We start from the raw sequence: 72089 nt of genomic DNA, 5'->3' as shown, positions 1-72089 counted from the left end.
GTACCGTGTCCTACTTAATTACATGGCCTACTATTCTGCTTAAATCGGAAAAAAATAGAAGGCCAGTTAAAGAAAAGCGTATTTTGTTGGATGGACAACCTTTCTCAAAATACTTTAATTATTGCGCTATAAGTTTTAAGTAAGTAAATCTGACACTTGATAAAATTTTTGAGTTGGCTTAATCGAAATATCTACTAAATTTCATTAGGCTTTGTATACTTATTAGGAGCTTCTTTTTAGTAATAAAAATAGTAATGCTGTGTTTATAGAAAACAACACGACATTTTTAACCTTCATAGTTATATATTACGAAAATAATTTTAGAAAGACGTGGGTTAGTTTGTCAGTAGAAATTCTCAAAAGTATAAAAAAAAAATTATACACAAACTGATTTTAAATGTAAAACAAAATAATTTTATTTTTTTCTCTGTCTTTTTATAAAGACAACAATGTTATCTGCAACAATGGAACCACTGACTCTCTTTCTGATTTTATTAAAATAAATATTTCAAATAACAGTGTGTTTCCCCAATTTTGGCGATTTAAATATAAAAATGATTGGTAAACTTCTCTACTAGCATGAACTAACTTTGCTGATTTATGGTGTTGTATGTGAGACTGATAAAAACATCAAATACATGATCTACCATATCAAAACTGTCGCAGACATATTCTAAAAGCGGTAATGAGGGAGATGTTAACCCACCTCTGGACAATTAGATAGTTATAACCATTCGTCTCCTACTGAAAATATTGAGTACAAAGCAATTTGCAGCATACTTTAGATATCTTAATCAGTTTTTGGCAATAAAACCAGCAATATAACAGGCAATTTCACGAAAATTATCTCATTAAATCACACAATCTAAATCTTTCGTTGATCTGATCCATCAAGGATCTAGCATTTTGTGTACCTTCAACATTATTAGTATCATTTTCAAAAATTTGAATTCCTCTCTTTATTAAACTTTTTATTTAGATTATCTTCTTACTATAAATAACGTCTTTCAAACTGACATAGAACCTGCCACCACTATTGGGCGGTATTGTCCTAATCTTCTTTGTAACTGATCACTTTAAAAAGTCAATATAAATTTATAATTACCTTCCAACAGATCTTCTATTAATGAAGCTTGACATAATAAAGTTCTTTGTAGTACTGATGATGTTTGAGGAGATAATGTAGATTTCTCAAAATTTGGAATTTTTGTGTTTTTCTATTTATTTGTTCAGTCAGTAAAAGCTCAAAAGAATTTTTTATCATTAATAATAGCAGCATTTCCAAGACGCTTATTAGAAAACTGATTTTTTAAATTTGTAAATGTCCACCATTTTAGATTGTCCACCATTTATTGAAAAGTATCTTTATCTATTATAAGTAATAATATCAAAACGATCAGATAATAATTTTCTTGTTGCTGCTGTAGTTTCATGGAAGATACCTAAATCAACAGTGCTATTTTTCTTGTAGTTTCCAGGATGGACAACTTTGTTATTTATTTTCGGTGCTTTTTTATAAAAAAAGTTTGAAATGAAGACTTTTGTCAATACGTTCAGCAACTTCAGGTATGTGTAGTTTATTTTGAATAATTTCATGGAACATTACACAATCATCAAATTTGGAAAATGAGTATCCTGTTGGTGAATCAGCAACTGTTACAGAATTAAGATTTTTAATAACATCAATTGATAAAAACATCTGAAATTAATCTTTTCGAAAAAAAATTTTAGTTGGTAATTTCTTTGGTATAGACATAACAGAAAGTGAAGTTGTTGCTATGCTAGCAGGGTATATTGTAGAAACAGGCTTCAAATTATACAATAAACGAAATCTTTTTGCCGATACTCCTATGTGTATTAAAATTTCATCAAAATGTTTTAAACAGATCACTAAATGATAAGTTAAGGAATTTCTGTTTACAAATCTAACCCATAACTTTTTAAAATCATCCACTTTTGGAAAACCAAAAACTGTGACTACTTCACCGCCATAATAATTAGAATTAAAACCAACAACACAGTATTTATTAACCATTATCATACTTATTTAAAAGTTTTAGCGCAATAATCAATATACTTTGAGAAAGTTTGCCCATTTTATGGAATATACGTTTTTAACTGGCCTTCTATTTTTTTCGATTTAAGCAGAATAGAAGGCCGTCTATTTAAGTAGGTCATGAGCTTACTCTATTGGTAGTTGGAACCTTACTCTATTTTTGCCATTTGAAAATTTTCAATATACACGATTACGCACAATTAAATACCTCAAGATCTAAAGGAGCAATTACAATGAAATTTTCAGGATATATTTACTATATTTATACGCAGAAGCTGTACTAGAATTAAAATCTAATGTAAAATAGTTTATGAAATAATGCCTAATATGTCCCCCACCTGACACCCGCAGCTGGTTCAATATGGTTAAACTGCCTTTACACCTAAACTATATGCATACAGTAGATGATTCTAGCACAACTCTTACATCAAAATAAGACCTATATTATTGTAAAATTTTGGAACAAATAAATGACCCTATCTTGAGATATTGCATTCTGCGTATTTATCTTTTAATGTTTTTAGATTTGGGTAAGCAAGACAAAAATAAAATTTTTGTTACAAATTATTTCAAAATTTGTATATTTTAGTTTTTTATATATAAAACTTCTAATTTGCAACTTTTTAATACATTAATTAACACTTTAATAATAGCTTTAGTACCACCAAAGTTTTTACTTGATCATTTTATGGATAAATTTATCAAGCAATCTTATACAAACTCTTCAAATCTTTTACGCTTAAGTTAATTAATCATCCCATCAAGCAATCTCATATCTTTTACTTTAGGTTAATAAACTATCATTTTCAATTTGTTCAAATAAAATTGATTCCTTTAAATGACTCCTGTATTATATTTCACTGTAATGGCTACTATGCTCACAATTCAACTGAAAAATTAATGACATCTTGCTAACTGACACTGCCTCAAAGTGCCATTTAATTTTTATTATGTGCTTGCAACACCTATATTAGCAAAATATAATAATTTAAATGTAAAAAGAAACAAATTTGGTTGTTTAATGAGTTAAATTTTTTTATCTTTAGAAATCATAATAAGCTTTAAAATGAAAAATTATGCATCAATATATTAAGCTAATATTAAGTAGATTTAGACTTTAACTGCCATTAAGTTGTTGCAAATGTAATTTTTGTTGTAACTGTTATTACTATTATTGTTTCAAATTTCTAAATGATTGGTTTTAAAAAAACACAAGATAAGTGTTTTTAACAAATGGAAAAATCTTCGACAAATTGCAACTAATTCAAGTAATTTCTAATAATTTTTATTTTTAAAAATAGTTTTATGAAAAAAAAGTTTCACTAAAATAATAAGAACAAGGTCTTTTGTGTACAACTAACCTTATAAAACTTTAATTCAAAAATAATGTATATACATGATCTTATTAAAATTAATGATCATGATATACATAATGTCTTATTATCAAATTAAATAAAAGTTAGCATAAAATAATTCATAAAAAATATACCTTACAACTAAACATATATATATATAATTTATATATATATATATATATATATATATATATATATATATATATATATATATATATATATATATATATATATATATAAATTATATATATATATATATATATATACATATATATATATATATACATATATATATATATATATATATATATATATATATATATATATATATATATATATATATATATATATATATATATATATATATATATATAAATTAAATCTAAACTTTCTTTATGATTCTACAATTAAAAAAACACAAAAAATCTTAGCATAAAATAAATGTATTTGAATATATAACAATTTCAGTAAAAAAATAAATTTTTCATAAAAAGTAATATAATTGTATTTCATGTGAAGTAATATAATTGATAAACTGCATTTATTATTTGTATTTTGTTAAAATTTTTGTTTACAACACATTACAAACAATTAATCGATTAAGAAAATTTTTTTTTACTTACCTGCAAATATAAAATAAGGGCAATTACATAATGGGATGTTATTTATTAATAAATACTTATTGGTTATAAAATAAACGTTATTTTAGTTGTGACGGTATAAATTAAGTATGGTGTTGTATGAAAAGTTCACAGCTTTTTGCTGCTCATTGTAACGTTGTTGAGCAAGTGCTTTGAGTCGCTCATATTTTTTGCTTCTAAACAAAAAATACAAAAAAAGTATTTATTATTTAAGTATTTATTCAATTAGTATTAATTAAATAATTTAACAAATTTATACTTTTTAAAATAAATACCCAATATCCTGAATAGTTTAGTATTGAGGTACACACATGTACAGTCAATTATTCAAATATTAAAGAAATAGTCAGCATACTTACTTAACAATACAAGTAAGAAGTATATAAATTATTCCCAAGAAGATCACCATAATTGAGGACACAAGAGTCTTTATACCAAAGCAAAGAACTATTACTGGGATTGTTAATCTAAAAGTAAATTTTTGGAAAATGTATAAAAATTTTAATAATGTGAAATGTTATTAAATGTAATTGCAATACCATAGACAAACTAAGCATGAAAAAAAATTAACTCAAAGTATATATCGTTGTATGGATATGCAATAAAATGAAATGATAATAAAAATAGTTTAAATTATGCAAACAAATGTGGTAAATACATATTTATAACATCAGTTTTTTTTTTGTTAAAAAAAATCCTTTAAACTTAAGGCAACTTTTTAACTTACAAAATGTATATGAGACCTTTTATCCAGAAAGGGAAGTTGCTATCAAACTTGTTGCAACATTTTCTTTTTGCAGCAAACATGCAACAAACGCATTCCATGAAAATAATAAATATTCCAAACACACTAAAACAAAATATTTTTGCTACAAAAAACTAAATTAAAAAAAATTTATGATTTTTCTTTGAAAATAAAAAAAATATATATATAAAAACAAAATACATCATTAATGCACCAGCAATAAGACATTTTTTTGAATCTCTGCTCGATTCCGTCAAAAGGTACCAACCATTGCTGACAAAAGCTATATCAAAATATTAGAAGCACTGAGCATCAAAATTTTAATTTTTTTCTTAAAATTATATACCTAATATTACTAAATTTTATTTTTATTTTCGAGCTGTGAAGTTTATTATCAATTACTGTTAAAATGGTAAACTTCATTTAGCAATCATTTCAGTTTTCTAACTTACATATTCCAGATATTAAACCCCAGATTCTTGCAACTGTCCTGGGAAAATCAACATCCTTTTGATTATCAACTTCTTTTTGGTTATCACCCAAACGCTTGTAATCAGTACGTTTTCCGTTGGCCCTTTTCGGGACTGGTTTATTCGTCATTTAATTTATTGCCTATTTACTTTTCTATTTAACTCAACATTAGCACGACATATTACAAGACCGGACTTGGTCGGAAAGTATTATGTGGGTAACTCTATCCCCTCAAATCGTGAGTTGTTTCGGCAACTTCTTTTTTTTAATTCCTACTAACCTTGTACTTTAGGGCTTCGTTATCTTCCTATAAAGATTTTCAATTTGATTAAACTGTTGTGTTTTCATTTATTTTTCAATAAACCTTTTACGTGACTCACAGAAATTTGTTTGTCATTTTTAATTTGAAGTTTTGTAATTTTTATTTTTTTTAGTAAAGTTAAAGCGCGTCTGTTCGTGCATCGCTGAAAATTATGAAATAAAATAAAAAAAGTTTGCGTTTTTTTTTTTTTTTTGTACTGCTGAGTCTTTTTTTTTATATCACGAAATAACATTTTCTTATAGAATATTTTGTCACCTCAACCTTAAGATTGAAAAGAAACAACTTGCTCACCAACCACGATTAGTTTTTTCTTTCAGCGCAGTTTTGAACTAGTTGTGCTTTTAGTTGTTTAGTGTGTACACGCGGCCGAAGACAGTGCTTTGAATGCTCGGACGCTCCGTAAGATTCCAGCTTAAACAGCAGACAAGGGTGTGAACTTTCTCGAATGCTTTAGCAAAGCATGTGAATATGATATCGGTTGGGTAACCTTTACGGGCAGCTTCAGCTAGGATGTCGCAAGTTTTGAGTAGGTTTGTGACGCAACCTTTTTCCTTTCGGAACCCGTGTTGAGCAGAGCTGATGAGTTAACTTTAGTTCAATTGGTCAGTAATGTGTCTGTGTACAAGGCTTTCCGTTACCTTGAAAGGGACAGAAGTGCGCGAGATAAGTCGATAGTTTGAGGGGGCAGCCTTTTTTGAAGATAGGAGTTATTTCGACTTTCTTCGATTGTACTTCTGTTGCGCTAATCAAATCGTAATAAACATAAATCATTTGGATTGGCTGTTTGTATATAACAATTAATGTCCCCCTTGGGAATTTGTATAAATAGCGAGTTTATTGAAGTCTCGCTCTCTTGGAGTAACCTATCAAACAACAACGGACTCGAGCAACTCTAGCTGTGATCTACAATCTTTTTTGTGTTTATCGCATATTTGTATAATAATATTATTTAATATATTAACAAATTGAACTCGTTGTACAATACCACTCTTAAGTACTACAACATGGAGCCCACGGAGAATACGAAGAGAATATATTTAAAGTCCTGAAGTCCACGATAGAGACTAAAAAACAAAATTAAAGAAGCAATATATAAAGAAAAGTTGGGATCAATTAATCAGCTAAGTGAATTTATTATTTGTTTATGTTAATTTCTATTAAAGATATACATTAAGATTTATTTACAATTAAGTTTCAACTTTTGGATCGTTTGTCGATCGTTAACTACAAATTATTATTCCTTATTATAGTTATTTAGGTGATAATTGCATTTATTGTTGTTTTGAAATATCTATTTCATTTATGAATTAAGAAATTAATTTAAGATACTAAGGAATTTAGTTGAGAATATATTAGGAAAATTATTTAGGATATTATTAAGAAAATTATTTAGGATATTATTAAGAAAATTATTTAAGATATTATTGAGAATTGAGGTCATAAGATTCATTTATTAAGTATAATTGTACACAAAGTTATTTAAGTTAATATATAAAGTTGAAGTCAAAGGTAAATTATTATTTATTATTATATTTGCTACGAGGGTTCAATTTGACTGGACATTTTGTTGATACGAGGTTTTATTGTTTCATTCATCGAGGTCTCAATTTGAAAAGTCCATACAGTTGTAATTGAAGCCATATACCATTTATATATATAATATTGTTATTTATTTCTTTTCTTAATCTTATTATGTCTAATCTTGCTAATAAACGTAGAGGACGAACGGTGGTCGTCAATTCAGTCAGACGAGTTTTCGAGCAAGCTAACAACCTTATGGTTGGTGGTTTGCACGAGGATTGCTTGAATGAGTTGACGAGTCTGAAAAATATAGCCATCGATAAGTATTTGAAAATTACACAGTTTGATTGCGATATATCATCGTTGATTGAGGTGGATGAGGAGTTAGAACAAGAAGAAATTACGAGTACAGAGTTTACCATTTTTTATAAGCGATCTATTTTAAGTATAGAAAATTTTATTAATATAAATAATGTAGATAATATAAGTTCAAATAAGTTTATTAGCAAGACAGTCAAGCTTACCGCTCTTAAATTAGAAATCTTTGACGGTAAACAAGAAAATTGGCAAACTTTTTATGAAAATTTTGATTGCGCTATAAATAAGAATATGGAATTGTCTGATATACAAAAAATGACTTATCTTAGAAATTTAGTTAAAGGCCAGGCGTTATCTGCAATTACAGGATTAACCTTATCTAATGAAAACTATTCAGTAGCTTTGAATATATTAAAAAAATAGATTTTCCAATAAGCAATTATTAATTTCAATTCATATGAAAAAATTGTTATCACTAGAAAAAATTAAGGATGTTAAAAATATAAGCGAATAACGAAAAATGTTTGATACAATAGAAATACAAATTCGGAGTTTAGAAAATTTATCAGTAAATGAAAATATGTATGGATCAATTTTAATTCCTATCTTATTAGAAAAATTACCAAAGGAATTAAATTTAATTATAAATAGAGAATTAAACGGAAGTCAAGCTTGGAATATATTTAACGTTTTAGAAATACTAAAAAATGAAATAAGTGCCAGAGAAAATACGCGTAGTAATTATGAAAATTTTAGAAATCCCATAACTGCAAATACTTTATACGCTAACGGGACAGATAATCGGTTTAGTAACAAGTTTAACCAGAATTTGAGGCAAAATAATTTCCGTAATCAAAATTTTTCTACAAATTTAATTAGGGGAGAGTTGCCGAAATTGGAACAGCTCCTTAATTGGAACACTTAGCTTTATTAAGAAACTGGAACTTATTCTACTTTCATGAATATTTTTTCATGTAAAGAAAATAATTTTCTTTATTTTTTGAAACATCTAGTATTTAAACTTAAAAACTGCAAGTATGTGAATAAAATTACTTTTTTTTAAAGAAAAAAATTTTTGCGATCTAATTTTATCGTTGCATTTAAACGATTACAGAAGCTTAACGATATTGAGTTTGATGATAATTTTTTTAGAATTTTAAATTTTAAGGGTTTCAAGTCTATGTGATATTAAGAGCTTATATCGTAAGTTGTTACTTGTATGTAAATATTTTGCTACAACACCATGGTCCTATGTTGCCCAGAATGGAACTTCAAAAGTTGCCGTAATTGAAACGATATCATCTCATAACACGCTACTTGACGTCCGAATTATCAGAAAATTTCATTAGTCCGACTGTATAATATTTTTTAAAGCGAATTTCTTTTATAGACATAGAATTATTGTTAGACATTTGTTGCTTTTTTGGAATTGGTATTTAGTCTTGCTTTAAAGTATGAAATGATTTTTCACAAAAAATTTTTCATAGTCTAAAGTCTAGTCATAGTCTAAGGATATAAAGTTGATTGTAAACATCGTATACTTTAATTAACAAATCATTTTATCTTTTAGTAAAAAATAAAATGTAAAAGTTTTACAAAAGTTATACATTTCTATTTAACGGATAAACTTGTAAGACAACATAAAGTATATACCCAGCATAAGTTTTTTACTGTATATAGAAGTTAATATATAAAGTTGCAAACTTTATATAGTTTATATAGATTTTGATTTATATAGTTAATGATTAACTAAACAAAAATGATGAAAAATAATGATTATATAATGAGTATATAATTAACTTAATCATATATGAATAACAAATAAATATATGAAAAAATAAGCCTGTAATAAGATTATAAAACTCTCCTTATGTATCTTCATAGTAATTTGCTTTTATTTTAGATGCAAACACCACGAAAATATGGAAAATGGAAAGTAGACAACTGGAAAAAGGCTGTTGAAGCAATAAAACAAGGAGAAATCAGCTTAAATGAAGCCACTTATGAATTTTGTATTCCAAAAGCAACTTTGTCAAGGCATATAAATGAAAAAAACAAAGTTGCTGTTGCAAATGTGAAATTTCATGGTCGACTTACCACCTTACCTAATGAAATTGAAACAGAACTAGCTGATCACTGTTTATTATTAGAATCGATGTACTTTGGATTAAGGATTAATGATCTTCGTCGTCTAGCATTTGATATTGCGGAAGCTAACAACATCACACACAATTTTAACAAACAAACACGAACGGCAGGAAAAAAGTGGTATTATGCATTTATGCAAAGGCACCCACAACTGTCGCTTTGTGGGCCTGAATCAACATCAATTGCACGTGCACAAGGTTTTAATAAAGAGCGAGTGCAATCTTTCTTTAATTTACTTTCAAAGTTATACATGGAAGAAAAGTTAACTCCAGACAGACTTTATAATATGGATGAAACTAGTTTATCAACAGTACAAGATGGTCAGATAAAAATTATTAGTGCAAGGGGCAAAAAACGAGTTGGAATTATGACTAGTAGTGAATGAGGAAATTCAGTAACAGCTGTAGTTTGTGTATCTGCAGCAGGATTTTATGTTCCACCGATGTTAATATATAAACGCAAAAGAATGAAGCCAGAAATAACAAATGGTGCACCTCCAGGAACTGTATTTAGTACTCAAGAGAAAGGATGGATGTCAAATGAAGGTTTTTTAGATTGGCTCAATCATTTCATTAAAGTTGTTAAACCTTTAAAACAATCAAAAGTTTTGTTGATACTTGATGGTCATGTTACACATTCAAAAAATTTGGCAGCGATATATCTAGCACGAAATGCTGGAGTGCGTATGGTATCACTACCTCCCCATACTACACACAGACTGCAACCATTAGACGTTGCGTTCTTTGGACCACTTGGTACATACTATGATGAAGCTATGCGAAAATGGATGCGGTCACATATATCACAACCAGTAACAACTTGGCAAGTTGCAGAATTATTTGGTGACGCATATAGTCAGGCAGCATCATTGAGAATTGCTATGAAAGGATTTCAGGCTAGTGGGTTGTGGCCTTTTGACATAAATGTATTTACTGATTCTGATTTTACAGCCTCTTCATTTACTGATGTTGGTCCTTCAAACAATCTTCAGTCATCTGAAAGTATAGATGGGATGACAAAACTATCTACAGATAAATCAAGTGAAAAAAAATTAAAATGTCATGTTTCAGTTTCAACTTTGTCTCTTTTGCCAGTAGTTTCACTTGAAGTAAAAAACAAAAAAAGAAGATCACGAACAACTCAGGCGGCTGATCTTACAAGCTCCCCATATAGACGTGCTCTAGAAATTACACCAAGAAATCAAAAGCACACACTAAATCAAATAGCTTCCAAACAAATTAAAAAATCTACAAAAAAAAAGCTCACACTAAATCCAATAACTGCCAAACTATTGCAAAAACCACAGGAAAGCAAAGTAGCACTTGACTCAATCACCATGGACCAAATGAAATTGAGCACATCAAATAAAATCACCATCGTCACCACAGCACACCACATATCACCACTACCATTCCAAGTGCAGAAGCTGCAAGAAAAAAAGACTTATGAATTGCGAAAAAAAGATTAAATATTTGTTGTAATTTTTATTTGTTATTATATCTTTTAAATATCTTTTATTAAAAAGCTAATCAATTAATTTTTCCTTTGAGCCATAAGTTTTATAGCTGTAATTTATTCAAATATTAGAACTGTTCTAATTAAAGAATATGTGTGTTCAATTCAAGGAGACCAGTTGCCTTTATTGGAACAAAATGGTGCCTTGAAAAATCAAAGTTTATATCCAATAAGGGTGCGATCAATAGAGTCGAATCATTAATAAAAGCATAGTAGGGTTGTATATCTATATTATCTAATTCATAAATGTTTTCATAGTTAAGCCATCTTTGGTTAATAAATATTTTTTCCTAAAGTGTTCCAATTAAGGGAACTCTCCCCTACATGTGTTTATTGTTTAAAAAATCATAAATCTCATTATTGTAACTTAGTGACTGATGTTTTAGCTAGAAAAAATATTTTAATTGAAAAAAGATGTTGCTTTCGTTGCCTACGCGAAAGTCACTCGAGTAAAAATTGTAGATCAAATTTTCGATGTTTTAAGTGTGACAAGCCTCACCATATATCTATTTGTGATAGTTTTAAAGAGAATAATAAATTTGATAATAACTCTAAAACAGGACAGTTAACAGCTGTTGCTGATGTTTCTTCTAAAATTAATCAACGTGTTTTACTCCAGACAGTCTGGGTAAAGTCAAAAATAATAAGTCCCGACTTAATTATTGCCGTCTACTCTTTGATAACTGTTCCCAATTAAGTTACAATACGCCTTCATTATGTAAAAAATTAAATTTAAAAATAATAGATTCTAAAGAAATTAATATCAAAACTTTTGGAAATAATAATACAAATGAAATTTTAGATAGAGTTAAAGTTTATGTTCAAGGTATAATAATGGAAATAATAATACAAATGAAATTTTAGAAAGAGTTAAAGTTTATGTTCAAGGTAATGACGGAGATGATATTGAAATTATATGTTTTTTAAGTTCTGATCCAATATTGGTAAGTCGATTACTAAATTCTATTCACGTTGACAATTTAAGTTTTTGCTCTGATTCTGTAATTAAATGTTTTAGTTTTTATAAAAAATGTCGTTCCCGGCTAGGTGAAGCTGGTTTTAATTTAAGAAAATTTGAATCTAATTCGGTCGAGTCAGATACGTTAATAAATGAAACGAATTTTCAGAGTGAAAGTATTACTAAAGTGTTAGGTTTAACATGGAACAAGAAATTAGATTTATTTATTTTTTCATTTTCTGAGTTATTTAAGATTGCCGTCCCTTTTCCAACAAAAAGAGACGTGCTTAGTTTTACAGCAAGTTTTTCGATCCCATGGGACTAATAAACCCAGAAATTGTTCGTTTAAAAATTTTATTTCAACAAATTTGTATATCTAAAATAGGATGGGATTGTAAAATTAATAAAGATTTATTAAAAGTATGGCAAGATATTTATAAGGATTTAGGTTTTGTACAATCGATTTGTGTACCTAGATGTTATTTTTTTTCGAAATCGAGTGCAAGTTGCACGCGATTTGAACTTTATGGTTTTAGTGATGCTAGTTTAAAAGCCTTTGGGTGTTGTATATAATTAAGATGTATTTTTAATGAGAACGAACAGTGTTCCTCTCTTGTTACTTCAAAATCTAGAATAGCCTCGCTAAGTAAATGCACAATACCTCAATTAGAATTAAAAAGTTGCTTACTGCTTGCAACACTTATTTCAAAAGTAGTTAAGGAACTCTCAACAATTATTCTTATTTCTAAAATTAAATTATTTTCAGATTCTTATATTTGCTTACATTGGATAAAAAATTCTAATAAAATTTATAAAATATTTATTCAAAACCGTCTTGAAAAAATTAGAGATTTGACTTTTCCTTTTGGGATTTCGTCGAAACATATCGTAATCCGCAGGATTACGATATGCTATATGCATTACGCTATATGCGGATTACGATATGCACGAGGTGCTAGTATTGAAAATTTAACTAATAATCAGTTATGGTTTAATCGACCCAAATTTCTTTATACTTCAGAGATTTGGCCTTCCTTTGATCAAAATAAATTAATATACCCTCCAGAGGAAACAAAAATATTACTAATAACTAATGAATCGTACATAGACTTAAAATATATTGATATAACTAATTTTAATTCATACTCCCGTTTAATACGAGTAACTGCTTATATTCTAAAATTCGTATCTTGCTTAAAAAATACGCAAGTACGAAATAGCAATCTTTTACTTTCTCCTTTTGAATTAAGAAACGCCAAAATAATTTGGATTAAATTTATCCAACAAAATATATATAGTTTTAAGAATTATAAACAACTAAAAAATGATTTATTTTCTTTGATAGCGAAGGAATAATAAGATGTAGGGGGCGATTGGGAAATGCTCCAATTAGTTACAATATTAAATTTCCAATATTTCTTCCAAAGGAAAGTCTATTTACTGAATTAATTATTTTACATTGTCATGAAAGTGTTAGGCACAACGGCGTAAAAGAAACGCTAAACCAAATAAGATTGGAATTTTGGACACTAAAAGTTAGAAATTTAATTCAAAAATTAATTAAAAAATATTTTTTGTGTCGAAGGTACGAAGGCAAAACTTAGAGTTATCCTAATGTTCTTCCGTTACCTTTAAGTAGAGTAAACGATGATTATGTTTTTAAGTACACAGGAATTGATTACTGTGGACCATTATTTGTGAAAAATATATATTCTGAAGGAGAAATATTTAAGTGTTGGATACTTTTAGCTTCTTGTGCTAGTACACGTTTTATACATTTAGATTTAGTTCCTGATTGTTCAGCTTTGGCGTGTATTCGAGGGTTGCGAAGACTCATTAGCGAATTTGGCGCATCCTACAAAATTATTAGCGATAATGGATCGTGTTTTACAGCCGATGAAACACAACAATTTACATCCTCAAGAGGCATTTTATGGCACTTCAATGTTGCAGCCGCTCCGTGGTGGGGAGGATTCTTTGAACGTATGGTACGTTCAGTTAAGAGAGTTCTTTGAAAAATATTGAAAACTGCAAGATTGTCTTACGAAGAAGTACTCACAATTCTTGCAGAAATCGAAGTCGTTACGAATAATTGTCCGTTAACGTTTTCGTATGAAGAACCGGGAGACGAACCTTTATCTCCAAATCATCTCGTGTTTGGCAAAAGAATAAGTTCAGAAACATTATTAATAAAAAACGGTTATGTAAATATGGACATAAAAAAGCGCGTTGTATATAGAAACTCTATTTTAGAACATTTTTGGAATAGGTGGCGCAATGAATATTTAACAGAGCTTCGCGAATTTCATAAAAGTTAAAATAAACGTGGAAGTAAAAATATTATAAATAAAGGCGATGTAGTGACAATCCAAGATTTAAATTTGGTTCGTGGTTTATGGAAAATAGGCATTGTTGAAAAACTTTTACCGTCAACAGACGGACAAGTGCGTGCAGCAAATGTACGATGTATCTCCGCTGGAAAAATTATGTATTTGACTCGTCCAGTTAACAAATTGTGTTTTAGGAAGAAAGTAAAGTTATTTCTGTCGAAATTACGTTTGTAAATGAAAGTAACATTAAGCTATTCGTGACTACTGTTGGTGGCGGGAGTGTTGCGCTAATCAAATCGTAATAAACGTAAATCATTTAGATTGGCTGTTTGTATATAACAATTAATGTCCCCCTTGGGAATTTGTATAAATAGCGAGTTTATTGAAGTCTCGCTCTCTTGGAGTAACCTATCAAACAACAACGGACTCGAGCAACTCTAGCAGTGATCTACAATCTTTTTTGTGTTTATCGCATATTTGTATAATAATATTATTTAATATATTAATAAATTGAACTCGTTGTACAATACCACTCTTAAGTACTACAACAACTTCGCCAGCTTTAAGGAATTCAGAGAATATAATGCTTAGTAGGATAACAAAGCCTGCAGCATCGAGAGTGTTATCAACTAACTTTTATAACTTTAAACAAATGAGTAAGCTACGTTAAACTTTTTTTATTTAAATGAGTTTTGGTTCTATACTTGATTCCAATACTTTTGGTAGCTTTGGTCTAGATGCAGTTAATATGTTGTTTCTATGTGATCAAGAATCATCGTCAAGAAAAACATCTCTTTATTTTAACTTGATCAAAAAAAAAAAGAAAAAAAAGAGCATGTCTTTTGATTATAACTTGATTAATAAAATTTGTGGGTAGAGAAAATTTTTTGGAGAGTGAATAAAAACAATCCATATCACTTCTTTTATACATTGAGGCATATTCGTTTAGACGCATCAATTTTTTTCTCTTTATCTTGATTTTTTTCTATGTATTGTCAACTGATATGCATGGAAGTTATTATCAAAATAATTGTTGTGTTGTGGGCTAATAAAAATCACAAAAAATTTTTTTCTAACTTGTCTTTATTAACATGAGAGTATGTTTGATATACAAAAGCACATTTTTTAATTGGAATATATCTATAGACGCAGTCATATTTTTGACATTAAAAGATGGAAATTAGTAATGCGTACGTCCTCCATTACATTGGATCACCTCAAAAATTCTGCCTTTCATTAACTCCACTAGTCGTTGAAGTGTAGTTTGATCCAACTCGGACCAAGCTTCAAGGATTTTACACTTTAACTCAGTAACAGTTTTAAATTGGTGTCCGGCTGCTTTAGCGTCATAAACTTTTCTTGATAGCATTTCCCACACTTTCTCGATTGGATTTAAGTCCGGGCTACAAGCTGGCCATTCGAGAACCGGGATGTTGTGGTTTTTAAATCATTTCATAGAATACCTAGATGTGTGAATTGCAGCATTATCTTGCTGAAATATGGCATTATCGTCCATGTTTTCATCCATATAAGTTATGAGAACATCATCCAACATTTCTGTATACTTTATTGAGTTCTTTTTAGGTAAACCACAACACAGTCAATTTTCCTGAATAAGAAAATCCACCCCAAATCATTAAACTTCCTCCTCCATAATTTCGTTTTGTTTGTGGGTCATTTATTCCTCTTAGATCATGCCAATAACAACTGTAAGAGTCCGGACCATCTAAATTAAACTTTTTTTCTTCTGAAAATATTACGTTTTGCCACTCATGAGTCCAATGCATATGGTTTTTAGCAAACTGTAATCTAGCAATTTTGTGGTGTTTTTTTAACATTGGTTTTTGGTGTAGTTTCTTCCACTTTACATTTGGTGTTGTACGTAGAATATGTGCAACATGTTTATTGGTGACAGGCAATAATAATTTATCCTTTATTTGTGTTGCATTCAATTTATTTTTGGTTGCTTCGAAGCGAATTCGATTAATTTGCCGATTTGTTAATACTTTGTTGCCGTTTGTTGCTTTTTTTACACCGTAATTGTCACCTTTTGCAATGTAGTTTCGTACAACATGGTCAGATATTCCAATTTTTCTTGCTATTTCTCGTATAGAAAGTGCTGGTGAGATTTCTGAGCCACGTTATACATTAATTTGTATTTTTTCGGCATCTGTCAAATACTTTCCTTTAGGCATTTCGTAAAATGCAATAAAAATGATACTGGCAGAACAAAAGATCAAATTACACTAAAATTTATCAATTTATTTGTGTAAAAGTGATTAAAAATCAATAATTACCGTTATTAACCTGATTGCGTCTATAGATAAATTCCAATTAAAAAATGTGCTTTTGTATATCAAACATACTCTCATGTTAATAAAGACACATAGAAAAAATTTTATTGTGGTTTTTATTAGCCATATTTGGTTTTTATTAGCCATATATGGTTTTTATTAGCCATTATTGTGGTTTTTATTACACAACAATTATTTTGATAATAACTTGCATGCATATCAGTTGACAATACATAGAAAAAAATCAAGATAAAGAGAAAAAAATTGATGCGTCTAAACGAATATGCCTCAGTGTATTTAAAATTAGTTTGTTATACTTGAACCAATACAACACTCTTTCGTCATTCGTAGTCGAAAATGGTTAAAATCATTATTAGAGGCTTAAGCTGATACCATCAACAACAACATGATATCTTTTAAATTTGAGACTCTACATAAGCTCTTAATTCATTTTTATTGTAATTTAATTGTTGCTTCAAACCTCATTTTACAAATATCAACAAAAACCGTTTTTTTCTATTTAGCTTCAACAAAATTACAAAATTATCAGAAAATTAAAATTACCATTTTAAGCCAAAACGTTAAAGTTTTATTAATTTAATAAAACGGTAATAAAATTTATATCAAATACGGTTTCATTAGCCAAAAATACACAAGGTTTTGGTAAACTTAATTTATTTTATAAAAAACTTACAACAACTATGTATAAATATTAAACAATAATAAAATATTAATAAATATTTTTTTATAAACAACAACTTATGAATATTTACAATTGACAAGTATTTAAAAACAATACGTTCACATTTGTTAAAACAAAAATAAAAATAAAAAAGTTAATTCTATTCGAATAAAAGTAAAATCTATTAGAATCTATTATACAGTTATTTAAATATATATGAATAGGTTATATGAATAGATTAACAATTTAGCTTAATAAAAAAATGCTAACATCTTTTTTTTATGAAAAATTCTTTTAATTAAAAATTGCATAAACTATAAACAATAGTATTTATCAGTGACGGATTCAGAAATTTTTGGTGAAGAGGAAAGGGGGGGGGGGAAAGGATGTTGAAATATTCTTGTGTTTTGTATGACGTTTGCGTGTCCTAAAAAAAAAACTCGGCTATTTCTAAAAACCCTCTGGATCCGTCACTGGTATTTATATATGTATATAAATATAATTTTTTATAACATCATTTATATAAATCTTCATAACATTTTAATATAATTTTTTATAAGAAATTAGAGTTATTGCAAATATTTGTGTGATTTTTTGACCTTTCAAAAATATAAAACTATTAAAAAACATGTAGCTTTTAAATCTTTGTATTTTTTTACTTTAAGTTAAATAATCGTAAGAACATTCGTTTCAAGCAAAAAATCTTTCTTAACAATGATGCAAATATTTCTTAACAATGATAATTCCTAATCAATCTAATAAAAAATCAATCACACAAATAGTCAGTTTATATAAAAGTTTAATAAGGTCAGACCTTTTACTTTGTCCGAATTATCTTCAAAAAAACTTTTATTTAATCTACTAGTCTAAAATTTTCCCAATGATCAAACATGTATAAACAGACAAAAGTAGTTTTAATTAAGCTTCAATCCAGTTAGGTCTTAGGTTTAATTGTATTTAGAATGTTATTTGTGGCAGAATAGGTTTCATACGAAAGTTTTGCAGCAATTTGTTGTTCACGAAAACGCTGTTGGGCAAGTGAATTAAGACGCTCATATCTATTGCTTCTAAAAAATATATTTATATAATTATTACACAGGTCAACAACAACAAAAAATTTTCTGGTGCCGAGCAAACAATTGGTCTTTTGTATAGCATTTCTCATTTTGATTTCAAATATGCAACTCTTTTTTTACCATCACGTCAAGTTGTAAAGATATTTAGGTTCAAATCTTAAGTATTTAGGGTAAAGTCCTTAATATTGTCGAAAAAAAAGTTATTCAAAAGTATGTCAACCTGGGTCTCAAAAGAAGCGTATTTTCATAGAGATTTAATATAAATATTTAATATAAAGAAAATATAAATATTTTTCCTTAAAATTCATTGACAAAAAAATTATGTGAAAAAATGCTAAAGACTTTAAAAAAAAAATTTCAACAAAATGTTATTCAGCAATAATACAAAAAATACTTTTTTTTATTACAAATGAATAACATTTTTAAAATCTCTATGAAAATACGCTTCTTTTGAGACCCAGGTTGACATACTTTTGAATAACTTTTTTTTTCGACAATATTAGGGACTTTACTCTAAATTCTTAAGATTTGAACCTAAATACCTTTACAACTTGACGTGATGGTAAAAAAAAAAATTGCATATTTGAAATCAAAATGAGAAATGCTATACAAAAAACAAATTGTTTGCTCGGCACCAGAAAAATTTTGTTGTTGTTGTTGACCTGTGTTATTTTTATATATATATATATATATAAAACATAAATATGTATATATATATATTATATATATATATATATATATATATATATATATATATATATATATATATATATATATATATATATAAATAAGGTTTTATATGTATATATAAATAGGCTTATCATAATTTAGAAGTTGTAAACCAGGTCAGGTAGGGGTTTTGGCGGGGGAGAGGGGGGAGACTTTAGGCAAAGGGGGTGTTTAGAAAGAGGTATCGGTGAGGTATGTGTGTGTGGATATGAGGAGGAAGGGGGGAAGGGGAAGAGGTGTTGCAAAATGCTGAAATAAATGACCAGAGAGGGAGGAAGGGGAAAGAAAGTGTTTTTTTGTGCTTCAAAAAACAGTGGTACTCTGTAACTAGGTTTCATGAAACTATATATATAAAAAAGGAAGAGCTTAATTGCTCCATTACTCAACTGCTGAAGAGATCTAAAGCAAAGAAACAACACCAAAATATTTTTTTATTACTTGTTTAGTCTAACAAAAGAAACATGAGAAAAAAACTATTCACTGTTATTATATGAGCTATACTTTTCAGAAGAAAGTAATTTTTCAAGCAAGTTATAATTTTTTGTAACCTTTTGATGCAAAAAATATTTTTGCACTTGACATCTCATCAAAAAGACTGTTTATATTATTTTTTGTTGATCATCTGAATCATGTATATTGTTTATAGCTTCAGCAGATTGTTCAATCTTCCACTTAAATACGTGATCCATGTCCATGTCTAATCCATGAAAAAATCTCAGCCCCACCAAAACTACTTTCCCACAGATCATTATAAGAGATACATTGTTTATAAAAAGAATTTACCTTTGTCATAAATGTATTAACACCCTGGGCACTAAATTTTTTAAGCAACTGTTTTGCTCCTTGTGGGACAAAATTACTATTCATTCTTTCCTCAAGATTAGATTTTAATTTTTTAGTTCCAAAATAATGTCTGTTGCATTTGATTGACTTTTTTCCATAACTAATACACTTTTATTAAAATTATTTATCTATCCATGCACAAACCAGAAATATGCTCACCTGTTTCACTTTCAAAAAATGCTTGCAAAGCGCGTGGGCAGTTTTCTTGAGAAATAAAATGACTTCAGTGCTTCAAACATATACAAAATTCTTTCAATTGCGGGTAACAGAGAAAGAAATCTAGTACTTCCATGCTAGATTATTTTTCTATATTCCACATTAACAAAATCACAAAATTCCTTTAGCTCAGTTACTCAAACTGTGTAGACATGAAAATACTTATATATTTTACAAAAGCTTCAATTTCAATTGGAAGATCATCCACATCAGATTGAAGTGTATTGTGCACAATATATGCACCACAAGCAATGCCAACAATATTAACACCAAGTTCTTGTTTGAGTCTGTTGTAAACATTATTCTTGCAACATTCACATGCAACATTTGTGTTGCAATTGTCAGCAAAAAAAGCAGCTATTTTTTTATTAACTTTATGGCGCTGCACTACTGAAATTAGCTTATCAGTCAATATTTTAGACATTTCACCATCAACAGATTCAAAATCCAGAAGTTTTACTTTGACACCTTCCAGTGGTAAAAAGCAACAACTGGTGATAGTTTTACTTCTTTTCTATTTGATGTGTCATTAGAAACACTTACCAAGTGTGTCTTCTGTAAGTCATTATGTAACTCTTTTACAGATAAAGGTGCAAGAACATTTAAAATTATTGCTTGACATTTCTTACAGCACCAAATTTTGGTTCAAAAAATTTTGAGATTAGTTTTGAACTACAGTCAGGCTTTTTGAAGCTCAAATCATGCATTGCTGTGTGAAAAGCAAGTGTAGCCTCCTTCGCTGCAATAATTAAATCAGCTTCATTGGGTCACTCATTTAAAAAAAATCCGTTTATAGATGAAGAACATGCGGCAGCCAAAACTTCAGCTTTGTGTTTGGCACACTTTATATGGATTTTAATATCTGCTCGTCCACCATGTGCAACAGAAAATTTTGTTAAACAATGCTGACAAAGCACTTTGTTATCCTCACCAATAATTTTTTTCACAAATCTTTTGGGAGTTCATATGTGAATTTGCAATTTCTTTTTGGCATATTAAACAAACAAAAAAATCACACATTCTTATACATATACACTAATAAAGTCAACCGTTAGCGTTATTTAAGATGATACAAAATTTGACTTTGAATTCTTGATAAAACACAGACCTAGAAAGTAATTGTTAGTATTTGTATTAGTATCAAAATATTACGAATTTTGTAGTCTCCACTTTATTAAAAATTCAAAATTATGATTTTGTTCAGGACATGAATGACAATGAAAAAAAAATCCTTATTTTTCTGAAAACAATATATATATATATATATATTTATATATTTATATATATATATATATATATATATATATATATATATATATATATATATATATATATATATATATATATATATATATATATATATATATATATAAACTATTTATGCACATTTATATGAGCTCATATATTATAAGTTTACCTTACTAAGCATGCAAGAATATATATATATATATATATATATATATATATATATATATATATATATATATATATATATATATATATATATATATATATATATACAGTGGCGAGCAAAATAATAGGTGCGAACCAAAAATTAACAAATACAAGAATATCTTTGAAACAAATAAAATAAAAATTTGAATTTTTATTAGAACTTATATTTTATTACATAAATAAACAGAAATTAATAAAAATTAAGTTATTAAATATATATAATATATTTTAATTTAAAAAAAATAAATTCCACACCGAGCAAAATAATAGGTGTAAAATAAAAAATGAAGATGGAAGTCAATAGGGTTGCAAATTATTAATATTTTGTTGCATACCCTTTATTTTTTAATACTTCCGTGCATCTTGACGGCATTGAATCCACTAGTTTTCTGCAAACTTCTACAGGAATGCTGTACCAAGCCTCCTGGAGCATCATCCACAGTTCATTTCTATTTTTTGGATTTTGTCCAAGATCCGGTGACTGAGGTGGCCATTCTAAAACTTTTACATTATTGGTCGTAAACCACTCTTTCGCAGCTTTGGATGTATGTTTTGGGTCGCAGTCCTGTTGGAAATGCCAAATTATCGGCATATTTTCTTCGGCAAATGGCAACATGACATTATTTAGTATGTCTACGTACATGACATTATTTAGTATGTCTTAGTTTCATCACTCCACAAAATATTATGCCATTTTTTGGTCATATCTGGTCCCCGCCAAGCAATATGATTTTTTGCAAAAATTTTTCTTTTCATAATGTTCTTTCTACCAAGTAATGGTACTTTCCTCAGAGTTCGAGCTGGCAACTTACTTTCTAAAAGCCTTCTTCTAACTGTCCAAACACTAATATTTTCATTAATTTCATTAAAAATTTTTGTTGCTGGCTTGAATGGGTCTTTTTTTGAAATAATTGTAATGTGATCATTCGTACGCTGACACGTTTTGCGTGGTCTTCCTCTATTCTCACGTGATTTTTCTGGTTTTAAGGCATTTGTAACTTTATTTTGAGAACATCCCATCGTAACTGAAATTTCCTTGTAATTTTTTCCTTATTTTGTTAAATTTCTAATAAGTTTTCTTTCTATCGCTGTGCAATATTTTCCTCGTCCCATTTTACATCTAATTCTAATTCAATACAAATATGATATGCTATTATTTTATATAAGTTGCATAAATATTTACCTTACCTTTATATCAACAACAAATAAAAATAATAAAATGTTTTTAATCCTACAGCAAACAGGTTAAAATAAACACACACCTATTATTTTGCTCCACCAAATTTGTAGGTTAAATATATAAATAGGGTATTCCCCTCATAAATTTGTAAGAACTTGGAAATATACTGCTCTCTGTTATAATAAAATAAGCATAGTTTGTGTAGCAATCAGTTCCTAGATGTCACTTTATAAAATATACAGTAAAATGTCAATTTAAGTGAAATTTATTACTCACACCTATTATTTTGCTTGCCACTGTATATATATGTATATATATATATATATATATATATATATATATATATATATATATATATATATATATATATATATATATATATATATATATATATATATATATATATATATATATATATATATATATGTTTATGTTTTATATATATAAAAATATATAAGTTTACGTATATATATAAAAACTATTTATGTACATTTATATAAGCTCATATACTATAAACTTACCTTACTAAGCATGCAAGAAACAAATAAATAATTCCCAAAAAGATAACCATAATGGACGATACTAGCGTTTTTGTTCCAAAACACAATATCATTACTGGAAAGGTTGATCTATTTGTAAAAAGATAAACTTTGCACGACATAAAAATGCTGTTGAAAATAATCTTAAAAATAAAGATTTTATGTAACAAAGCATAACGTACATTATATAGATAAGACCTTTTAACCAAAAAGGAAACGAGTTGTCTATCTTTTCACAACATCTTGTTTTACCAGCACACAAGCAACACATGCATTCCATAATAATAATAACCAATCCCCATATACTAGAAAATTTGATTGCATAAATTTAATGCATAAAGTGTAAATTAATTGAAACTTATTTACTAATTATACAAAAAATTTTCATTGAGGCCCTTTTATTTTCAAACAGTGATGTTAGAATGTTGCTAAAACTATGACTAAATAATAAACTGCAATTACATATGTGAAGTGACTGTAAATGAAAATCATATATCAGCACAATGTTAACATTCGTTCTTGTGTGTGAACATGTTAACATCAGAATTTTTAAACTGCTTTATTGCAAAATACACAATACACATACCTAGTAAAAGTTTTAAATATTATTTCAATCAACGGCGATGCAAGTTAATTGCGCAAAACAATTATTATTCAACAAATTATTAATTTTTATTTTATTTTAGTATTTTTCTATAAAAAACTTATTTCTTTTATTTTAAATCATTTCGTTTATCTTTCAAATCTTTTTCAAGAATCTTTGCTGCTCAATGTTTTTTTCTAAGTAAAACTAGAACTAATAGGCTTATGAAGAAATGTTACGGAGAAATGTTACGGAGAAATATTATAGAGAAATGTTACGAAGAAATATTATGGAGAAATGTTACGGAGAAATATTATGGAGAGCTGTTAAAAAAATAATTTTAAGTTATTGTCTTCTGAATTGTTTGCGTCTTTTCAATATCAAATAGTTTGAGCTACTTTTTCCATGATAGACATTTGTACACATTGAATGAAACAGAGACTACCCAGCCAGCACCAGAGACTATTATTAAATAAAGCTGTTTGTATGTAAGTTTTATCTAAATAAATAACTAAAATATATAAATATATATACTAAATATATATAAATAAATAACTATATGGTTGTATGCAGAAGTTCTTGTTTTTAGACACTGCAGTAGTTATAGTTGTATGCATTGTATAATGAAACAACTAATAAGTGATCAGGGCTTGGTAAAATTTTTACCAACCTCAAAATAGGATTAGTTTAAGGCCATGACCGGAAAACATCAAAATTTAACACCACAACCAGGACCATGAAACCAAATGCTTAATAAAATGTTTACCAGCTGTAATAAAAAAAGTGCCACAAATTACGTAATTCTTTTAAAAAAAAAACTAATAACTGAAGCTCAAAACTTAATTAAATCACATCAAAATAAATAAATTAACAAGCATATTGATTAATAAACTTCGCATGCTTTTAACTTTTGAACTCGGTGCTTTAATTTTTTAAAGAAAAATGAAAAAAAAAGATAAATTTATTTTTACTGTAATAGATCTCTATCATATTCAGAAAAATCTGTTGCAACCCAAACCATTTGTTGATAAGGGGGTTATAAAAACAACCATACTGAGCATATTCTCCTTTTAAAGTATGCCTAATAAAATACATACATATTTACTACTACATACTTAGATCTGAATGTATATACATAGTATATTCTATACACTTAAATTTTGATATCTTTATTTAAAGTGCAATCTTCCAATCTCAAACCCTCATTTAATGAATGTATAGAAGCCCATGTCAATCACTATTTTAATATGAGACATAAAATGTAGATAAATACACACACACAAGTAAAATATAAAAATTTATACATCATTAAAACACCAGAGATCACACATTTCTTAGACTCACGATCTGATTCTGTCAGAAGGTATCCACCATTGCTTATGAAAGCTGAAAAAAAAAATATATATATATATACATATTTCTTAAAAGATTTTTTTTTGCAATGTGATTTTGAAATATGACATTTATTTCTTACAAATTCCAGATATCAAACCCCAGATTCGTGCAATTGCTCTTGGAATATTAACCTCTTTCTGATCATTATGAACTACTTGATATTCAGAATTGTTCATCTTTTTCACTCCAGTTTTGTGTGTTTTTTGTTTGGTGGCCATTTTTAAAACTTCACAAATTTTAAGGATGCTGCCCAAATGGGCTATACTATAGTTATACTTTATTTATTACTATATTACTACATATATATATATAATATATAATATATATATATATATATATATATATATATATATATATATATATATATATATATATATAACTATTATAACTTTAAACAAATGTATGTATGTATGTATGTATGTATATATATATATATATATATATATATATATATATATATATATATATATATATATATATATATATATATATATATATATATGTATATATATATACATATAGTATTATAATTTAATAACTATATATTTAATTCATGTTTCTAATATATGTTATAAATTTTTTTTAGGAAAAAACTGAAGAAAAAAAAATAAAAGAATGCATGACATTGTCATCTTTTTAATATTATTACAAAATAAAAAGTAAACATACACAAATAAACAAATTAAAAAAATTTCATAAGTTAAATTCTATGATTCCTATTATTATCATGTATTTGTCGAAAAAATTTCATAATACATAAAATAAATTTAAAATACTTTATAAACAAATATTTATAATATTTGAAAAAAGAGTCAAATATCTGGTGAAAATGTATGCCTTCAAAAAACCAATTTTCCTAAAGCTCCAAAAATATATTGTTGGCGTACCTAAATATAGAGAATAACTTTTATTAGAATTAACTTTTATTACTTTTTTTTTTTTTACAATAAATAAACTCTCATATAATCCAATAATAAAATAAATAAACTCTCATATAATACAATAATAAAATAAATAAACTCTCATATAATACAATAATAAAATAAATAAACTCTCATATAATACAATAATAAAATAAATAAACTCTCATATAATACAATAATAAAATAAATAAACTCTCATATAATACAATAATAAAATAAATAAACTCTCATATAATACAATCATAAAATAAATAAACTCTCATATAATACAATAATAAAATAAATAAACTCTCATATAATACCATAATAAAATAAATAAACTCTCATATAATACAATAATAAAATAAATAAACTCTCATATAATACAGTCTTTACCATGAATATATCAAATTATTGTTTATTAGTAAATCATTTTCAGTTTAATATATGTAAAAGCTCAAAATAATGGGTGGTCAACAATTAATAGGTTGAGTTAGTTCTAATTATTATTTTTACCACTAGCCAATTAAGTTTCACAGATTTGTTTTAATAACAGACTTCATTTTTTTTATACCATATTTTGAACACTTTCTATTATAAGTTTTGATTGTGCAGAAGTTTTTGTTAATTTAATCTATATTTTTCCATCTATAAAACAGTTTTTTTCTCTGAAATATTTTAATGCACTTTTAAAAAATGATAGCACATAAACATGGTGAAATTTATTTTATTATCACAAATCAAAATTGTTAAAAAGTTAAAAAACTAATTATATTCAAAAAAATTTTTAATAATTAAAAAACCTTTCTTACTTTATTTCTAAATAATATATGTTTCTCATAAACATGTTTGATGTATATAGACAAGTGGTACAAGTTAAAACTTTAATTAAAATTTCCTGTTATTTACAATTGTTTTAATAAACATTACAAAATAGCAAAAGTTTTCTCTCCAATAAATTTTAATATTGCAGTGAATCGCAGCAATTCTTTTTGTATTTGAAAATCAGACGAGGCAACCAATAAAAATATTAAACATTAGCTAGAAATTAATTTTTCTTTATAATGTTTACATACAAAAAAGATTATGTTTAAAGTAAATATAGATTTATGTCATTTACAAAATCTATTATTCAACAACATAAAAACCTCACATTTTTCAGATTTCTATGAAAACTATATTGAAGTTTTTCACTTTTTTAAGCTATATATCTATATATATATATAAAACTTTTAATAAAAAAAACAACCCTTTTATCTTTAAAAAAAGAAGTTATTGTAATTATTTAAAAAAAGGTAATTTATTTGTAAAAAAGATGTGGGATTTTTGTTGTTACCATTTTTGTTGTTTTGAGTTACTGTGCATTGTTGGTAATTTTTATACCAAATGCTGTAAAAGTATCTTCTATAAAAATTAACATGTATAAGTATATAAAATAACCTTCTATTGCGACTTTTTATTCTTCAGTACCAAAGACACTAAAAAAAAGCAGCATAATAATATATAAATGCTATAAATATAAATAAAAATATACATATAAATATGAGAAATAGAATATTATTGAAAAGTAAGACGTGAAAAAATATATATAAATATATAAAATAGCGAATTGCAATCACATAAAAATCATAAAAGCTGACAACTTTTAATGCAATGTTCATTACTGATAATGAACATTGCATGTGCTTTACATAAATTTATGTGTTTGAGTCAAGTTTAGTTGTTATATTATCTTTATTTTTTAATAACATGTGTAGCAGCCTTTTTGTTTGTTAATTGATAAGTTTCTGCATCATGATTTTATGTTATATATCTCCCCTTCTTTTTGTTTGCAATCCCCTAAAACAAATCCTGTGGATGCCTATAAAAATCTATACCATATACGTATATTTAAATAAATAAGAAAAACAGAATAAGCTCATATAAATCGTGGGTTTGATTTTTTGTTTTATAGCGTGACTATTACTAAATTTTGTTTAAAAAAAAGTTTATTTTTTTTGGTGTGAAAAAAAATCTTTTCTGGTTACAAGTTTAATTTATTACTAAACAAATTACTAATAAATTATCTGCATATTTCATTTAGTTTTAATAGACAAATATTATTGTATCAAACATTAAAAAACATTAAAATTTCATTAAAGAAAAGAAGGAAAGCAAAATAAACATATAATATTTGTAAACTATCCTATATTGTTTTGAGTTAATTTTTTAAATAAACAAGTTTTACTGTAATTGACAATGTGGAACCACTAAGTTTAATTGAATGTCACCTATGATTGTTTAATTGACATCACATTGTTTTCATTAGAGTAACATGATTTAAAAAAAGCTAAAATCAGTTTCACTTGTTAAGACATGCCAGACCTATTTTTACTAAAATGTGCAAATGAGTAAATAAAAACATAGTTATGTTCCAAAGTTTACATAAAAAAACAAATTAATCTGTCCACCTATCATTCAAACTAAAATATAAACTCATACAAAAAAGTTACTTTTTTGTATGTTAAAATTTAGTATACTAAATTAAAATTTAGTATACTAGATAATAAATTGCAGTATTTAAAAAACGCTTCCCTATTATTGAAAATAATGTTTTCATATTGCCTAGCTTAATATAGTAATATTTACTAAATAAAAGTGTAATAACAAACAGATAGTCTGGAAAAAGTCTTTTTATGTGACTTTGTGCAATGCTGTGTGTAGGTTTAAAAAAATTGTCAGATCTAAGTCACTGTCTAAGGTGACCATCCAATTACAAGATATAATAAAACTCTACAAGCATAGTGATTATGATAGAACTATTATAACTTTGTCTAATATCATATGTGGTACTTGTCAATAAAATTTATACTTTTTTAAGAGAAGCCCTCTTGGTAGAAGTTATATTTTGATTTAAAACATCTTTTTGAATAACTATCTAATGCACACAGCAAGCATTTTTAAAAGACCCAATTTCTAATAGAGTTGGAGTTTCCCAATTTAATATGTTACAGAAGTAGTAAACAATCTTTTTGTCAAACAATAGTGCAAGTCTCACTTTCAAACAATCGTGCAGGTCTCACTTTCAAACAATTGCATAAATTTCACTTTCACGATGCTACAATTTTTTTTCTACAATTAGAATGGAAGCAATTTTTGTTAAAGGAAGTATCTTTTTAAAAACTAAACAACCTCAAAAAACAACAAGTTTGAAAAAGTTTTTAAGTTTAAAATTCTTTTCAACCCAAAAAAAGTTATCATCAGAGATTTAGTATATATTTAAAATTCCTCCAATTTGATCTTGTTTTTTATTAGAAAAAGAGGTACTAACCCATGTGTAGGTTCTTTGTAAGAGTTTCTATAAATGGTGGAGGAGGTTTCCTCAAAACAGTTGTGAATGTTTTTGAAAAAGAAAAAGAAAACACATTTATGAAAAGAATTTTAATTTCAATTTGATTCAATTTTCAATTTAACAACTTAATAATTTAATAAATTTAGGATAATAATTGAATAAATAATTATAGTCACATTAAGTTTTTTCATCTATTACAAAAATAGTGTTCATTTAACCACAACTAAAAATCCTACCAAATCCTAATGCATCAATGAGATGTTGTAGCTCATGCATCAATGAGATGTTGTAGCTCATGCATCAATGAGATGTTGTAGCTCATGCATCAATGAGATGTTGTAGCTCATGCATCAATGAGATGTTGTAGCTCATGCATCAATGAGATGTTGTAGCTCATGCATCAATGAGATGTTGCAGCTCATGCATCAATGAGATGTTGTAGCTCATGCATCAATGAGATGTTGTAGCTCATGCATCAATGAGATGTTGTAGCTCATGCATCAATGAGATGTTGTAGCTCATGCATCAATGAGATGTTGTAGCTCATGCATCAATGAGATGTTGTAGCTCATGCATCAATGAGATGTTGTAGCTCATGCATCAATGAGATGTTGTAGCTCATGCATCAATGAGATGTTGTAGCTCATGCATCAATGAGATGATGTAGCTCATGCATCAATGAGATGTTGTAGCTCATGCATCAATGAGATGTTGTAGCATCATGCATCAATGAGATGTTGCAGCTCATGCATCAATGAGATGTTGTAGCTCATGCATCAATGAGATGTTGCAGCTCATGCATCAATGAGATGTTGTAGCTCATGCATCAATGAGATGATGTAGCTCATGCATCAATGAGATGTTGTAGCTCATGCAGCACAAATTTTTTAGCAAAGTATGCACAAATTTCTTAGCAAAGTATTGATACGACATTTTAAATTTTTTTTAAATTAAATTTCTTTTTTCATTTTTATTTAAATAAGTTTTTATTAAAAAGTTTTTTAAGAGTTACTCAAGTTATAAATAAGACTTCTAGTAAATAAGATGATCATAATAATGAAAATGATTATTTTGACATTTATAAATGACAAATGCAAAGACAATTCATAAAATGCTTTTAATTGTTCAAAGACAAATTTTTCAATCAAATGTCAAGGCTTTTTAGAAAAGAAATTTAACTTATGTAAAAACTTGCTGAAACACAATGCTTAAACCATTGACAAAGGCAACGAGTACAACTTGAGAAAACTTAATAGAAATTAAGGCAGATTTAAATTTAGTTGATAATGTAGACTTCAATACTATAAAAGAATTACTATAGGCTATTAAAACAGTTAAACAAGCTGTAGTAAATCTTAGCAGAAAAGATTCAACATTGTTGAGCGCTGACATGAAATAATTAAATTCATGATTGCAAAACTTTCTTTATTGAAATTAGCAAAAAATTTAATAGACAATTTGAGGATTACTGGCTTATAACTTTTTTATTTCTCAATCTTTTACTCAGGTAGTTAACTTTGTAACTTGTTTTCCAGACAACACTAATCACTTACGACTTCTTTTGGTTTATTCCACTTGATATGTGTCTAGTCTCTGACCCTAGCTTGTATTCAGTTTTTTCTTGTTCTTCTCTAGGTGGTTCTGACCATGCAATGATCTCTATAAATCTTTTATCTCGTACTTCTTCAGTACCCTATGACTACTACTTACTACTACCTTAAAGCTGACTAGGATTCTTTTCATAATTTCTTTGTGAAGGTCCTGGGGCTAATGTCTTTTCTCTCTCCACTGAAAAATACATCTCCTACATAACCTCTTGGATCCAGGCAGATGTGTAAGCTTTAATTCCTTCTAGTCGGTTAAAGATCAAGCCTCATTCTACTCCATGGTTTTCACCTTCTTGTGCAGCTACTATATCTAATAATAATCATTTTTTTCATCTTTTTCAAAAGAACAACTCTTTTAAGAACAAACAACTATTTATTATTGGAAGAAATTGATGTAAAAAGATGTTGTCTGATGCTAAGCTCCATTATTCTCAGTTCACTAAATCTTGCATCTTATCTCAGAAGTTAGGCTATTGAGACTTTTAGAAAATCTTCAACAGTATCATTAACAAAGGTAAGTCTAACATTTCATCTCTAATTCATGGACTGATTTTATTACGTCTCACAAAGATAAGGCTGAACTATTTGCAAAAAATTTTTCTTCTAATTCGACTCTTGAATCTTATGGCCATACTTTTACTGATATTCCAGTTAAACAGGTTAACCAATTGTTAGACATCTAAATCACTCCCACTTCCATTGCTAAAGTCATTTCTTAACTAAACTCTTTTATAGCTTGTGGCCCAAACAACGTTCCTGCCATAGTCTTAGAAAAGTGTTTTTCATAACTTTCTTTAATTCTCTCTAATCTATTTAATAAGGGCTCGACTGAATCGTATTTTCCTATCTGCACAGTGGGCCAGAATTCACTTTTACTGGAAATAACTCATCATGTAAAAATAATTTAATGACCATTTTTTCACTGCTTACTAATTTGAGGAATGCAGTTTTAATGGTAACATTTTTTTTAATTTTAGGTTGCTATGGATACCTAAACTGCTTAGCAACCATATATTTTATAAACCATAGTAAATAAAAACTGGGCAAAATTAATAACTTTATTGGATTACTCCCATAATAACCACATTGAGCATTTTTTGAATTAAAACTATAGTGGTACTATGGACTTTTAATTTGGTTGGTAGTGACACCCAAAATACCTATCAACGGTTCATTTGGCATATTTACTAGCTTAAGTGACTTTTCTTAAGAAAACAGTATTCCATATAGGGACAAATAAGAGATTTGTAGAGGTATAGAATGGAATCAAAAATTGTGATAGTTGATTACAGTAAATAAACTGAGTTTTGTTGGAGTTAAAATTTATAAGCGACTTTGAGCCCCAATCTTTTACAGAAGTGATATCAGATTTAAGATCGGCTGCCTGTTCTTAGCGATCGAAAAAAAAAGTCTTTTTGCCAAGCAAGGAGTATAAAGTTGAGTCATCAGCAGAAAGAGCTACTTTAGATGTAAGGTTGTCAGGAAGATCATTAGTGTAGATAAGACACAAAACAGGACCAAGGATAGAACCTTGAGGTACCCGAGAAGTTCGAGGATGACTTTAATAAAGCAGGAGCAACAAATTTATAAAATATTTTTTTTACTGCTTTTATCTAAATTTATATTCATCAACAAATTTCAAATTTCATGCATTATTCTCTTATTTTTCAAAAATTACAACCACATAAAGTTTAACCCTGCTGGGTGGGCCCAAAAACTAGAGTTTTTTGTTCCCAAGCTTCTAGCTTTGGCCTCCATCTAATGCACAATAAAATCTTTCAGTCACAGTAGTGAGCAAGTCAGCTGTAGAATGAGAGGATCGAAAAGCTTATTGATTGACTCAGATTTGCAAGACTCAGTCAAGCATTTATTAAAAAGTTAAGAGAAAATTGAAGAGAGTTTTGTTAAAACACTTTTGTAAGACTATGACAGGAATGTTGTCTGGACCACAAACTAAAGAAGAGTTTAATAGAGATATGACTTTAGCAACGGAAGCTGGAGTGATTTGAATATCTATAATGGGTTAACCTGGTTAATTGGAACGGAAAGAAGAGAAAATAAAATTCAAGAGTAGAATAAGAAGAAAAGTTCTTTGCAAATAGTTCTGCCTTATCCTTGGGAGAGGTAATAATATCAGTCAAATGAATGAGAGATGAAATGTTAGACCTATCCTTATTAATGACGCTGTTAAAGATATTCCAAAAGTCTTAGTGAACTGAGTTTAATGAAACTTAGCATCAGCTAACACCTTTTTACATCAATATCTTGCAATAATAAATAGTCGTTAGTTCTCAAGAGAGTTATTGTTTTGAAAAAATTTTAAAAATGATTACGATTAGATATAGCAGCTGCACAAGAAGGTAAAAACCATGGTGAAGAATGAGGCTTGACTTGGAGCCGACAAAAAGAAATAAAAGCTTCTATTCCTGCCTGAATCCAGAAAGTTACATAGGAGACATATTTTTCAGCTGAGAAAGAAAAGACAACAGCCCAAGGACCGTCATGAAGTAAAAATCTAGTCAGCTTTAGGGTAGTAGTGAGTAGTGCAATGTTAGGGTGAGTCTGAAAAGGAAGTAGAACACATTTTTTTCTAAAAAAGTGCAGTCTTGGGATGAAGGAGAACAATAAAGAACAAAGAGAAAGGTGGTGAAGCGAAGAGGCAATTATACAGCAAATAGGTGAATTGATGCGTATGTATACACCCTAGCAAAGCATGTGACTATTGGAGTCTTTGCAAATCAAAGATAGTACCCATCAACACTGAGATCTGAAGAAGAAACAGTAGAACTTAAACTGATCTCACTAAAAGCGCTGGTGAACTTTGCAAGAGGTAAGATTCAACTGATGGAAGGTAGCTTCACAGACCACGAATATTTGTAAACGATATATTAAAACAGTTAAGTGGTTAGGATGGTTTTTTTTGTTTAATTTTTTGGATTATATATATATATATATATATATATATATATATATATATATATATATATATATATATATATATATATATATATATATATATATATATATATATATATATAACCCTTGGAATTAGGGTTGGCATTCGGCAATGCCGACTTAACTACTGACCTGACAATATCTGAGGTCAGCATTTGCCAACATTAGAATTTTAAAACCTAATATTGTTTGCTATTTCATATAAACTAAAAATGACAGAACAAACATTTTATTTAAATTCTAAATAAATAAATTAAAATAAAAACAGCAAAACAGTTGTTTTATTTAATTTTTAAATAAAATACTTAAATTAAAAACAGAATAAAGAATGTTTTTTTTTATAAATTCTTAATAAACTAATAAAAATAAATAAAAAAAAAAGGCAAAATAAACATTTTATTTAAATTCTGAACAAAGTGTATATGTATATGTATAATATGTTGAACAAAGTAATTTGAAAAACTCAACAGCAAAACAAACATTTGATTTAAATTGTAAATAAATAAATTAAAATAAATAGTTAAAATAAAATTGGCAACACAAAGCTTTACTTAAGTTCTAAATAAAAATATGAATGATTTAAAACAAACGAAAACATTTTAATTAACTTCTGAATAAAATATAACAAAAAAACAACAGAAAAAAGAACGATTTAATTAAATTCGAAACACGAACCTTTTATTTAAATGGTAAACAAAACAATTAAAATAAAAACGTTTTATTAAAATATATAATTGATTAAAATAATTAAAGTAAAAAAACGCAAAAATAAAAGCGGAAACACAAAAGCTCTAAACCATAGTAACAATAAAATCGGCAAAGTTAATCTTTTATTTAAATAAATTGGTTAAATGAAGCATCTGCTTTTCCAAGTTTTTAAGCAAATGTTGACATTTGACGTTTTATTTTTCTATCAATTTTATACTAAATATTCCAGCATTTGTTGATATGTCGAGCTCTGGTTCAAAATGTTGTGCCAACCCGATGCTGACTTAAAACAGTTTTAGATTGGCAGTTTTTTGCTGACCTTAATTTTCCTAATTCTGAGGGCTGTTTATATATATATATATATATATATATATATATATATATATATATATATATATATATATATATATATATATATACATACATATATACTCTTATATGTTGTCTGAAAGTTTTCTTCCATACTTTGTTGACAAAAAGTAAAAGTTAAAATGCAAGATCGAATTTTTTTTTTTTATCAATTAATAGACTGCCTGCCCCAACCAAACCCTCAGTCGATGTAGCAGCACTCCCACAGGTCATTCTTAGTACATGTTTTTTCAGGTAATATTTATTTATTTGAGTCTAAAAAAACAAATTAGAAATACCTATCACAACAATAAGAACACCAGTGATGATAAGTCCGAAAACTAGTTTTAACTAAATTAAAAAAATAAAAAATATTAAAAAACAAAACAATTAGACAAATGAAGTACTTGTCTCAACCATTTTTAGGTTTAATAAAATTGTGTCCAAGTTTGTTTATTACAATGTATATAGCTCACCTATACAAAAGTGAGTACTTAAGATTTTGAAATGTTTAATGAATAGGCATGTAAACAATTTTATTTATTTTATCTGATGATACAATATATCACCAGTTGGCATTAAAAAACCTGCCCAATAAAACCCGTCCAAAAAACACAATAAAACTTGGGCAATCTGGATTTTATTGGTTTTTTTAAAGTTGTTTTATAATTTTATGAACTATTATAACCAACATTAACATTATAACTATTACATTATTATCTAAATTAATTATTAACTATTATAACCAACAAAACAGCTATCAGAGGCAATTTACTAATATTATAGGTCAGGTCAGGTTATCCCGCAACTGGTAACATGTAACCCAGTACAATCTGCTTCACCTCCTGCTGCCTTGTAGGATACACCTTTTTAGCCAAAGGCTAGGAGATGCCAACTCTGACTTAAAACACTCCCTGCCTTGGGGCTTTTGGTTGAACAAAAGCTAGAGATGGTGTTTCAATAAAAATACCTATTTGGGCAGATGTTAAATGCATCCGGCTACTGTCTTGTAGAAGGCCTCCTAGGCAAAGACTTAAGGGGCAAACAGATTCTATCTGTTGACCAGCCTCGCACCCCTTCTTCATCTATTAGGCTGGCGCAGATGTACTTTTAATACATTGTTTCCAGTTTAGGATGTTGAATGCTGGATCTTCTTGACTCAATGCCTGGGTTTTGCTCGTGTCTCTGTTTTTATGACTAGGCAACTCATTCTACTATATCCTAATGAGGGTACAGCTCTAAAACTCAGTTTTATGGTTCTGAGGCCGGCTGGTAGTCAGGTTTCCCGAACTCTGTGGTAGCTCTCAGAGAGGCTGATTCCATCAACAGCTGAAAAATATCAAAGTATTAACAGTGCCATGTTGCGCATGGATAGTGTCCCTGTTTGTACTTTTAGTGTGCATTGCGGAGGCCACATTTGGAGCCCTTTGTTACGGCTTAGGTTTTATTAGTAGTAATGAGGCAGTTGCTTAGGGTATTAAACAGTGTTCTGAGTACTATCTATGCTTTGAGTCAAGTTCTTCAACAAATTTAAAAATGAATAAAGTACCAAAAACTATAAAACACAAAAAATCATCATCATCACCAAGTTATCTAAACCTATCATTCACTAATATTCGTGGTCTTCGAAGTAACTTTTGTTCTGTTGAGTCTTATCTCTTGCAAAGTTCACTAGACCTACTTGCTCTTTGTGAGACTAATTTGAGTTCAGCTGTCTCATCTTGGGATTTTAGTGTTGATGGTTATCTTCCTTTAATTCATAAAGACTCCAATAGTCACATGCTTGGTCTGATCATTTAGATTTGTAAGAATTCACCCATTTGTCATGAAACTAGGTTCGAATCCACAGACTATTCTTTTATGTGCTTTCGTTTAGCATCACTTCACTCTATTGCCTTTCTCTTTGTTCTATATCGCTCTCCTTCATCTCAAGACTGCACTCTTTTTGATGTTATTTCTGATTATATATTGAACAAGCCCTCTCCCTTTATCCATCAGCTAATATAGTTGTTGTTGGTGACTTTAATGCTCACCACTCTGAATGGCTTGGCTCTAGTGTCAGTGATTCGGCAGGCATTAAAGCCCACAACTTTTGCCTTTCTCAATCCAAATAGTCAACTTTCCAACTCGCTTTCCTGACAACCCGAATTTACCTTCTCTACTCGACTTATGTCTTGTTTCTGATCCTAGTCAGTGCTCAGTTTCTCCACATTCACCCTTAGGTGCTTCTGATCACAGTTTGATCTCTCTAAAACTAATATCTCATTCTTCCTCATCACCTGAATCCCCCTATTATCGCACCTCTTACAACTACCTTAAAGCTGACAAGGATTCTTTCCGTGATTTTCTTCGTGATGGCCCTTGGGTAGAAATCTTTCATCTTCCTGTCGACAAATATGCTTCTTACATAACTTCGTGGATTCAGGCTGGCATGGATTCTTTTGTCCCCTCTAGACAATTTCAGGTCAAGCTCACTCTCCTCCATGGTTTTCCTCACACTGTGCTGCTGCAATTGCCAATCGAAACCATTAATTCCATATCTATCAGCAAAACAATTCTCCAAAAAACAGACGTCTGTTTATTACTGCTAGAAACTATTATAAAAAGGTTTTGTCTAACGCCAAAGCCCGCTATTCTCAGGTCATGAAATCTTGTATCTCATCTCAAAAATTAGGCTGTCCTGACTTCTGGAGAATCTTTTATAGTATCAATAATAAAGGCAAACCTTTAATTCCACCTCTCTTGTATGGCTAAGACTTTGTCACCTCACCTAAAGACAAAGTTGAATTGTTTGCTAAAAACTTTTCATCAATATCATCTCTGGATTCCACTAGTTGTATTCTACCTGATATTGCCAACAAACATGTTGATCCATTGCTTGTCATTTGTATCACTCCAGCTTCTGTATCTAAAGCGATTTCCTGCCTAGACTCTTCTACAGCTTGTGGCCCAGACAACATACCTGTTATTGTCTTGCAGAAGTGTTCTCTGGAGCTGTCTTCTATACTCTCAAAACTATTCAACAAGTGCTTATCAGAGTCTTGTTTTCCAGCCTGCTGGAAAGCGGCATCTGTTATCCCTATCTTCAAAAGTTCTGGAGATCGATCTGATTTGTCTAACTACCGTCCCATAAGTCTTCTTCCTATCATTAGCAAGGTTTTTGAATCTTTAATTAACAAACACTTAGTTTCTCATCTTGAATCTAATAACTTGCTTTCTGACCATCAGTATGGATTTCAAATCTTCTCGTTCTACAGCTGATTTGTAATAGTAATAACCGATAGGTTTTATCGTGCATTAGATAAAGGTGGAAAGGTTAAGGCCATCGCTCTTGACATTTCAAAAGCTTTTGAACAAGTTTGACATGCTGGTCTTCTCCATAAGTTTTCTTCTTATGGTGTATCTTTAAACATCTTTAAGATTATTGAATTCTTCCTTTCCAATCGTAGTATAAAAGTTGTCCTCGATGGACAGCGCTCTTCTTCTTATTCTGTAACTTCAGGGGTTCCTCAAGGTTCTATCCTCGGCCCTATACTTTTTTTAATTTACATTAATGATCTCCCAGATATTCTCACATCTAAGGTGGCATTGTTTGCTGCTGATACTACCATTTATTCTTGTCGTGATAAGAAACCAACTCTCTCTGATTGCTTGGAGGGGGCTATTAGGCTTGAAAAGGATCTCACTTCTGCTACAGCATGGGGCTCACAGTGGCTGGTGAACTTTAATACAGATAAAACTCAATTTTTTTCAGGCAATTGTTTTCGCAATAATTTAGATCTTCCTATATTTATGAACGGTAATATACTTGATGAGTCATCTACTCTTCATCTTATAGAATTAACTCTTACTTCCAATCATTCTTGGAAACCATATATCAAATCTGTTGTAAAATCAGCATCTACTAAGGTTGTATCTCTTTATCGAGCTCGACAATTTCTTACTTCGGATTCTATTCTCTATCTCTATAAATCTCAAATCCGGCCTTGTATAGAATACTGTTGCCATATCTGGGGCGGATCTTCTAATGATGCCCTTTCTCTTTTAGACAAGGTGCAAAAACGCATTGTAAACATAGTTGGACCTGCTCCTGCAGTCAACCTCCAACCATTATCACATCGTCGTAATGTTGCTTCTCTTTCTCTTTTCTACAATCTTTTCTAATTCTATAATGGGCACTGCTCTAAAGAGCTAGCATCTCTTGTGCCATCTTCTAAAATTCATTCTCGTGTTACTCGTCATTCTATCAAGTCTCATCCTTTTTCTGTGACTGTTCCTAAGTGCTCCTTTTTTCGTCAAACATCAGTTCTTTGGAATTCGCTTCCTTGATCTTGCTTTCCTGATTCAAATAATTTGCAATCATTGAAGTCGTCTTTCTTTTTTAAATCTTTTTTTCTTTTCTTCCAGTAACTTCCAACTTTATATTAGTGGTTGCTCACAGCCTTGTTGGAAGCGAAGATGTTTTAAAAACTATATATATATTTAAGTCGTTATTTGGAAATACATTGTCACTTTTTTATTTTTATGTTATTCACTTCCCAAAGCTGAGAAGGCCACTACAGTCAGGGAGGCTACCTTATTGTGGTTACAAGTCTTTCTCAACTCTTTCTTTATGAAACAAATTTGTTCATTTGAATTTCAAGTTAGTTAGTATTAAAGGCTGTAACTGGCAGAGCCAGTAAGTGTATTATCAGGCACACTTTGACAGCCAAAATGATCAATTGCTGCCTTAAAGCTGTTGACTGAAGGCAATTTAACAACTACTTCTGGCGGAGAGTTCCATAAATTCACTACTCAATTAAAGAAGAAGTTTTCTCTGTGCTTATGTTTTGTCATTTCTTTGAAATATTTAAAGCTGTGAACTCGTGTATGATTGTTAATGATTTGAGAACGAACACCTTTTTTTGATTTATCAATTCTATTCATAATTTTATACATTTGTATTATACCTCCTCTTTGTCGCCTTTCCACTTGTGTAGTCAGGTTTAATTCTTCGAGTCTTTTTGTATAGGAAAGATTTCTGCTTGATGATACTAGTTTAGAAGCTTTGTGTTGGATTCTTTCGATATAGTCACGATCTGATTTAAGAAACGGAGACCATACCATAACTGGAAACTCTAGTAATGGCTGAATAAAAGTAAGAATAATGCAAACAAAGAAAAAATAAAAGTAGGAATAATGAAAAGAAGTAACTTATAATCAAAACAAGCAAATGATTTTTTGATATAACCAAGCATTTGATTTGCTTTGCAAGAAGCATTAATCACTTGATTTTTCCATTTTAGATTTGTATTGCAAAGCACTCCAAGATCTCTATCTGTATCTGACTCTTAATATGACTGTTAATTGAATACTGTTTAAACTATATAAATAGTTTTTGTTATTGTGGCCATAATGCATTAGTGCACATTTTGATATGTTAAACAAAAGAAGCCAAGTTTGAGACCATTTGTAGACAATATCTAGATCATTTTGAAGGTTAGTAGTGCATAGCTTGAAGATAATTGAGAAAGCACTTTTGTATCATCGGTCATTTTTTCAATTTGAATCAGCCAGTCTTATAATTTGAAGTTCAATTGAAACTCCAGTTACTTCCTCGCATTTTCAGCTTTCTTTTTCCCATTTCTCACTGACATTTTTCATTATAAAAAACATTACTTTTAAATCAAAAATAAATCAATTAGCGATGTGCAGTGTACCCAAATTGGACCCAGTGACCTGATAATTTGGCTGTTTTACCAAGTACCCAAAATTGGGCATTTTCTTGCAGTACTCGGCATTGGGTGTCTTGAAAAATTTTTTAATTATTTGTTTTAGTGGTACTTCAAATTGTATTAAAATATTGCTAACAGGATTGCTTTTAGTTTAAACTTCAACCAATAAACTTCTTACTATAAGTCTAAAAGTGTTATGGAGTTGATAACCGCAAAGCCCTATTTACTCAATATAAGTATCTCACTTAAAATTTTTTTTAGAATATAATTTTGCAAAACAATCAGAATATATTGCAAAAAGGAAACTGATTTATACAGATATTTAATTAGCTTCTTTTTATTGTGAGAGAATATTTTTAATAGAGAATTTTTCAAAGTTGATAAAGTTAATTTTAAATTTAAAGCCCTTGATGTTTTTGGCATTAACAACGTCAGATGCCAAGTAATTCCAATTTAGACAAATCCAATTAGCGCAAATTAACCAGCGTTATTTTTTAAAAACAATTCAGCGCTAGAGATTTCACAGGGTTATATTCTAATTTTTTAATATGTTTCCGGTGCCAGGTACCTGGTATTTTCTACTGGGTTCCCAGAATCGTGGACTTGGCATAAACTGGTTCCGGTATGTATTTCTAAAATCAATACATATAGGTTTAACATGAAATTTTTTTTCTTTATTCTTTGTTTTCTTTTTCTGTTTGAAATTAAGTTTAAAAATCTTTTTTAAAATAATTTTAAAAATTTGATTGACAACACAGTATATCACAGATATACTGTGTTGTCAATCAAGCATAATAAATAATCTTACGCTCATAAAAAAATTATCAAATAAATTAAAAAAAGAGGTAATAACCCCTACTTCATTTTTGTAAGGTGGTTTTGTAAGGGGTCATCCAAAAATTATGTTATGAAATTTTTCAGAATTTTGGACCTCTCGTCTCTGCCTTAGGAGGTCCAAAAAATCATCACATTTAATGATTTGTTACTGACCCCCATTAAATGCGATTAAATCATCAGATTTGATGATTTGTTACTGACCCCCCTCATTAAAATACGCAATAAATTTGGGCCCTCTCCCTAAAATTTTTTTTGAGGTTTTAAATACAATAATATTTCTATTTTTCTAGTTATCTAATGAATATATTTTGATACATATAAATTTTAATTATTATTTAATATTACTTTAAAAGTTATTATTTGTATGCGAGTACAAATAAAAAGCCCCCAAAAAAGTGTTATTTGTATGCAAAGAATGTTTAAATACTTTAATTTTTTGTATTAATCAATATGTTGGCATAGAGCCGTGGAAGATAAGCTTACTATTTTGAGGCACGGCAGACAAGGTCGAAGGCTTAACTCTCTGGAGAATAAATTTTTGTATTTTAATTTTTATTTAAAAATTATTTTTTGTTTTAACTGTTTTTGTTGTTTATATATAACTATATCTTCTTATTTATATTTTCTAAAGTTTCACAAAATAATAATCAATGCGTACAAATTATGAGTAAAGTATCTAAATATTATAGTTTGTGATGATTAAATGAATGATGATTTGAACTGAAGCAACTTAATGAAAGCCTATACTTCATTTCTATGCCATTATTTGCTTTTTAATCAATTGTATTATAGGCAACACCTGCAATTAAGTTCTACTAAAAACATGTTTAAACAATAAATTAGAGGTAAAAATTTAATATATATTGCATAGCAGTATTTATTTTAGACTTATTGAAAACTGTCTCAAAAAAAGGAAACTTGTTTTGTCTATTGTTTTGCATAACTAGTGTACTACTAGTTATTTGAGCTAATTCAGTTAAGGCATTTGTCTAATGAACAATCTTAATGAACTTAACTTTGAATTAATAAATTTTTCCAAATTACTTGATTTATTTGAATTAACTCTGAATTCTTTTCCTAGTTAAAATTCTCAAATAGTTAAAAATGACTTATACAGTACCAAAGTTATTTACAAACAATTTGTCATTATACTATTATAAAATAAAATGTTTATGTAATAACAAAATACAATTAAAAAAAATTAAAAAATCTGCTGTAGATTTTCCTAGAAAAAGTCTTCCTAGAAAAAGGCGCAAAATAAAATGTTCTTTAATCTCTTCATGGTAATACTTTTAAATTTTGCAGCCATTACATTTTTAAGTTTACTGCCAATATACTTAAGTTGATGGTCACCATATAGGAATGCCATGATAGAGAAACGATAATAAAAACAATAAACTACAGTGATATAAAAATATAAAATATTTTGTAATAATGATCAATCAAAAATAGCTGAGTTTATTTTTGAGTTAAAATTACTAATCACTGAGAGCGCTAAGGTGTCACCAGGGACAAATTAAATATAACTTACCAGTTGATTCTGAAAAATCGGAAAATGACCATAATTTTTTTTGAAAAAAAAAACTTAACAACTGAAATTAAATCTGGTTCTAAAATAAGTGAGTAAAGCAAAAAGGATAAAAAATTATTTCCCTCTCTTTGACCTTATCGAATTTTTTTTTTTACAGTACTTAAAACTCAATTTAAAAAAATAGTCAAGTTAAAAAGAATGTACTAAGGCTATCAAAATCCTTTTAAAAATGGCAAGACAAACCAAAAAAGAATTAATGCAGAAAAAAACAATTGTTTTCCTTTTTGTAAGTTAGTGGCTTATCTAGTTCGTTTTTTATTTTCTCTATCTTCATAATCTATCACGTATCTATCTTGATATGAAAATATTATTACACCGTTGATTTATCTAGATTATTTATAGTTTTAAAACTCTGTATGAACACTGCTTACCTTGCATTGTTGCCACCACATCTTTTTCCTAAGTTTAGTAGAACGGGATTTAAATTCACTTGCATTCATTTCAAAAGTTTCTATGATAAATATAAGAGATTATTTAATTACTTGCCTTCACCCTGTAACATTCTTTGCTATTCTTATGTTAAAATACTTTTCTTATACTTATGTTAAAATAAACTTTATGGTTTACCATGAAAATATATTTCAAAAAATTATAATTTTATAAAATGGTTTGCTTTTGAAATGGTTTTTCTCATAAATGGTTTCCATATGATAATGTGTAATGCAGTTAAGTGTTATCAAAGTGCATATCTTAATTATAATATAATTTAACCCACATATTTGAAATTTTCCGGATAATCATTGCCAACAATACATTGAGTATGTAGTTTGTTGTGGAAAAAGTGCCAAACCCCATAACCCATCCATTTACTTTGACAGAAAAATAAAATTTGAATTATGGAAAAGTTGCCTATCTCACAATCAACGTGGCAAAAATGAACAGTTCAGATTTGGAAGACTTTCTAATGAAAAGTGATTGTGATGATTCAGATGCTGTTAACAACCCTTCTTTAGTGGATGATGTTAGCAAAGGTATGTATATAATTAATGCAGCACCAAGATATACTTTTCATTGACTATATTATCATACAATAATATAGTTTCTAGCCTCAATGTTGTTTAGACAGGTTTTCCTCTTCTAGTTTTTTCAAAACTGACATGCACTTTTTTATTGCAGATTCAAGTATTGTGGATCAATATGTTGAAGAAAACGCAAGACCTATCTATACTAACAGGAGTTGATGGTATATACTAATTGTCTAAAAATAAATAGGCTTATACAAGTAATTTTTTAGTCCCTATTGTTATGGTCTAGGACCGATTGTTTACATTGGTGTTAGGCCTAGCATTAGACAAGCTAGGGTCATTTAGTTTGTTATGTTAGGAATTCTTTTCTTATAAAAAAAAAAATTTTACCTAAAATTTTTATTACAGATTCAAATGTTAACCTTGTTAGAGAAGGACAAGAGCTTCTCCCAGAAAGTGCAAGAAGAAACCCAATCTCTTTCAAGAAGAAAAAAGAAGACAGACAGTCATAGTCTTAAGCGAGTTGCCTATCCAGAAGTACATAAAATAAATATTCTGAAACAGAAAAAGTCAACAGAGGAAGGATATGTTACAACAAAGGGCAAAGTAGTTGAACCAAATATTTTTATTAACAGAGATTGTGATTGCAATCTAGAGTGCAGCAGTAAAATAACAGTTACTCGCTGTAATCAAATTTTTTCTAACTTTTACACTATGAACTAAGATTTAGAAAAAGACAACCAGTACAGAAATTATTTGCCTCTTACTTTACGAATGTTGACGATGTACGAGAAATATGTTTGGAATTGAAAAGTGGGGTGCAATGAAAATTATTGCACCCCACTTTCAATTTTTGTATTTTGACACATATTCAATACAAAATTCAATTAACACTTTCACCATCCGCAATCAGATGCATGTCAAGAATGTGATCTATTTAACAATAAAATAAAGTGTCATTTAGAGGGTGAAGAACACTGTTAGGAGGGACCTTATTATTCATCAAGGGATGTCTGTAAAGGCAAAAGAAAAAATGAAAGAAGATACACTAGATGCACATACAAATCCAAACAAGAGGGTATTAGTTTTTGACTTACAAAAAACTCTACCAACATCAGTGCTTAGTATAGGAATAGCCTATTATAAAAGGCAAATATAGACTTACAATCTTGAAACCCATGATGAAAACATGAAAACACATTAAGAAAGTGACACATTCATGTTGCTGGATGTAACAATGCAAAATCGTGGATGGCCATCTGGCACTATCAATATTGAACTTGAGCCCTTGTACCCCAATGGTAGAAAACTCACAAAAGAAAAGCTAAGTGATCTTTTTGAGCTAATACAATTCATACTGCCTGTCCATCATCCCTATTATCTTGCTCATTAAGGTGACAAGGAGGCAACTGATATGGGTCTGACTGATGACTCAGGTGATGAAGACATTAAATTAGTGCATCTTACATATATAAAAGAATCATTAACAAGCCACAGACAAAATTTTTATTGCAGAACACAGTAATATAGTGTCCAAATTTTTTAGTGGATATCAGTGTATTTTTTCACCTGTCTCTATAATAAATACTATCTTTTTGATAATCATACTTTTTCCTGTTTGTTTTTTTAAAAGATTTTTAAAGTCTTTTCCAGTTTACTAAAAATGAAGTAATTGTGGCTTAGACTACTTTTCCGCTGAGCCACTCAATTATAATAATGCTAGTACAACTATGTAAAACTAAGTAACGTGTTTTTTGCTAACCAGATTTGGCTTCTAAATCTTCTAGTTTTTCACCACGATCAATGACTTTATGCAAATTATTTTTCATTAAATTCACTGTGCTTTGTAGTTCTTGTTTGACTTTAGCAATTGCATTGTCTTTTCGTGGCGGTCCTTTTTTGACTCTTTCAAAGCTGAAAATATATAAAAATATTAAATAAAATAATTCAAAGAAACAAGATACCTACAAAATAATATATAAACTCAATTGATTTTAACAATGTATACATATACACATTACCTATCTTGAAAACCCAATTGAAAGTATAAATTCACATCTTTTAAAAGAAATAATATCACAACTGTGTTTTTTTCAAATTTTATTTTAAAAGGAGTTAAACAGTTATATGTTTAATAAATTCACATCTTTTAAAAGAAATAATATCACAACTGTGTTTTTTTCAAATTTTATTTTAAAAGGAGTTAAACAGTTATATGTTTAATAAGCAGTTTTAGAATTCTTTTTTTGAAAAGAATTCTAAACTGCTTAATGAAAATAGAAGTTTGTCTTGCATTTGGTCAAATAATACATTACAAAGAAACACATCATTTGGATGGAAGCAGTCAAATGAAAGCGCATATTTTTTTCAAGATATATTACATACAAAAATATAAGGTGTAAAAATTGCATGATTATATATAACAAAATTGGACTGCTTTAATATATTTATAAAGATATATTATATTTATACAATATAAAGACTGCTATAACATATATATTAAAGTCTATAAAACATAATAGGTTCTCACAGTTCTTCCTCACTATCTTCTTCATCACCAGTAAGTAAAGGAACCTGCTAACACATAAAAAAAAAAATTAACAATCATAAAGATTAAATATAAAGGTCAGTTTTTATTTTGGGTAATTTTTTTAGTAAAGATCACTTAAGCTCAGTTTAATTTATAAAAGTATATAAAAAAAATTATAATAAATATTTTCATTAATAAATTATAACAATGATTTTATCAGATATTAAAGTTATAGCCCTCAATACCTTAAAGTTCAAATGTGAAAAACAAAAAAAATGGTCTAAATAAAAACAACTAAAAAGAGATTACATCAGATAATACTTATACGTAATAAAATTTAAGAAACTTGGTGAGGGAGGAGGAAGGGTGTTTGCCCCCTCCAACCCCTTTTCCTCCCTCAAAATAGCTTCAAAATAGTTCAATTATAGCAGATGTTAAATAAAAATCTTCAGATACTATCAATTCAACTACAAATTTAATAGTATTTCTTTCTATTGGCTCACAGCACAATTAGTATTAATTATATTTTTCACTCAAGTAACATTGAACAAACTTCTACCAGAGAAAACAATAGGAAAACTGCAAAATTTACTCAAAAAATTCTTGTCTGGTTAAGCATTTATGATAAAGCGGTTTTAAAAACTGTACTTTGTCCCCAGCAGTCTTGAAGTTAACCAAAATCTTTACTTAGTTGATTGCATTAAAAAAAAACATTTTGTCTGGCTTTTAATGCATAACTATCTGCTTCTTTTATTAAATAATCAGCTGATGCTTGAAGTAACTTCTTTTTTTAAAGGATGTTATTTATTTCAATTGAAACATCACTTATTTTTGAACTTACAGTTGATAACTATTTAATTTTTTTTCACTTTCCAACACAACTATCTCATTCTAGATGACTTTACAGATTTTAACATTTCTCTAGTAATTGAAATACCTGCAGCATTTTGTTGCTTTGATGACATAATTTTCAACTAAATAATCCTTATTTGCTTTAAATCCATATTCAATGGCAGCCTGGCCATGAGACAAGCAAAATATATAATTATGTAGACGTCCCAAAGAGATATATACTCATTTACAAGTATATGCTGAGCAAGAAAAATATCCAAGTTATCTTCATATTTTTTGAATGGCAAAAACTTTATCATGTTTATGTACAACATTTAATATAAATTGAAAATAATCTTGATTTGCTTTGTAATCAACTTTAGATTTTAAATATACAGAAGAATGCCATTAAATATTGCAAAAATTAGAAAACTTTAGTTTGTTACACTTTAGTTCTTCGCTATCTGCTAATTTAATTACATTCAGGCATGATGAACACCTGGGAAAAAGATATTTTATGGGAGAATTTTCTAACATGTGAAATGCACTTAAAGATAAAAATATGCATACATTAGTGATCGACTGAAACCGAAAATAAACTGAAATTTTGGGTACTCCAGTTCGGCGCCGAAACCAAAACTGACATTTCGTCAAATATTTTCTTAAAATCAATACCAACATTTCGACAAGTCAAAATTAATTTCATTTGGAAAATTGATTTAAAAAATGAAATTTTACATTTGTCACTTTTTTATTATCGTATTATTATAAGAATTGATTACATGTAATCACAAGTGGAAATTTAATACATAAGTTGGCAATATAAGTTAATAGTGAAAGTTAATAACTGGCAGATTTTCTCTACAAAACAAGATTTTTGTGAGGTATTTTTTCAAAATTTTCAAGATTTTTGTGAAGATTCTCAAAACAACTGTTTTTCTAAATAAGATGAAAATTTAAAATCTTATAAATTTTTAGGTTTGTTTTTCGACTGAAATTTTGCTTTTTACCGAATTTATAAGAAATACTGAAATTTCGGTATAGGTTCGAATTGAAATTTTGGCCAAAACCAATACCAAAACAAAATTTTGGTTGATCACTAAGATACATCTATGTAAAATTTTGAAATTGTGCTTCCTTTCGATGTTGATAATCTTTTTTTATTTTTGAATTTCCATATTGGCAGACAGATCAATATCAACTGTATTTTCTCTTTTTTTATAACATTATATCTGATAGATTTAGCTTCATTACTTTTTTAGTTGTATCAGATTTTTTTAATACTGTCAAGTCCTTAATAAACATCCCCACCCGTTTATTAATTTTTGGATATTCCCTCCCGCCCCCCCCCCCCCCATTCAATAACTTTTACTTGTTATCAACAAAAAATTTATATCTCAAAACCAAAAAAAAAAAAATTCAGTGAAAATTGGCCATAACATTAGAAAATAATTTCAGTCACAGATAAAAACAAAAACTTTCAGTGTAAACTGGCTTTAAAAATCGTAGATTTAAGAAATCTTAAATTTGCTAAAAATGAACTTTTAGTTTATTTCTCACCAAAGCTTTGGTTTTACTCTTTTTTAATTCTTTTATTGGTTTAAATCCTATAATTAAAACCATAGGTTTGAAAAGCTTTGGTTTTAATTATAAGATTTAATATGCTGAATATAAGTTTTATACTTTGCAAAGTATAAAACTTATATCAGCATATTAAATCCTTTGAAATTATGATAAAACAGCTGTTAGAAAATGCGCATTTGACCGCAAGCCATGTTAGAATAGTTTTATGCGTGTTTTGTAACAAATATTGGTTCGGATTTATAGATTAAAATTTTTTATAAAAAATATTTATATTGTAACATGGCATCAGATTGGAAATTTTCAAGAGCTGGCCGAGATAAATACAGTTTAGAAGAAAAAAATGCTTTGGGAAAACTTTGTAAAAGTTACAAAAAAGAGTACGATTTATTGGTTGCTGAAAACTTTCAAATAGTAAACTTCACTGAAAAAAGAAGGAAACGTATTAATACATTGTCACGCGAAGGTTACCTTGCAAGAGCTGTGAGAGAGTTTTATTCTGACCTTAAAGACATTAAACATGATAACCCCACCTTAAAAAAAGCCCTAAAACTTGGGAAAAGATATCTAAACAAGTTGAGACAAATAAAGATGCTGTAACTGCTCCTCCAAGCAAATTAAAGTATCGTCAAGCAGGAAGAGGACAAAAATTAACCATCCCAGATGTTAGACAACTTTTATTTGAGTGGTTTGTAGACATCCGTGGAACCCTTAAAGCACGTTTACCGAGGAGAATGTTTACAGTTCAATGCAAAATTTTTTATGAACAGTAGCTTGCCCAACAACCAGAAGAGGTGCCAGAGGATAAGAAAATTATTTTTTCCAACCATTAGGTAAATAACTGGACGAGTGACTATGGTGTCAGTCTGCGCCATCCTAATAAACGCTTTCAAATAATGCAGGCCGACCGTGAAGAAAGAATAATTGAGTACCTGAAAAACATTTGGACTGTACATAAATACTTTATTGAAAACTTTGGAGTTGATCCACCTGTACTGAATGGTGACCAAATGCCACTCCACAAGAATGAAAGTTTCTAGAAAGTTACTGGTTTGGACACATACGTCAAAGAAAATTATTCTCTTTCAAGAAAACGAATTACTGTTAATACTCAAGTTTGCAGTGACCCTAAAGTCTCAGTTAAACCAGAATTTGTGTTTAAAGGCAAAGGTATTTGGGTAAAACTTAATCCTCCTCAAGATGTAAAGTTTCAATGGGCACCTAAAGGTTCCTATCGATTGGAACATATGCTGAGTACAATAGCTAAAGTGTGTAAAAATATTGTGCCAAATAAGCACAATATTTTTACACATCAAAATTATAGGATTTATGTGCTAGATGATTATAGTGTGCACATAATGCCAGAAATCAAAGCTGTCTTACTGAAGAAAGGCTATATTTACGCTGGAATAGGCGGTGGTATTACAGGGGATGTCCAAATTAATAATACAGATTTCCACAGCCCTTAAAAAGTTAAATACCGAGAGTTGGAACAAAACCTTATGATGGAGCAATTAAGACTTAACCCTAAAAAAATTCCACAGCCACCGAGGGATTAAATGATGCAAATGCTGCTAGAAAGTTGGAATTTGTTGGAGATTGATGTTACTAGTCAATTTAAGGCACTGTGGGTAACAAATGTTTTGGACGGAAGCGAGGATTATCTTGTTTTGGAAAGAGTTTTTGCCTTAGTTGGAGAATAGCTTCAAGCATTTAAAAAAACCCTGATGCTTACACCAAGCCCAAGAAATTTGAAAGATCTCCAGGGGCTAATTACACCTCCAATAGGAGTGAAACGAAAGCAAGGATACAAAACTTGTGAAAAAGAGCCGTTAGATGAGGGAGATGAATTTGATTGTGAAGGTGAAAAATTATTTATAAATTAACACGATGAGGAGCATCAGACAGACAAGGAAAATTATACAAATGTGGAAACAGGTGCTATAAAAAATCAAGATGAAAACAATTGATTTAATTTAAATACCATTAGCTCATCCAACATTTTATTAGGTAATTTATGTCGAGGCAATAATAATTTAAGAAAAGATGCTGTTTTCATTGATGAATTAGGAAAACTCTTAAGTAATGCAGAAATATTTACCCAATTTATTCCACATCTTACAAGATTTAAACGGAGCTACATAACATCTTGCTGTACCATTAAAAGCTGTATTGAAAACAACAACCTTGAAGCCGTTGACAACGTTTGGACGAACAGTTGGATAATGAAGTAGAGCACCGTGATGAAAATAATTCAATCAGGAAAGTTTTATTTTCATATTTATAGCAGCACAAACATTCTTTCCACCATAGGTGTAAGCACAGTTTTTTTTTCCTAAAATTCCCACCCACCGGTTTATTCCCACCCTCCCCTGTATTTGGGAATCGAGAGTACGTCATTCAATAAAAACATACTAAGAATGTTAACTAATATGCTTTTTAAAACATCAAATAAAAATGGGATCATTGGTTTATTACCTTGAAAACCTTTTAAAAATAGATTTAATTTTTCAGCTATAAATTCAACAAAATTTAATCTAGCAATCCATGCAGTTGGTGTGGCATGCAGTTGCATTAAAAAATTTAATTTTACTGCAATATTATTTGTAATTTTTTATCTTTATTTAGAAAAATAAAAATTTCAGGACAATTTCCGGGACACTTAAAAAAATCCAGTACATTCCAGGACATGCCAGAACTGTAGCCACCATGAAACTATACTTGTTAACCAATAGTATAATAATAGTCAAGTTTTAAAAATCAACTAGAAAACAACAGGTTATTTACAATTTTGACAAATGTTCACTCCCAGGCAATGTTGAAGTGCAACACGATACATTGTGTAGTTATAATTGTGGTTTATCTAGTAAAAGGTCAATTGCAAAAATGTTTTGTATATAAATTATATATCAACTGTAGAGTAATTTTATCAAAATTTTTAATATTTAGTTATTGAGCAACATACAGGGAGTGAAGTTACACTTACTGAGTAAAATAGGGAAACATGCAGAGAGTGTATATACATAGCGAAAGAGTTAAGATTGCTTGCACTTGCCCAAACCTACTCAACGTATGTGCAGTTCTGGCATGTATTTTTCTTCCTGTTTAAGTCAGTCGATGTATGCACAAAGTTAAAAAAGTACAATATGGTATGTATAAAAAGGCAATTGTGTAAATATTCAGTATATATAAATAATGGTAAAGCTACAGTTAAACAGCCTAAAATAATTTTATTTTTCGCTTGTTGTGCTCTTGTTTGAAGGCTCAAAGTGGTGACTTTTTAATATAAACATAAGGAACATTTATTGGCTTCAGTACATACATTGACTATCTTATATTATAAAGGTTTGGCATGGGGCAGTAATCTTTTTTCTTTTATTATTTCACTTAATATTCCTAATGTTTAAAAAGCCTCCTCTAACAAGAGTGCAACAAACGAAAAAATAAAATTATTTTAGGCCGCTTAACTGAAGCTTTACCTACATATTTTTTATTTTTTTAAGATTAAATTCTTTACTGGAAATTTTTATAAAAACAAATTTTTTATTACTTATATACTAAAGTAAAAACCTGGCAGCGCAATTAAAAAAAAAATTGTTAAGAACTTTTAAATTTCAAAAAAATATAGCCATTATTAGCGCTTTCGGTGTAGAATAAAATTAAGCTAGCGCCCGTTTGTGCTTTTTTAGCTGTTGTTGTTTTTTTCTCATTAGCATTTACTTTTATTCAGCAGTCAAAAGGTCAAGTAATTAAAATGATAATTTAAAACTATTTATATAATAACCAATTACAGGGTTCCCACTGTTAAAACTGAGGCTAAAAGTAAGTATTTTAAGGAGATTTAAGGAGATATTTTCCTAATATTTAAGGAGATTTGGTCACGAATGACACTTTTTTTAAGAAAAATTAAGGAGAAAACATTAGAAACAGAATCTTATTTTTTTCAATAAATTTTAAATATAAACAGAAAAACTATTATAAATTAATATATTACTTTACATATATATAAATATATATAATAGAAATATAGGTTTGCAAATTATCAAAGAACTATATAATTTTTTCTTTGTTAATAAGTATAATCCTTCAATTAATAAAATTTCCTAGATGATTAAAAAATAAAAAAAATAAGGAGAAATTAAGGAGAGCTGTCAAATTTTATTTTTTTTTTAAGGTTATTTAAGGACTTTTAAGGAGAATATGTTTTTTAAAGGATATTTAAGGTTTTTAGGGAGGAGTGGGAACCCTGAATTATATAAAAGTTAAAATATTTTATTTTTTTAATAAAAATTATGATACTTACTCTAGAGTAACTTGGCTCTTTTTTTAAGAAGCTCATTATCCCATTATAATATAAAAACCATTTTCAAAAACTTTTACTGTGCATGCTTTGGCTAATAAAATTTATAATAGAATTGATTTTAAAATCTGTTTATAATGTTTATAATTAAATTAATTAATTTTACTTCAAAAATCAAAGCAAATTTCTTTCAAAACTCTTATAAATTCTTCAGAACAATATATAAAAAGTATTATTTTATTTGTTTGTTTTTTATACAGAAAAAGCAAATTCATTAATTATCGCTAACTATGTTTTGATCTTACGAATTGCGTCACCATTTTTGACTTATCAAGATAAACAAGCGAAGTTACGGCGATTTTGTTACGGGAGGAGGAGGCTGAATAAGTGCGAATTTCATAACTGCGAATCTGCATAAGTGCGAAGCAGTTGCTAAGACTGGCATAAGTGCGAACTGGCACAAGCGCGAACTGGCATAAGTGCGCCGAAAGAATTTGCAAACATTGGCATAAGTGCGAACTGGCGTATGTGCGAATTAATTGCAAAAACTGGCATAAGTGCGAACTGGCACAAGCGCGAACTGGCATAAGTGCGCCGAAAGAATTTGCAAACATTGGCATAAGTGCGAATTGGCATAATTTCGAACTGGCATAAGTGCGAATCGGCATAAGTGCGAACTTGCCAATTCGCCACTTATGCCAATTTGCACTTATGCCAATGTTTGCAAATTCTTTCGGCGCACTTATGCTAATTCGCGCTTGTGCCAGTTCGCACTTATGCCAGTTTTTGCAATTGGTTCGCACTTATGCCAGCTCGCACTTATGCCAGTTCGCACTTATGCTAATGTTTGCAAATTCTTTCGGCGCACTTATGCCAGTTCGCGCTTGTGCCAGTTCGCACTTATGCCAGTTTTTGCAATTGTTTCGCACTTATGCCAGTTCGCACTTATGCCAGTTCGCACTTATGCCAGTTCGCACTTATGCCAGTTCGCACTTATGCCAATGTTTGCAAATTCTTTTGGCGCACTTATGCCAGCTCGCGTTTGTGCTAGTTCGCACTAATGCCAGTTTTTGCAAGTGATTCGCACTTATGCCAGTTCGCGCTTGTGCCAGTTCGCACTTATGCCAGTTCGCACTTATGCCAGTTCGCACTTATGCCAGTCGCACTCATGCAGATTCGCAGTTATGAAATTCGCACTTATTCAGTTGCCCCCAGTTACAAAAACTGACATAAGTGCGAATTGCCATAAGTGCGCCGAATAAAATTGAATTGGCATTTCGCACTTATGCTAATTTGCACTTATGCTAGTTCATACTTATGCCAATGTTAACAAATACTTTTAAGGAATTATGCAAGTGAATTTAGCAAACGAAAGAAAAAGCAAGAGGATGAGAAAAAGCAAGAGGATGAGAAAAAGATTGAACTTTTGCCAAAAACTAGTTCATTTTTTACTCGACCACAACACGAAAATCAAGTTTTGCCCATTCAACAATCTCTAACATGTGCAGTTGATGATGCAGCAGGAGCAATTAATGAAAATGGTGAGGACAATATTTTTGTGCCAAACCGTTTGGCAGAAACTGCATAAATTAAAACATCAAAAGAACTGACACCAACATAAGTTCCTGAGGTTGAATTTCACGAGATTTCTTCAGATCCTGAAGACTGGCCTAATGATTTGTCTCAATTAGTTCTTTCAGAACTATTACAGGTAAAGGATTATACTTTCCCAAAGAGTGGCTTTTCCAATTCCAAAGCAAAACGAAGATTTTATGCTTCAAACTACAATAGATTCCTGAAAAATCAACAAACCATATCAAGATCATGGCTTGTATACTCAAAAAAAGCAGATGCTGTATACTGCTTCTGCTGCAAGTTGTTTAGTGTCGTTAAAAAAAACTTAGTCCTAGTGGCTTTCGTAATTGGAAAAATATTTATTCCTCGTTAAGTGAGCATGATTGTTCACAAGAGTACAACAATTCCTGGATAAAATGGGAGGAACTGGAAAGTCGTTTGAAAGTAAACAGTACAATCGATCAACAGAATCAGAATACTTTCAGCAAGAACAGCAATACTGAGGATCAGTAATTGAGAGAATTGTGGGAATTATTCAATATTTGACAAAAAGCAGTTTGGCTTTTTGTGGCAGTGAGGAAAAGCTTTTTGCCCGAAGGAATGGAAACTTTTTTGGCCTAGTGGAGTTATTGGCAAAGTTTGATAGCGTCATGCAAAAACATGTTCGCCGTAACCAACAATCATTTGCCAAATTATTATTTAAGCAACAGGATTCAAAATGAGCTAATCGTACTTATGTCAAGGAAAGTGCAAACTGAAATTATTCATCGTCTAAAGGTGGCAAAATACTTTGCCCTTATATTGGATTGCACTCCAGACTTGACCCATAAAGAGCAAATGACTGTAGTGCTACGTTTTGTATAAACTTCAGAAAGTTCTGCAACAATTAAAAAATAGTTTTTGGGCTTCTTGATGGCTGAAGATCAAACAGGTGAAGGAATTACAAAATTAATTACTACCTTTCTGACTGAAAGCGACATAAACATTGATGACTGCAGAGGACAAGGATATGACAATGGAAGCAACATGAAAGGTCGCGTCAAAGAAGTGCAAGTACGAATTCTGGAACAGAACCCTTTGGCTTTCTTTTCTCCGTGTGGTGCCTATTCATTAAATCTCCTTGTTTCTGATGCAGGCAAATGCGATGCATCCACAAAGTTATTTTTTGGATTTCTTTAACGCTCGTATGCATTTTTCTTAGCATCACCACATAGATGGACAATTATGGAACAATGTGTTTTAGTAACAATAAAGAAATGGAGTGAGGCACGCTGGGAATCTTGGATAAAAAGTGTAAAAGTTGTTAGAAACCATTTACCTGAAATTTTGAAAGCACTAAAAAAATTAGAAGACTTTAGCCTTTGCTGAACTGAGATCTTTGACAAACGAATTATTCTCATATGCCTTCATCATAAAGACTGTGATATGGCATGAAATCCTGCTGCAGATTAATATTTCATTCAAGTACTGGCAGTCTAAAAAAATGGACCTCCAGTTAGCTATGCAATATATCAATAATTGTAAAGTAGCTCTCTGTGCTCTTAGAAATAATTTTGACAGTTTGTTACTTGAAGCTCAGAAAATTACAGCTAGCTGTGAAATTGATACTGAGCTGCCTCAACCTTAAATAAGAATGACCAAGCTAAACAAACACAGTTTACACCAATGGAAAATTTACGAATTTACTTCTACAATGAGACAATAGAAGTAGCCATACATGGGTTGGATGAGCAAATCATTAAACTGAATCATTTGTGTGGAACATTTGGATTCCTTTTTAATATTAAGACTATTGATAAAGAAGGGTTAAGGATTAGTTATGAAGAATTGAAAACAAAACGGGATAGAAAGGGGAGAACTGATATTGACAGCCAAGAACTTTTCACGGAAGTTTCGAATATTATCAACTTACTACCAGTTGATGTGGCATCACCAATTGAAGTGCTTCAACATATTACCAAGAAAAATATGACAGAGCTATACCCTTACCTTTGTATAGCACTTTGAATTCTACTGACAATTCCAGTCACTGTTGCTACAGGGTAGAAATCTTTCTTCAAGTTGAAATTGATTGAGACGTATTTGAGGAGCACCATGTTACAAGAGCGACTCAATGGGCTAGCATTACTGAGCATTGTGCATGGGATAAGCACTAGTCTAAAGTAAGAAAAAATAATAAGAGAGTTTGCAATAATTAAGGCCAACAAAATTGCATTGTAAAATTTGAAGAATATGTCAAGTTGTAAAAGTTTTTCTTGAAATACAGTTAACTGAAGATGCTTTGAAATGATTTCCAACATTGTAATAATATACATTAAAATTGGTAAAAAAAGTTGTGGTTGGGGGCCCCACAAGAAAGTTTGCCTGGGGCCACAAAATAGGTCTGCACAGCACTGATATGACGTCAGCAGAAGGAAAGGAAATTGCCCCAGTCGCAAAGATTCGATAGGGTGCAAAGAAATCTCCTTGAATAAGAGGTTGCAAAACAGGCAATATCTGAACTATACTTTTTCTTTTTAAAAAAGAATAAAACAATATAATATATGGTTTTATTTTTTTAGCAGAAAAAGTAAAGAATTTTATGCCATAAATTTAAAAATATGTATGTAAATTAAACAATAATTAAGAAGAGGATAAACCATAATGCCACAATTATTTCAAAATTTCATCAACTGCGTGTTCTTCAGTAAAACCAAAAAATAATTTTTTCATAAATTAGGAGGCATTGTTTGTAAGAATCAGACAATTTCGAAGAAAAAAATAATGCTGAACATCGCCAATTCCGCTCTTTTTTACATCGGGAAGACTGGGGCTGGTTGCAACAGGGGTTAGTTGCAGCAATGCGTTATAAAGAATGGTTTTTGTAACACGTTAGCTATAAAAAAACTTGTAGTAATAAATTTAAAATTTCAAAAGTTTTAATAATTTTGGTTTTTTGATATAAAATTCTAATTTTTTCAAAGTTTTTTTGGGTTTCACTGAAAACTTAGAGATATATGACCTTGTAAAACAATGGTAAGTTATAGCCTTATAAAACCTTAAAAAGTTATGACCTTATAAAACAACGGTAAGTAAAAAATCTTTTTCAAATACAAAAAAATAAAAAAAATTAGATTTGTTTAATGTAAATAATTAACTTCATTGATTAAAGACATCGTAGTGCCTACAGGGTAAGTTGCAACGAATTGCTTGGGGTAAGTTGAATCATAATATAAACGTGGGTTTTATTGATTTTTTGCACTTTACTAGTCATTTCTAAAGTAAAATACACTTTTTTTTTCACGAAAAAGTTAATTTTTAGAAAACAAAAAAATATTTCTTGATCAATAATAAAAAACTTTTCAGAAATTTTAATTTTAGAAAACAAAAATATTTCTTCATCAATAATAAAATAAATTTAAGAAATATAATTGTTGAATTTAAGTTTCTTTAATACTTGTTTATTTTTTAATAAAAGCTTACTATTACTTTGACATGTGGGTAACATCGACATGTGGGTAACATGTGGATATCATTGACTTGTGGCTAACATGTGGGTAACATTGACATGTATTAGATTAAATATTTTAACCAGTCACCCTTTGATTATTGTTTAAATTAATTTAACAGATATTATAGCCAGATGTTAAATGAACAAATATAACTGTTTTTATTCACATAATAGTAAGTGTAAATAACAACACAATACTGAGGGCGTAAGTTAAACTAATTTCTAGTTTTTTTGCTGTTGAAAAACTTTAGTCAAAAAATAAATAAAACCATGCATAATATAATTTTAAATGAGTTTTTACATAATATTGTTTATACATGTGTTTTTATGATGTTGCTTCTAAATACTAAGCATTTAAAACTTTTTTTTGGCATTGAAAATCAAAACAGGGAAATAAAAATTTTCAAATTTGAAAGAGCACTTTTCGGAATCAATTTACGACAATATATGGTACAAATCATATCACAAAATACCGCAAAGAAACACATGGCCTTCGTTAGCTGCGGAGACAATTCTAATATCAACATGCATCACAATATTATCCTTTGGCAGGCAGTCCTTAATTTTTAATTAATTAATTCAGCAAAAATAATTGTTAGGTGAGTTATAAAACTATATTAGCTTTATATATATCTTACATCTACTGTGTGATCAAGTTAACATTAAATTAAACGATCACTTAACTTGTAAATAAAAATGGTAAAAATATACTTAATTATGTTTACTACCGAATAAAAATATCAAAATATAACTATATGCCAAAAGGACATATAATTATATAAACAACTGACTACTGTTTAGAGTTTTGCTAAAATGCTCACACTAATAAACTAGTCAAAGATGAGATAGTGTTGAAAGATCAGATGATGTTGATAGCATCTCTCAATCCAAATTTTTCAAATTTTTTTTTAAAGTTGTCATTCTTAAAAATAATATGCATGCATATAAATATAATAACATTAGCAATTTTTGCTATTATTATATTGCTAAGAACTACAAGCTCTTTTTCAGACTAATTTTTTAGCTTTAATAAGAACCTTGACTAATACTTCAAATAGTGGTAATAGAGCTCTTTATTTTTTTATATCTAAAAAATTAAAACAAATTGTACAAATATACAACTCAAAAATATACAATTTAGTTAAATGGCAAGTATGATGTCGTAAGGTTTTAAAGCAAAGTACAATAATGAAACTATTGTATTAAAACAATAACTCACTTTAAAATAAAGATTGCTAAGATGGACGTCAAGGTGGCAGTGGAGCTATCTTTATTACTGATGCATTTATCTCTCAAGAAGTTAAATAGTTCTATAAAACTTTTCTCAAACAAGTTTTGGTATCTGTAAAAGTTAACAATAAGTACATACTTATCTAGGTTATACAAAGACCAAACGATTAAGCTAGGCTATACACAGACTAAATGATTAAATAATTATAGCTTATAGCTTAATTAGGAAGCCCTATGATCGTTAATTTTAACATATCTATAGTTTCCTATTTTGAACTTGTTATTTACCTACAGCAGTAATTCTATTTTAAAATTGTTTCCTAATGCTATATTAGGTAATGATACTAAGGGCCGCTTTAGTATCACTTGAGGAATTTTAGTTGCAAAACCGTTTTTCGATCTCAGTTGTTTAGTAACAGCAGGTGATTACGATTCAATATCAAACTTTATTGCATCAATCAACTGGAATATTTTATTTCTGTGTAAAACCGTGGATCAAATGTTTAATTTTATTAATTTCTAACAATTGAACTGTTTGCGAATATTTTATCCCTAAGGTTAATAAAAAAGGAAAAAGTATGATCCTTGGGTTACTTATATTAAAAACCTAATCCGAGCAAAAAAATCGGCTTCCCAGCTAACACAAAACGTTCAACCAACGTTGCAAACGTTCAAGAACGTTCTATGAACGTTCATAGATCGTGCTTGAACGTTAACAACTTTCATCGAACATTCTTGAACGTTTTGTGTTAGCTGGGTTGGTATACCAACTGCTCAACTTAATGGATGAATAATAAAAATAAAATAAACTACTATCTTCTTAATTGTTCCGTAAAAGCTGAAATATTTAAGGCAAAAAGAGCACATAAAAAAGAAATAATGTTAACATCAATCTAAATAATTTCCTTCGTTAAAAAAGTAATACTAACCGGAATGAACATATAATGACAACTTGGGTTTTTCTATTTCAGACATTAATAACTTACCAATCTAAACCCCTATAAATATTTTTTCAATATACAAAAATCTTTCACAAATTATTTAATTCTGGAATACTACTCCCCGACAAGAAAGGTATATGTGGCCCATATATGGCCATAGTGTTTACAAGTGGAATAAAAGTGTTAAAATATATTCCAGTTGATAATTGATATATATGATGATCAGTGTAGAACACGTAATGTATCAATAAAAATTATTCCACTTAGTGTGTTATAATCCTTAAATAAATACGTGCTAAGAATAGGTGTGGCTAACATATGGGACATACATATAAAACACACAATCTTGCCGTATTTTGAATTTTAAATTTTAACCAATTGTAAACTACAATTCCATTGTAATGCATTGTAGTAAGCTCTAGAATATTCCATTATATCATGTGGTTTACAGTTTTGATAATTTTCAACTTATAGTTGTATGTATGTTTGAGCGGTTTTGTAATGAATATATTTGAGAATTGTTATTCAAAATAAACTTTCAATAAAATTTGTAAATCAAAGTTATACTTATTCTAAACAGAGTTATACTTAACGAAAAAAACTGTAACCAGAGTTATACTAAACGAAGATAAAAATATTTTAATACGTTGTGTTTGCTACCAGAAAACAACGTTAGACTTTATAATGGCGTGCAATGTAAGCAAGCTTTCGTTGTTATTGATTTTTTTCTCTCGATTTTGCTTGTACATGGATTTTATATGGAACTTCCTTTAGCTACTTTTCGAAGACATAGTAAGAATGCTAGACAAAGAATTAGAAGAAAATATTGGGTCTTCATTGCACGATTTATCAGATTAGTTTTGTGTACAGAACTAATAAACCATGAATTTTTTAAATTTACTGAAAATTTATTGTACGTTTATATTTATATGATAAAATATAAATAAAAGCAAAAAGTATGATGTTTTTCCATTTAAGTAATTTTAACTGGTATTCCTATACAAATAAGTATACATACAGTATAATACTTATTTGTGTATGTATATATGCACAATTATTTGTATATTTTATACATAAACAAATCCACTGACTTGTTTAAATATGATATTTAAACAAACCAGAGGATTTTTTTTGTTTTTGTTAAAACTTTCTAGTAGAAAAATAATACGACTTTAGTTCTTACTTAATGTAGTTTTAATGGGATAAACGTTATAGCCACATATGGAACGCACCAACGCCATCTCATAAAGTAGAGTAATAAATATATGGCTAACATATGCTTACCACACGTGGGCCACATGAAAATTTTGCACACAAATGAAGTGTGGCTTTCGTTCTTATTTAGTGTGGTTTTAATGAGATAAATATTATAGCCGCATATGGAACGCACCAATGCCATCCCATAAAGAAGAGTGGTAAATATATGATTGACATGCAATTGCCATATACGACCCACATGAAAATTTCTTGTCAGGTTCTTCTCTAGAATTTAGCAAATTTTAGTTCGTTTATAATAAAACGGAAGATAAATTATTTTCTGAAAACTATCCCCAGCCGGCATCTCTACGTTGTTTCAACGTTGAAATTTGGTTGAAGCGTTGTTTCAACGTTGTTCAACTATGTCTCAACGTTAAAACAACGTTACGATTTAAACGTTGTTTATTTAACGTTGTTTCAACGATAAATCAACGTTGACAAAAAAACTTAATTATAAAAAAACCGTCCGTTGAATTGGTGCTGAAAGTAAAAATAGTTAAAGCGAAAAAGTAATAAAGCAATATTTTAGTATAATGTGCAAAACAGAGGGTGTTTATGTGTAAAATTTTGAATTTTGAATTTTCAAAAATGTTTTATCTAGTATTCAAATTTCTACTTGTTCTTAAGTCAAAAGAAATTAATGGCTTATTTAAGAAACTGGCGAAAATGCCACTCTAATGTTCTAGCTCTGGCAGAATCATCTTCGATTTCACTACTTAGTAGTCTACTAAGTAGCGAAGAAAAGAAAGTCGAAAAATATAATGACATTTCAAAATTTACACAAAATATTAGTTAAGTAGAAGAAGACAAAAATTCAAAAAGCGATTATGATAGTGAAGAATTTCTTTATGATTATTTGTCTCAAAGTGACAATGATACTGTGTTTTTCTCAGAAGAAATTGAAAAAAACGATGTCTCTTTTAATCATAAACTGGCGAAATGGCAGTAGAGCACTGCTGTTCACGTGAATAAGTAAACAAGCTGTTAGCTATACTGATAGCAGAAGCCTTATGCTATCTGCAGAAACAGCTTCTTTTTTTTTTTTAATTTACCAGTCTCAAGACCATAATAACAGTATTGACCACCACACTTGCTTTCGACAGTAACTGATATTGGAGTCTGAAGCAAAGTTCTTTTATCTTTCAGTGAGGATAAGAAAAAAGGAAACAGAGTACCAAAATTAGATAACGTTGATAAGTTCTCGATGGCTGAAGGCAGTATGTTATTAATTATTTTTTAGTGAATTTTTGTTAAATTTTATTAGGTTTGTAAAAATGTTCAACAAAAGTTGTTTTGTGAAACTATTTTAAATTATAGAGTTTCAAAAGAGAGTGTTATATTTTCTTACTGATATAAGAAATCCCAAAACACAGTGACAAAGCCTGATTATAATAGTGAATTTATAAGCCAAATAAGTTTTATTTTGTCGGTAGCTAAATTTGTTGAAGTGGACAAGATATTAGATGACAAAAAAAAACACAATCATCAGGAGTGAGTTTTAATAAGTATTTTATTAAATAGTTATATCATTTAGTTTCAGAACTTTTTTTAATTTTATGTCTACAGCTTTATGTCAAAACTTATAATAACTTATAACTGTTTATATTAGAACAATGACTTCTTATTTGGTAGTATGATTTTAATGGTTTAAGGGAAATTAATTTTAAGTGTCTACAGTTTCATTTTCATTAATACGATTATGACACATTATGAGAGAGGTTAGGCAATTTTTACAACCAGATGCTATTCCTGGTGTTAACTTGTTATTCAAATCAGGACTGATTATTTTTTTCTTGTTATACTAACAGAAGTTTACCAGACTATATGATGCTATGAAAGGTATACCTTTATAAGATATATAAAACTTTTTTATTTTTATTTACAGCTTCTTCTATTCAATACGATAAAGCGACTGAAACTTTAATTGATGGCATTTTGTCTAACTTCTTAAAATACGCTCCATTTCGAAAAGGTGGCGGAAAAGAAAGGAAATTGATTGATTGTTCTAATTATTTACATATATTTCAATAAAGAAATATTTTCTTGTTGTCTACTAACATTTTGTTTTCAGTGTCAATATTACCAAAAAAAATTTCAGTTATGAAAAAACGTAGGATTGAGCTGATGTTTTAAGTAAAATAAGAAAAGCTTAACTGATATTATTTTTATTTTTAATGAAAACAAAAATACTAATGATATGGTATTAAAAATTGGTATTAATATTAATGTTTATTAGATGAAGATGTGTAAAAAATAAGTTACAAGTTATTATTTGGTCTTTAAAATTGTTTGAAAGATAATTTATTATTTATTGAGATGTTTTCTTTTTTAATTTTTGTTGCTTTTATATTTTCAATCAAACTAAGTTATTGTTGTGTGATATTTTATAATAAACTTTATATTATATTTTGTATATTAGTAATGAATACTATCTATTTTTGTTCAATATTCCATATTACTCTTATGTAGTTAATTATGTTTTAGCAACCTGGGATTCTTTCATTATTTTCCTTTGATGTCTTGAGTTATTTAAGCATAATATATTCAGAACTATGCAGATTAATAGAATAATAAATATATTCATAAAAATGAATTTAAAATATGATAAATTTATAAAATAAAGAAAAACTTATCTTTGCTATAATGTCTACTAATATTATTGTTTAGCAAGTATCATGGTTATAAAATTTCAAGATTTAGCTAGTTTAACTAGGCCTGTTAGTACACTTATATTATGGTTTCTTCCTTTTTTTTAATAGTTCATATAATATTTTCAAAATCAAGTATGTGGAAAGGAGCTGTTTGGAATGAAGATTTACAAGGAGAAGAAGGTGTAATTCCATCTAATTGGATTTGTAATAAAACTGTTTATTGGCCTCCAGGTACCAAAGCATTGACTGCACTAAAGTTAATTTTGCTGTGAGCATATATTCAGCAAGAGTGCTCGATGAATGATATCAGAGCTATATAATTGATTTTTTGACAAGATTAAATAAAAATAAATGTATTTTTTTACCTGATGATTGCTAAACGCATGAAACTTTTAGTAGTAAAAAATCATGTGTTATTTTTATTTAATCTCTTTAAAAAATCAATTATATATATGTATATATGTATATGTATATATATATATATATATATATATATATACATATATATATATATATATATATATATATATATATATATATATATATATATATATATATATATATATATATATATATATATATATATGTATATATATATATATATATATTTATATATATAAATATGTATATGTATATATATATATAAATATATATATATAAATATATATATATAAATATATATATATATATATATATATATATATATATATATATATATATATATATATATATATATATATATATATATATATATATATATGTTTAGTTGACACATTTAGCAAGTTTTGAATTGTAGTTGGCTAATTGCAAATATTGAGGACCTTTTTTTTGTGTGTGTGTCTCTAGTTGGCAAAAAATACATACAATCCCCCCCTTCCCCATGAGAGACCACTTCGTGACGGCCCTGTCTAACAGTTAAATTACCTTTTAAAAATTAAGAGTTTTTTCGAAAAAATTTTGTGGCCTCCATGGGTATGAAGGGCAAAGGTGGAAAAATATACTTAGAAACACTAATTTATATGGCTTTGTAAATGGAGTACCTTTATAAATTGTAACACCTTTCTATTCATTATATTTTTTTCAAGTTAGCGTTTTTTGATTTTTTTTAATATATTTTTTTTATTTACAGCTTCTTCTATTGTATTCAATGGAGCAAAAGAAACCTCGGTTAATGGAATATTTTTTGATTTTCTAAAATACGCTTCATTTCAAAAAGGTGATGGAAAAGAGAAGAAATTTGTGTAGATTTTATTCAATTATATGTAGATTATATTCAATTATTTGTAGATATTATTCAGTTATATGTAAATAAATGTAATATTTAAATACATTTTTCAATAAAACAATTTTTATCTCTTGCTTTAATAATACTATTTTAACTAAACTAAACTGAAAAAGTTCTAAATAGTCTAAGTATAGACTATGAGTAGATTTAATATCCGTAATATACCTTAATAATGTAATAGAGAAGTGCAACAGCACTATTGGACATGCATACTACGTTTTGATGATGATCTCAGTTTTTATCAACGGTTTCTGTGATAACAAAACAGCCGGTTTAACGTTGATAAATCAACGTTTAAAAACTGTCATTCTTAACGTTGTTTCAACGTAAATTCAATGTTATTGTAACGTTTTTTTGCGTCGAATCAACGTTGATATAAGGTTTGAAACGTTGATTTAACGTTGATAAATCAACGTTGAAAAAAACTTTCATTCTTAACGTTAAATCAACGTAAATTCAACGTTAGGTTTCAACGTAAGTTCAACGTTATTTGCCGGCTGGGTCGACCTATTTCACTAAACTCTGTTGCCTGCAAAATAGTCAAAGCACTTGTAAAGAAATATAAAAATATACAAGTACTCGTAATAGAACAAAATCTTTAAGCACATTGACGATAATGAAATGCCATCTGCAAATCATCATGCCCAGCCGGCATCTCTACGTTGTTTCAACGTTGACATTTGGTTAAACCGTTGTTTTAGCGTTGTACAACTATGTCTCAACGTTAAAACAACGTTACGATTTAAACGTTGTTTATTTAACGTTGTTTCAACGTTAAATCAACGTTGACAAAAAAACTAAATTATAAAAAAACCGTCCGTTGAATTGGTGCTTAAAGTAAAAATAGTTAAAGCGAAAAAGAAATTAAAGCAATATTTTAGTATAATGAGCAAAACAGAGGTGTTTATGTGTGAAATTTTGAATTTTGAATTTTCAAAAACGTTTTATTTAGTATTCAAATTTCTACTTGTTCTTACGACAAAAGAAATTAATGGCTTATTTAAGAAATTGGCGAAAATGCTACTATAATGTTCTAGCTCTGGCAGAATCATTTTCTAGTAATAAAGAAGAGAAACTCGAAAAAAATAATGACAATTCAAAATTTACACAAAATATCAGTTAAGTTAGGTATGTCAAATCCCGCGTTTTACGGAACCGATTTTTGTGCTACAAAACTGTTCCACGTTTTTAGAACTTGGCGTTTAGGCAGTATGGTATGATGATGTTTTGTAGCATACTTTTTTAGAATTTTATATTCACTTAGAAGTTTTTTTAAAAGTAGAATAGTTGAACTTTATTAAAGAGTACTTTTTTATTATATTGACGAAAGTTAAGATGTTATTTATTGATATCAAAAAGTGTGTTGTACTTCTTGTGCTTAGTAAATGTTGAAGGTATTATCTTTTTTTTTTTCTATCCTATTCTTTTTTTTAAGTTTATACGTTTTCTATGCACATGCCAAATTTCAAGAATTTATTTTAACTAGCAGATACCCTATTTTTACCCTCACTTTTGGTACCTAAATTTTGTTTATCCGACTTCTGTGTGGGGGAGAAGGAGGGGGGGGGGGGGTACTGAAGGACACTAAACATGGCTTACTATATAACAAGTATTGCCAATGCACAGCTTGCGTAAAAAACTGGAGGCAAAATAGTTTTATATTTGAAAAACTAACAAGCAGTTTTACAAAATAAATACGGGGGTGATTTTTTTGTAACAATAATAATTATAAAACATTAAAAAATGATTATTATAAAATTAACAGCATAATTTTTATTTAAAATTTTATTTAATAAAATTAATTTAAGTTGAATATATATATATATATATATATATTCAACTTAAATTATATATATATATATATATATATATATATATATATATATATATATATATATATATATATATATATATATATATATATATATATATATATATATATATATACATATATATATATATGTATATATAAATTAGTAAAAAATACTTATCTAACTTTCATCTTTTACTTTAATGGTCATCAGGAAGAGTACTCTACCTGATGATCCAGCAATGGTGAAACTTAAAGTAGAAGATAAAAGTTAGATAAGTGTTTTTTACTAAATTATTATTGCTCTGTTCTTTAAGAACATTGAGCACTCTATTTGATATATAAATTTAATATTTCCATGAAATTTACAATAACCAAACACCCGTAATTATTTGAACTAACTTCCAAATTAAAAAAAAAAGTTAGTTGAATAGGTGAAGAATTAAGCAAAGGATTTAATTTAGTATTTAAAAAATGGTTCGTCGACGTTGTGTAACAAATTGCAATGGCAATTATAATCCTCAGAATAGAGTTAAAACATTTAGACTTCCAAGAAACATTGAAGAACAAAAATGTTGGATTGTTATAATACCAAGAGATAATGTCCCTGATACTAATAACACCGTAGTATGTGAAAGACATTATTCAAAAAAAATTATTCAACTGTTACTGATTATGGAAAGCTGAGACCTCGTGATGCTCCGTCAGTATTTGATTGTATAAAGCCAAGCTTAGTTCCTACTGTACCCATGCCACTTAGAAAAACATCAAAAAGTCTTAATAGTGTTCGCTGGCAAGAAGAGGACGAGTTAGCAATATTTAATTCACAAGAAAAAATAGAAATTATTAATGTTTTATATGAAAAGTTAAAAACTAATGAATTTAATTTTGCTATTATTAATTATTTATGCAATGATATATTATATATTCAGTCTTCAGACTTTTTAAAGGAAAGTGCTATTGCTAGATTTCTTCTTTGCATATATAAAGATCTCACTTTTGAAGCATTTCATTGTGGAGTTAAAATTAGTGTTATGACTTTATCATCTAACCGAGTTTATATTATGAACAAATTTTCTCATATCCAAGAAGCATAAAGGTTTTTTAAATTGTTGTGAAATAACACCCAAAAAAGAAGTTGTATATCAACAACTTTTGTCAATGAATAAAACATGTATTGGGGGAAAAAAGTATTCAATTGAAACAATTGTGCAAGCATTTGAGTATTTTTCTCTTTCACAATCAGCCTACAATTGCATCAGAAAAGATTTTGAACTTCCAAGTTTACGTACTTTAGGAAGAATTACATCTAAATGTAAATCTTAAGATGATACCACTTATATCAGACATTTTTTCTCTAATCTTAGAGATAATAGACAAAAAACATGCATTTTACTTCTTGATGAGGTTTATGTTAAACCAATGTTGCAGTATCATGGTGGCATAGTATTTGGTTAATCAGTTAACAAACCTCATCTGTTAGCAAACACAGCACTGAGCTTTTTGGTTGTAACATTGTTTAATGGACCAAAATTTCTTTACAAAATGTTACCAGTCAGAGAACTTGATGTTGAGTTTTTTTTTGAACAGACAACCCTGATTCTTGGTGCAATTAAAAATAAAGGGGGAAATGATTTTGCTATTGTCTGTGATGGTAACAGAGTCAATCAGAAGTTTTATAACTTTTTTGAAAAAAAAGAAGCATGGTGTACTAAAGACAATATTTTTCTTTTATTTGATTATGTTCATATATTAAAAAGTATATGTAATAACTGGATCACAGAAAAAACTCAAGAACTTGAATTTTATATTGATGGAGAAAAAAAAATAGCATGGTGGGTTGATATTATTAATTTGTACAAGCTTGAAATGAAAAACATTGTTAAAATGTCTAAATTAACAGAAGTTTCTGTTCATCCAAAGCCAATTGAAACACAAAAAGTTATCACTTGTCTGCAAGTGTTTTGCGATGAAACATTGTCATCATTAAAAAGTCATCCAGACCTGCATGAAAATGAAGAGACGATTATTTTTATCTTTAAAATTTGTAATGTTCACAGTCCAAATGCAGACATTTGTTTGAAAGATTCTAATCGAGCTGCTATTGCTTCTGCTAATGATGACAATTTAAGCAAACTTTCTGCAATGGGTGATTTTGCAATACAAATGAAAAAAACAGAAAATGGAAAAAGAGCCAGATTACTAACAAGAGACACTGCTAATTGTTTAGCTCAGACCTGTTATGGTTTGGTTCAGTTGTCAAAATATCTCTTAGATACAACTCATCAGTTTGTATTATTAGGCAACTTTACAACAGATCCATTAGAAAAGCTCTTTGGAAAATTAAGACAAGGCTCAGGAGGAACTTATTGTATTTCCGTTCAACAAGTTCTTGAAAAAGTAACTATATACCATACAAAGTTGCTATTAAAGTTTGAGAAAAGTTCAGATGTGTTAGCCAATCTAGATTCAGATCACTCTTGTCCAAAATGTAAATTTTTACCAAGCGAGGGTATTTGCAACATTATTGACAATTTACCTGCTCTGTGTGATTCATTGACTGTTGATATTAATATGTCATTATTTTATATTGCTGGGTACATATTCGTGAAGATGAAAACCCAGATAACACCTTTTATTTCTATGAAGCGTATGGAAATTTTGTAAAGGACATAAATCGAGGAGGTTTAACAATTCTTGGTGGCAAAGTTTGTCAATGGGCGACTTACTGTTACATTCTTTTTTATGAAGTATATAATGACACTTGTCGGTCATCACTGTGTAACCTCCTTATGATGCTATCAGAATTTTATTTATTAGGTATGCAAAGACATCATGGATTAGCAATGACAAATATTTTATTTTATAATTATTGTCGACTCTATTCACCTCGTTCCCCCAAGAAGCCAAAGCAGAAGTTGATAAAACTCAGCGCAAAGTAAAAATTTTGCAATGTTTTTAACAAAAACTGTAAAATAGTGTTTAGTAAAATATCTAAAAAGCTTGTATTTACTTTTTATTCTCTAAAGATTTTATCTCTTTTTTCTCAAAAATTTATTTTTAATACTTAAAAAATCCGTTATTAAATTTTGTGGTAAATGTTAATATTAAATTATAGCAAAATATAAATCTAAATATACTAAATTAATTAAACATAATTAGTTTTAGATACATTTAAGTTAATTTAAAATTTTTATAAATGTTATTCGTTAGTTATATTACAATGTTAGTTATAAACAAAATTAAAAAAAAAAGAATAATAAAATCATCTTTTCACTTTTTATAAGTTACTTTAGTAGATATATCATACAAATATTATATTCATGCGAAAATCACCTAACTGAAAATGTAAACTACTGCAAAGTAATATTTTTAATCTTGCCTCCAGTTTTTTACGCAAGCCGCGCGTTGGCAAGGCCTGTTATATAGTAAGCCATGATATTAAATATTCGTTTTTATAAGCCAATAATAATAATTAATAAAAAATTTATGTGATTTTTCTATAAAATGGTTTTGTAATATAAGTACTAATATTACATTTATAAAGTATCAATGTAAAAATAACATCATATATTAAATCAATAATATATGTTTTTTGCTCAGTCCAATCATATTATTACATTTTTAAAAAGCTTTATATCATATAATAATAATAAAATATATTGCTTTTTTTATGTATTTAGAATATATCATATATTAGTAATATACTAATATTTGTCTAAAAATATATAGACATATAATATATTTATAGTATATTAAATTTAATATACTATTTATAGTATATTATATTTATAGTATATTATATATTTAATATATACTATATTATATATTTAATATATACTATATTATAGTATATATTAAATATATACTATAATATAATATATATTAAATACATACTATATCAATAATAATTATGAATGATATGATTTCGATACAGCAATGACAGTCTTGCACAATACCAGAATACTAAAACTTAAAAAAAACATAGAAAGGCTATTACTATTTTTTACTGGACTAGAAAAGAAAATGATTCTGAAGCTGTTGATTATTATCTGAAAAAGTTCCAGCTAGTTGCTGACATTGTAGTTGATGTTTTCATTGAATTTATGTTTCCAGTGATATTTTCATTTTCATTGATGTTTCCAGTGAGTGGATGTTTTCCTAATGTGAATATGTTGCCATTATTTTTTGATAATTGGACATGCATTTTATTATCTTACTACATGATTTTACTATTTTTCGACTATATATATACATATATATATATATATTTATATA

At 28.6% G+C, this 72089-nt stretch overlaps 3 protein-coding genes across 5 annotated transcripts; all 3 read right to left on the bottom strand.

The window, feature by feature from the left end:
- Positions 1–3838: 3838 nt before the first annotated feature.
- On the bottom strand, positions 3839–5657 carry LOC101240269 (calcium channel flower). Its single transcript, XM_065791424.1, has 5 exons — positions 5250–5657; positions 4999–5080; positions 4780–4902; positions 4412–4519; positions 3839–4228 (listed from the first exon to the last, which is right to left on the bottom strand). The coding sequence occupies exons 1-5, from the start codon at positions 5395–5397 to the stop codon at positions 4117–4119; spliced, it is 573 nt and encodes a 190-aa protein (XP_065647496.1). The 5' UTR covers positions 5398–5657; the 3' UTR covers positions 3839–4116.
- Positions 5658–18125: 12468 nt separating this feature from the next.
- On the bottom strand, positions 18126–25680 carry LOC101240358 (calcium channel flower). 2 transcript variants are annotated; one of them, XM_065791422.1, is made up of 5 exons: positions 25452–25680; positions 25282–25363; positions 23577–23699; positions 23377–23484; positions 18126–18423 (listed from the first exon to the last, which is right to left on the bottom strand). In XM_065791422.1, the coding sequence occupies exons 1-5, from the start codon at positions 25588–25590 to the stop codon at positions 18291–18293; spliced, it is 585 nt and encodes a 194-aa protein (XP_065647494.1). In that variant the 5' UTR covers positions 25591–25680; the 3' UTR covers positions 18126–18290. The 2 variants fall into 2 exon arrangements, with proteins under 2 accessions (XP_065647494.1, XP_065647495.1); XM_065791423.1 differs by lacking the exon at positions 23577–23699.
- Positions 25681–25997: 317 nt separating this feature from the next.
- On the bottom strand, positions 25998–53726 carry LOC100215791 (vesicle-associated membrane protein 4). 2 transcript variants are annotated; one of them, XM_065791421.1, is made up of 7 exons: positions 53576–53726; positions 46861–46904; positions 46093–46244; positions 43737–43816; positions 35523–35574; positions 27715–27752; positions 25998–26259 (listed from the first exon to the last, which is right to left on the bottom strand). In XM_065791421.1, exons 1-6 carry the CDS (start codon positions 53609–53611, stop codon positions 27718–27720), a joined length of 399 nt encoding a protein of 132 aa, XP_065647493.1. In that variant the 5' UTR covers positions 53612–53726; the 3' UTR covers positions 25998–26259; positions 27715–27717. The 2 variants fall into 2 exon arrangements, with proteins under 2 accessions (XP_065647493.1, XP_065647492.1); XM_065791420.1 differs by having other exon boundaries at positions 46861–46907; positions 53576–53719.
- Positions 53727–72089: the final 18363 nt, after the last annotated feature.

This window comes from Hydra vulgaris, chromosome 02 (assembly GCF_038396675.1).
Source record: "Hydra vulgaris chromosome 02, alternate assembly HydraT2T_AEP".
Lineage (NCBI taxonomy): Eukaryota > Metazoa > Cnidaria > Hydrozoa > Anthoathecata > Hydridae > Hydra > Hydra vulgaris.
This window is presented reverse-complemented; position numbering and strand designations above follow the sequence as displayed.

Coding starts and splice junctions, on each gene's coding strand:
- LOC101240358 (XM_065791422.1), bottom strand. CDS start 25,590: ATGGCCACCAAACAAAAAACACACAAAACTGGAGTGAAAAAGATGAAC. Junction 23,485..23,576: donor AAAGGTCTTATCTATATAAT/GTACGTTATGCT, acceptor TTTTACAAATAG/ATCAACCTTTCCAGTAATGA. Junction 18,424..23,376: donor TTTCTTGCATGCTTAGTAAG/GTAAGTTTATAG, acceptor TATATTTTTTAG/AAGCAATAGATATGAGCGTC.
- LOC101240269 (XM_065791424.1), bottom strand. CDS start 5,397: ATGACGAATAAACCAGTCCCGAAAAGGGCCAACGGAAAACGTACTGAT. Junction 4,903..4,998: donor ATTGCTGGTGCATTAATGAT/GTATTTTGTTTT, acceptor ATTTTGTTTTAG/TGTGTTTGGAATATTTATTA. Junction 4,229..4,411: donor CTTCTTACTTGTATTGTTAA/GTAAGTATGCTG, acceptor TTTTTTGTTTAG/AAGCAAAAAATATGAGCGAC.
- LOC100215791 (XM_065791420.1), bottom strand. CDS start 53,611: ATGAGCTTCTTAAAAAAAGAGCCAAGTTACTCTAGA. Junction 35,575..43,736: donor TGTGGTGGCAACAATGCAAG/GTAAGCAGTGTT, acceptor TTTTTAATTTAG/TTAAAACTAGTTTTCGGACT. Junction 27,753..35,522: donor TGTTCTTATTGTTGTGATAG/GTATTTCTAATT, acceptor GCTTTTTTTTAG/TGTCTTTGGTACTGAAGAAT.